The sequence below is a fragment of the Prosopis cineraria genome, unplaced genomic scaffold (genome assembly GCF_029017545.1).
Source record: "Prosopis cineraria cultivar Desert tree isolate PC_DT_omini unplaced genomic scaffold, ASM2901754v1 PC5, whole genome shotgun sequence".
In the NCBI taxonomy this organism is placed as follows: Eukaryota; Viridiplantae; Streptophyta; class Magnoliopsida; order Fabales; family Fabaceae; genus Prosopis; species Prosopis cineraria.
In genome coordinates, this window is record NW_026555336.1 from 8,621,777 (window position 1) to 8,693,865 (window position 72,089).

The 72,089-nt window shown below is 31.1% G+C and overlaps 2 protein-coding genes across 4 annotated transcripts; one reads left to right on the forward strand and one right to left on the reverse strand.

Annotated features, from left to right (window-relative positions):
* The first annotated feature begins 2,726 nt into the window (after positions 1-2,726).
* Positions 2,727-7,478, forward strand: LOC129311344 (flavonoid 3'-monooxygenase CYP75B137-like). 3 transcript variants are annotated; one of them, XM_054953587.1, is made up of 5 exons: positions 2,727-3,845; positions 4,029-4,160; positions 5,461-5,536; positions 6,159-6,230; positions 7,208-7,478. In XM_054953587.1, exons 1-4 carry the CDS (start codon positions 2,841-2,843, stop codon positions 6,191-6,193), a joined length of 1,248 nt encoding a protein of 415 aa, XP_054809562.1. In that variant the 5' UTR covers positions 2,727-2,840; the 3' UTR covers positions 6,194-6,230; positions 7,208-7,478. The 3 variants fall into 3 exon arrangements, with proteins under 3 accessions (XP_054809562.1, XP_054809561.1, XP_054809560.1); XM_054953586.1 differs by having other exon boundaries at positions 5,461-5,526; XM_054953585.1 differs by lacking the exons at positions 5,461-5,536; positions 6,159-6,230; positions 7,208-7,478 and having other exon boundaries at positions 2,732-3,845; positions 4,029-4,748.
* Positions 7,479-12,745: 5,267 nt separating this feature from the next.
* LOC129310731 (uncharacterized) lies at positions 12,746-21,775 on the reverse strand. The gene is made up of 7 exons (XM_054952652.1): positions 21,326-21,775; positions 21,013-21,215; positions 20,515-20,841; positions 19,946-20,122; positions 19,768-19,853; positions 12,990-13,329; positions 12,746-12,827 (listed from the first exon to the last, which is right to left on the reverse strand). The coding sequence occupies exons 1-7, from the start codon at positions 21,773-21,775 to the stop codon at positions 12,746-12,748; spliced, it is 1,665 nt and encodes a 554-aa protein (XP_054808627.1).
* Positions 21,776-72,089: the final 50,314 nt, after the last annotated feature.

Genomic DNA, 72,089 nt, shown 5'->3' on the forward strand with positions numbered 1-72,089 from the left:
TATTATCCTTCTTGCTTTAAAAATATATAGCTAGTAAGGATGATGTCTCTACCAACTTTCTTTTAAAACCTGTTGGATTATTCCATAAAAACTAGTTTGATGCATGTTCTTACCATTTTATTTCTATCATGGCTCCTATATTGGGAGCCTCACAAGTGAAGTGGCACTAATACGGAATTGAGCATATTGGATAGCTATTTTCTCCTATATTTGATAGTAAAAAACTGCCAAATAAGCTCTCTTCATTTATACACTTGACAGTTAAACAATCATCAAATATGTGGCCCTATTGTTAACCTCTAAAATTTCATGTCATTTCATCATCATTTTCTTTAGATTTTAATCCATTTTATCTCATTTGTATATATCTTTTATTGCCCAAATTAGAAAAATGTGTATTTTACTTTGGGTTTACATTCTTAGCTTTAATTTAATATTTTCAGCTTGATTTTGGTGTTATTTTAGTTTAAGATTTGATTAGATGCATTTTTGGAGCTTTGTTGATATTTTTGGAAGGTTTTTGGATGAAGAAATTAAGTGTAAAAAGGATAAATTTCATTAATTGTTAAAACAGTTCAAAAATGCCAAAGTCGTTAGAAAGTTGCAACCTTCATTCACAACTTTTGCCATTATCAGAAAAATGCTATGCTTCATTTATTAGAAATTGATTGGCTAGGATATATATATGTTGAAAGCTCAACCCAGAATATATTCTTCAAATTTTGAATAATATTTGGAGCTTTCTGTGCTAGGGTTTAGGCATTGGAAGAGTTGGGTCCAAGAGAATAGAGTTTTGAAGACATTTAAAGCTCATTTTCTTAGGTTTTTCTGTTCCTCTTCCCTTTTCTGTCTTATATTTTGATATAGGTCCAAATATTTTGTGTATTTATATCTTTTGAATGATTATGGATAGCTAAACACTTTATTCTAGGGTTATTTTGAACCCTTGTATGGATCAATATTATGTTCGTCCTCTTTTTTATGATTAATGATGTGTGTGTGTGTGTGTGTGTGTGTGTATTTATTTTACTCTTTCTTAATGCTTCTAAGTGATTGGTGTCCATTTAGATATTGGGTTCACTTAATTGATGCCTGAGAGGGTTAGGTTAAGTGTAGAACTTAGGTAAAATTGTGCAAGAACTTGATATTTGCATGTTGAATGGATGGTTTTGCTTGTAAGATGGAGATATATTTGCTAACCTTGTACAGCCACATTAGGGTTGGTGTTTAAAATTGAGTTTTATTAATTGTAACAAGAGATTGGGCAATTAATTTAACTAAACACTTGTTTATGACTTAAGAAAGCTTGTCCAAGTATTTTTAGAACCTTACGTTAGCACTTATTTTCATTAAAAGCATTTAGGAGAGGAGGTAATTTTGGTGTTATGAGATACAAGGGGGATCAATAATCCTAAATTCAAATTTGTGTTTGAAGTTTGTGAATCAATCTATTTTCTTTATTTTCTAGTTTTAATTTAGTTTCAAAATCATTTTGACCTAATTATGTTTGCCTCAATTTAATTGAACTCACTTAGTATTTTATTTGATCATCATTATTTTGAACAAATCCTTGAGAGAACGATACTTTATCTATCTTATATTATTTGCGACAACCCATACACTTACGGTGAGCAACACCTATACTTGATAGTTATTAGTAATCGTCAAGTATAATGTACTAAAAAAGAATCTAGTGCAAAGTTAGAAGGGCATATTTGATGGTTATTATGTATATAACCATCAAATATGCCCATATATATATATATATATATTTGATAGTTATTAAAATAACTGTCAAATATATTCTAGTATTTTTTTAATGTGGAAGCTACGTTTTAAGCAGTTCCCCTATAATAGAATTGACAATTTACAGCCAAAACAATCCTAGACAATCAAAACTTACTCAATCCCAGACAATCCAGCAAGCATTATTATCAACAACATTGTTTCAACATTAAAAGAAAACTCACTCTCTCTCTCTCACTGCAAAGAAACCAAAATTCAATCAAAATACTTATTCCTTTTGCTTAAAAAGTCACAAATCTGATTCCTAAATCACAATCCTATCCTAAAAAATGAAACAACAAAACAATCCCATCCTAAATCACATTCCTTTTGCTTCTAGATCAAATGTGCACTCATTGAGGATTAATGCATGAATTTTGCATGATCCATACTTGAAATATGTGTTGGCACCACTTTTCCATGATTTTATTGATGTGAGCATCCCTGAATTATTCATAATAAGTGTCATCATAATATTATAATTTAAATTATAACCATAACAAAATAAAAATAGAATAAAATAAAACAAAATGACGTGTAGATTTCTAATTAAAACTAATATAAATATGTATGGATTGTATTTCAAACACAATTACCTTTAATAAAACGATACCTATGAAAAATAAAAAAATTATAATAATTTATATTAATCTTACTTATTATGAAATTAAATTTTAAATCAAATTCTTACTTGTACGTTATTTTTAATGAAATAATATGACTATATAATTCTCCAAATTATGTTTTTTTTTTCTTTAAAAAATTGAATGCTCCCCAGAGAAACTTTTTTTTAGTTTCATTTGACATGATATTGATTGTGCAAGGAACGAGCGGTATGTGTGTGGTTGAGGTACAAACTGAACACAATCCTTTCTGGTCCAGAAACTGGTTTAGATAAAGACGAAGAATTTTATTTGCATCGTGCAAATGGAATCTCCCCAACAGAAATAAGACAAGCTACATTTGCACAAGTTGGTGTGGTATTACTAATCAATCACAACATTTTGCTTAAGAAATCTACTCACTATTCTTATAAAATTGATGCCTCTACCATTATGCTGCATCCCTCTTGCTTCAGAAATCTCAGTATCGATCCAATGATGTTGCCACTACCAACTTTCTTTCAGAACCTGACGGATTTCATAAACCAGTGGGATTCTCTCAGCCTTCTGTTTCTAGCTCTCTGGAGCATTTTCTCATTCACTTGGTACGTATTCATCTTCTTCACCAAACCCAATCCCAACCTACCACCGGGTCCACCAGGTCTTCCCTTGATCGGCAATCTTCTCTCTCTCGATCCCAATCTTCACTCTTACTTCGCCTCTCTCTCTCAAACCTATGGTCCAATCTTCTCACTCCGACTCGGTATCAAATACGGCGTCGTCATCACCTCCCCTTCAATGGCTCAACAAGTTCTCAAAGACCATGACGTCGTTTTCGCCAACCGTGACGTCCCTGTTGCCGGCAGGATCATTACCTATGGCGGAAGCGATGTAGTTTTTTCCTCTTACGGACCTGAGTGGCGAATGTTGAGAAAAGTGCTTGTGCAATGGATAATCAACAGCAACACCTTGAGTTCCGTCTTTACACTCTGTCGCAAGGAGTTCCAGAAAACTGTGGGTTATCTCTATAATCGGGTCGGGTTTCCGGTGGATATTGGAAAGCAAGTGTTTCTTACAGTGTTGAACATGACCACAAGGATGATTTGGGGTGGGACGACAACGGTGGAAGGGGATGAAAGGACTGTAATGGTGGGAGCAGAGTTCAGAGAAGTGATGACCCTTGTGATGGAGCTAATTGCAAAGCCTAACGTATCAGATTTTTTTCCTGGGTTGGCTTGGTTTGACTTGCAAGGTGTTGAGAAACGTGTGCGTCTGTTGGTTCGGGAGTTTGATCAGATTTTCGAAAAGATGATTAAGCAACGACAGAAGGTGAAGAAGGAGAATGGAAGCGAAGGATCAGAAGACAGTAATGATTTTTTCGGTTACTTGTTGAAATTGAAGGGCGAACCACATTCTAAGACGCCACTTACCATGAACAACTTTAAGTCGCTCCTCGTGGTATCTTTCTTTCTAGTTTCAACCTTAAATTTCTTTTAATTTATTTAAAGATTTATGTGTTCAAGTAATGTAGATTATATTTTTGAAAAAATTATTTTTGCACATCATTTTTAATGTTGATAAAATTTTTATCAATTCAATTTATTGATTTTTTATATTTATTAATTACTTCACTATGAACAGGATATGCTGATAGGTGGAATTGACACATCCTCTAACTCAATAGAGTTTGCAATGGCTCATATGATAAACGAACCAGAGGTGACGAAAAGAGTTCAAGAAGAATTGGATAGCGTAGTGGGAAAGAATGGCAAGGTAGAAGAGTCGCATATTCATAATCTACCATACTTACATGCTGTCATGAAAGAAACATTAAGGTTACACCCTATAGTTCCATTATTGGTTCCTCATTGTCCAAGTGAAGCCACCATTATAGGAGGCTACACAATCCCAAAAGGCTCTCGTGTTTTTGTGAATGTGTGGGCCTTACATAGAGATCCTTCATTTTGGGACAATCCTCTTCTCTTTGATCCGACTAGGTTCTTGGGTTCTCTTCAATATGACTACAAAGGAAGTGACTTCAGCTATTTACCATTTGGGTCAGGGCGAAGAATATGTGCAGGAATGGCCATGGCAGAAAGGACCTTTATGTATTGCGTTGCGACATTGATGCATTTATTTGACTGGAAACAACCACAAGGTCAAAAGTTGGATATATCAGAGAAGTTTGGTCTTACACTGAAAAAGAAAACACCTCTAGTTGTCATCCCCACGCCACGATTATCAAACCTAGCTCTTTATGAGTAGAATGAATGTATATTAAATAAAGGGGATTGAATGTGAGATCCCTAGCTTGTAATAGCCTTAAATAATCTATATATATATATATACTTATTGAATTAATTATATGAATATATTTTAGTTATGTTAGGGATAATTATAACAATAAGGAGTATTGGTAGAATGGAAGAATGTATGCCAAGCAACTGAAGGTTTCCGGTTCAAATCCCTGATGCAACAAAAAGGGAATTTTATTTTTTTTTCAGCTTCTTTGAAATTACAAAATTTCCCTTTTCAAAAAATGATAAAAGCTTCCTTCTCTTCCTCGGCCATTCCAGAAAAACAGAGAGAGAATGAGAGCCTGAGAATATGACCGACTTAACCTTCCTATACCTCTGACCTTTTCTTGTTTCAGAGATCACCGACTCATCTTCCTTGTTGTTCACGGTGGTGGCTGGTGCAGTCGAAGCTAAAGTTTCTCTGGTTTGTTTTTTTCTGTGTTCCCTGTCTTTATTATCGTTCTCTGTCTGTTTCTGGCTGTCTTCATTGAGTTCGGTCGCTGCTCGGTTTCTATCGTCAGTTGGGTTGCTGCCACTGTGAGACTTAGTTGTTGGAGCTGGATTCATGATTCTTTTCTTTCCCAGCTCAACTGTGAGCTTTATGCTCTGCTTTACCGTTACGTGTTCCCTGTTTCTGCATTTTTCTGTATGCTGTTCAGTCCGTGTGTTTTGAGCTGAAAAAATCACAAAGCATCAAAACTAGAGTAGAGCTATTATTGTAAGCTTGTATCGGTGCTGTGGAGTCAAGCTCCTTTCGTTGCTGTGCATCGTGACAGTGTTTGGATTATATCTCCCCTGTTCAACCGGCTGTTTCAATTTCTTCATCCTGGTTTTCTGTTGTGGTGAGTCAAGGTGAGAAGGCTTCACGTTTTACTCAATATATATGTGAACCGGTAACAAAAAAGAACTTGGCTTCCCTGTGACTGTTTATGGCTGTACGTGGCTGAGAAAAAAAAGAGAGAGAGAGAGGAGTATATATATCATGCATGCTTCTTGTTACTATTATGCCATGCTGTTATAGGAGGGAGAAGATTCAAATTTAAGTTGGAAGTTTGTTCAAAGACTTGCTATATATATGTGTGTGGGTCTGGGTCATAATTTTATGGGCTAAATGGATTTGAGTTGAATTGAATATGATTAAAGAAACTATTAAGGTAAGGGAGGAGGAGAGTGATTTGGATAATTAATTTAATTAAGTAGAATTTATGCACCTAAAGTAATTGGTGCAAAACCTATAAAAATAAATGTATATATATATGGGGAAGGTTGCAAGTATGAAGGATAAAGTTTGGTGGGAGAAGTATATAAGTATGCAAGCTATGGAATCATGAATGGATGGTTTAACTAAAACGAAATTGATGGGGACTAGTGATGTTAACGATAACACTTGGATCAACTCTAATTATAATGGTGATTGATTTGGAATTATGTTAAAAATTTCATTTTTATTATATATATATATATATTCTGATAGGGTGCGAGGAAGAACGAGATCCTGACCAGAATTAAAGGCAAGGAATATTTTAAGAATTTGAAACTTCAACAAGTAAGTGAATAGCATTCCATTTAATTTATTTTAATAGCCTTTTTCTGGAATATTTTATTCTTATGAATTATATTAGTTTTGAAAATTATGCAATGACAATGAAGGACAAATGAGTTATGATATGTGCACTTATTATTTTCAAAAGTGTATTTTCCGGATTGATGAAAGTATTTTTGTATGGTTGTTAAGCTTCGGAATGTATTGGCTATCCAATTACTGCAAGTTTGGTATATTAGCCATAAAAATATGACTTTTGCAAATTTTGAGAATTGAAACAGTTCATGCGAGTTTGGCATTGAGAATGGTAATTTTATTACAGCAACAATTATTCTTCTCGTATGTTTGAAACGTGATTTTTAAGAGGACTCAAATCAGAACACTGTTGTTAACGGCAGTTCCGTTAGCCCGTAGCGCGCTGTGGTTAAACACTAGCTAGTTTGTTTCGTGAGTTTTATTCTCACGTTTGGTATTCATGGGCTTCATACCCGCGTTTGATTCCGTGGCTTGAGCCGTGTTTGGTCACTTGCCCTTGTGGACTGTGTGTCCACGTTTGTTTCGTAGCTACCGCTGCGTTTGGTTATTTACCCTCGTGGATTGGTGTGTCCACGTTTGTTTTCGTGGCAGAAGCCGCGTGTGGTTATTTACCCTCATGAACTGAGTGTTCACGTTTGTAACTTGTTCTGTTGAGTTCTCAAAATTTTAAATGTGAATTAATATGTGTTTTCGAAATTATCCGGTTTTAACTAATAATTAGTATCATTTTGAGTTATATGAGAACAGATCATTTTCTTTAAGCATGATAATATAAATTATTCTCAATTTACTCTTATTTCATAAATATGGTTATGATTCATGTGTTTATAAATTTTGATAGCATTGTTTTTAACTAGCTGACACTATTATTGAAATTTATTGATTAAAAATTTTAAGAAATTTTATGGGAATGCTATTCACTGGAAAAATTATTTTGGTCTCAGATTTGTTAGCTGACGCTAATCCCACCAACGACCTCAGAAAGGGCAATTAGCTACAGTGGGTGTACCCTTTTTGATTGGTATTGTAATTTTAATGTAAATATATGATTGGTATGTCGTTTTGATTTGAAAGAAAAAGTAGATGCTCCACATAGATGGTGAATAAACCTTATTTTTGGTCTGTATATTGGTTGATGGCTGGGAGGAGCTATGCTCCTGAATTATACTGTTATTGTAAAAAAAATTTTGTTGTAGAATTTTTAGGAGATCCTAATTACAGGGGAGGTTTTGCCGAAATTTCTACAAAAATATTGACAGTTTCTTATGATAATGAATTTAAAAAAGCTGTTTAAATTCTCATATGGTTTAATTGAACTTTGCATTTCTTGAGGAATGAAATAAATATTCATTCTAAGGCTTACGGGAATGTGAAAGTAATTCACACCCGTGCCGGTCACCCTCTATTTTAGGGCGTGACAGTTTTGGTATCAGAGCCAAGGTTTTTACATATATAACTATCTGGAGCAAGAACTTGCCAGTGAGGTTTCAATTATCATTATGAACCCGGGTATAATTATAATTGAGACATCATTGGGAGTTCCATAGGAAGTTTTCGAACGATGTTTGTTTTTGTTATTGACTTTTTATTATATAAAGGAATTGTATTTTGAATTAAATATTTCTTTTATTTCTTTATATAGTGAAATATGCCACCCAGACGTCGAGTATCTACCAGGAGCTCCACTAGCAGTAGAGCCTCTGGCAGAATCTCTCTGACAGATGATATGCCCTTAAGAGGTAGAGGACGGCGTCAGAGTAGGATTAGGGCTAGGGGTGGTCGAACCCTTAGGCACCTACAAGATATTCCTTCTAGAAGTGAACAAGTAAGTCCTCAATCTGAGGAGTAGACCGTTCTTTCAACACATAATACAACAGAGGAGAATCCCACAGTTAAGTTATCAGAGTTTATGAAGTTAAATCCACCATCTTTTTCAGGAACCAATGCACGGGAGGACCCGATGGAGTTTCTTGAAGGAATAGAGAAGAGATGTAGGGCCTTAAGATGCCCTGATGTTTAGTATGTCGAGTTTGCAGTGTTTCAGCTTTAGGGAGTAGCAAGTACTTGGGCAAAAATAGTCCCAGGTTTGCATGCGACTAGAGTACCTTCTTTAACTTGGGAGGAATTCAAGATTACATTTCTGAATTGTTATTTGCCTCAGAGTACTAGAGACGCAAAAGTTGAAGAGTTTCTGACTTTAAAGTGTAGTAAAGGAATGTCTATAGCAGAATATGACCAGAAGTTTACTGAATTATCCTCTTTTTCTCCTCATATTATACCGACTGAAAAGGAACGAATTAGCAGGTTTGTACAAGGATTACCAGTCGACATACATGACAACATAGCACCTATGTTGAGTCGTGATATCACCTATGCTGAGATTGTTGATAGTGCATTGAGAATTGAGAATCGACATAAGGCAGAGGAAGCAATTTCTAAAAAACGTAAAAGGGAGCATGATGAGAAATTTCTCAGTTCTTCTTCCAAGAGTCATCAATTTTCAAGTCAATCTCACTTTCGTGCCTCACAATCTAAGCCTAGATCATTTGGTTCACCATCAGTAAGCACTCCCGTCGTGAGACCAAATTCTAGTAATGTGAGACCTCGAGCCCAGTTAGTGCCGAATCAATCGGGTTATGTTAGAGTCCCTTGTAATAGTTGTGGAAAATATCATTTGGGACCGTGCTATAGAGTGTCTGATGTATGTTTTGAGTGTGGACAGACGGGCTATTTGAGAAGAAATTGTCCATATCTACAGTCTGTGTCAAGCCACGGATCAATTCAACCTTCTCCTCACCCTACTTCCTCATCAATCCCACCTGCTAGAACTGCTTCTACTTCAGCTAACAGGGGTAAATTTGGAAGGGGAAATGGTCAGCGAGGACAATCTTCCTTAGGACAAAGGCAGGCGAGAGTTTATGCCATGACAAGATAGGATGCTAAAGCCTCAAATGTTGTTGTTACAGGTATTATAACTGTGTGTTCCAATCAAGCTTATGCATTATTTGATCCTGGATCAACTCATTCATATGTGTCTGCTTATTTTGCTAAGAGGTTGAGCAAAGAACCTACCGAACTTGATAATTCATTTGTAGTTGGTACCCCAGTAGGGGAATCTTTAATTGTTTCTCATGTGTATAAGTCTTGTGAAGTGTCTCTTGAGGGTAGAGAAACCCTTATTGATTTGATGATGCTTGATATGATTGATTTCGATGCCATCTTAGGCATGGACTGGTTAGCTTCTTGCTATGCTACCGTTGATTGTCACTTGAAAGTAGTGAAATTTGATATTCTAGGTGAAACTCCTTTTGTATTGCAAGGGAGTTTTATAGAAAGACCTACTAATCTTATTTCAGCTTTAAAAGCCCAACGATTACTACAGAAGGGTTGTCAAGGGTTTTTAGCGGTGATAAGGGACATTGATAAATCCACTGTTAGTTTGGATCAAATTCTTGTTGTTCGGGAATTTCCTGATGTTTTTCCAGAAGAGTTACCTAGATTGCCACCTGATCGAGAGATTGAATTTGCCATTGATTTAGTTCCGGACACTCAACCAATTTCTATTCCACCTTATAGAATGGCACCTTCTGAGCTGAGAGAACTAAAGATTCAATTGCAAGAACTGTTAGATAAGGGATTCATTCGACCTATTACATCCCCTTGGCGAGCACCAGTACTTTTCGTGAAGAAAAAAGATGGGTCATTAAGACTCTGTATTGATTATCGGCAGCTTAATAAGGTGACGGTGAAAAACAGGTACCTATTGGCTCGAATAGATGATCTTTTTGATCAGTTGCAAGGAGCTCAGTATTTTTCCAAAATAGATTTACGTTCAGGTTATCATCAATTAAAGATCAAGAAAGAGGATATACCTAAGACTGCATTTAGAACCCGATATGGTCATTATGAATTCCTAGTAATGTCATTTGGGTTAACTAATGCACCGGCAACTTTTATGGATCTAATGAATCGGGTGTTTAGACCGTTTCTTGATAAGTTTGTGATTGTTTTTATTGATGATATTCTGATATACTTAAAGAGCCTAGAGGAGCATGAACATCATTTACGGATGGTTTTACAGACAAAGAGGGAACAACAACTTTATGCCAAATTCTCTAAATGTGAATTTTGGCTCGATAAAGTTACCTTTTTAAGACATGTTGTTTCTAAAAATGGTATTCAAGTGGACCCAAGCAAAGTAGAAGCGGTGCAAAATTGGCCAAGACCAACAACTGTTACAGAAATTCGTAGTTTCTTAGGTCTTGCAGGATATTATCGTCGTTTTGTCAAGGATTTCTCTAAAATAGCTGCTCCACTGACAAGACTAACTCAAAAGAATGTGAAATTTGAATGGAGTGACAAGTGTGAAGACAGTTTTCAAAAGTTAAAGGAGTGTTTGACTTCGGCACCAGTTTTGAGTTTACCATCAGGCAATGGAGGGTATGCAGTTTATTGCGATGCTTCTCGTGTGGGTTTAGGCTGTGTTTTAATGCAGCATGGACAAGTTATTGCTTATGCCTCAAGGAAACTTAAGAAACACGAGTAGAACTACCCAACCCATGACCTAGAGATGGCAGCAGTTGTTTTTGCATTAAAAATTTGGCGTCACTATCTTTATGGTGAGACATGTAAAATCTATACTGATCATAAGAGTCTAAAGTACATTTTTGAACAAAAAGATCTTAATCTTAGACAAAGAAGGTGGATAGAGTTACTGAAGGATTATGACTGTACAATTCTTTACTATCCTGGCAAAGCAAATGTGGTGGCTGATGCCTTAAGTAGAAAATCGATGGGTAGCTTGGTGCATATGACTTTGACAAGGAGGCCTTTGGTGCAAGAAATTCATAAACTTGAGCAGAGTGGAGTCAAGTTTGAAATTATTGATAAGGGACCATTTCTGGCTTATGTACAAGTTCGTTCTTCTTTAATGGATCAAATTAAGAGCGCTCAATTCTCAAATCCAAAATTATGCAAGTTAAAAGAAGCAGTCATAGCTGGAAGTAACACTGAGTTTGAAATTGATCAAGAAGGAATATTAAAGTGCAAGGGTAGAATTTGTGTACCACAAGAGGAAAACTTGAAGCGATTTATTATGGAAGAGGCTCATCATTCTGCATATACCGTGCACCTAGGAGCAACTAAAATGTATCAAGATTTGAAACAACTGTATTGGTGGGATGGCATGAAAAAGGATGTGGCAGACTTTGTCTCACGCTGTTTGACATGCCAGCAAGTTAAGGCAGAACACCAAAAGCCAGCTGGGCTACACCAAAGGTTAGAAATACCAAAATGGAAGTGGGAAAATATTACAATGGACTTTGTCACCGGGTTACCTCGCACTGCTAAGGGGTATGATTCTATCTGGGTTATTATTGATAGACTGACGAAATCAGCTCATTTCGTTCCAGTAAAGACAACATATAATGTTGATAAATATGTTCAATTATATATTGATGAGATTGTGCGATTGCATGGAATTCCAATATCCATAATTTCTGATAGAGGTCCTCAATTTACTTCCCGATTTTGGAGATCTTTCCAAGAAGCTTTGGGCACTCGATTAGATCTCAGTACTGCTTTTCACCCATAAACTGATGGCCAGTCTGAGAGAACCATTCAGATACTTGAAGATATGTTAAGATCTTGTATTCTGGATTTTGGTGGCAGTTGGGACCGTTACTTAGCTTTGGTAGAGTTTGCTTATAACAACAGTTATCAATCTAGCATACAAATGGCCCCATATGAAGCACTTTATGGCAGGCAATGTAGGTCTCCTATTGGATGGTTTGATGTTAGCGATACTAAGCTGTTGGGACCAGATTTGGTGCAAGATGCTATTGAGAATGTAAAAATAATTAGAGAAAGATTAATAATAGCCCAAAGTCGACAGAAGTCTTATGTTGATAATCGACGTTGGGAGTTAGAATTCACAGTCGGGGATAAAGTATTCCTTAAAGTATCTCCTATGAAAGGGGTTATGAGGTTCGAAAAGAAAGGTAAACTTAGCCCAAGGTATGTGGGTCCATTTGAGATTTTAGAAAGAATTGGTGCAGTTGCTCATCGTTTAGCGTTACTGCTTGAACTATCGGGTATTCATCCAGTATTTCATGTATCAATGCTACGAAAATATTTATATGACCCTTCTCATGTAATTGAAATTTAGGGGACTCAAATATCCCCAGACTTGTCCTATGAAGAAGTTCCAGTGGCTATCTTGGATCGACAAGTTAAAAAGTTGCGATCGAAAGAAATTGCTTCGGTGAAAGTGCTATGGCGTAACCATTCTAAAGAAGAAGCTACGTGGGAAGTCGAAACGGATATGCATGCTAAGTATCCATACCTTTTTGAGGATTAAGGTAAGTATAAATTTAAATTCGGAGGACCGAATTTTTTTAAGGGGGAAGAATGTAATAGCCTTAAATAATCTATATATATATATATACTTATTGAATTAATTATATGAATATATTTTAGTTATGTTAGGGATAATTATAACAATAAGGAGTATTGGTAGAATGGAAGAATGTATGCCAAGCAACTGAAGGTTTCCGGTTCAAATCCCTGATGCAACAAAAAGGGAATTTTATTTTTTTCAGCTTCTTTGAAATTACAAAATTTCCCTTTTCAAAAAATGATAAAAGCTTCCTTCTCTTCCTCGGCCATTCCAGAAAAACAGAGAGAGAATGAGAGCCTGAGAATATGACCGACTTAACCTTCCTATACCTCTGACCTTTTCTTGTTTCAGAGATCACCGACTCATCTTCCTTGTTGTTCACGGTGGTGGCTGGTGCAGTCGAAGCTAAAGTTTCTCTGGTTTGTTTTTTTCTGTGTTCCCTGTCTTTATTATCGTTCTCTGTCTGTTTCTGGCTGTCTTCATTGAGTTCGGTCGCTGCTCGGTTTCTATCGTCAGTTGGGTTGCTGCCACTGTGAGACTTAGTTGTTGGAGCTGGATTCATGATTCTTTTCTTTCCCAGCTCAACTGTGAGCTTTATGCTCTGCTTTACCGTTACGTGTTCCCTGTTTCTGCATTTTTCTGTATGCTGTTCAGTCCGTGTGTTTTGAGCTGAAAAAATCACAAAGCATCAAAACTAGAGTAGAGCTATTATTGTAAGCTTGTATCGGTGCTGTGGAGTCAAGCTCCTTTCGTTGCTGTGCATCGTGACAGTGTTTGGATTATATCTCCCCTGTTCAACCGGCTGTTTCAATTTCTTCATCCTGGTTTTCTGTTGTGGTGAGTCAAGGTGAGAAGGCTTCACGTTTTACTCAATATATATGTGAACCGGTAACAAAAAAGAACTTGGCTTCCCTGTGACTGTTTATGGCTGTACGTGGCTGAGAAAAAAAAGAGAGAGAGAGAGGAGTATATATATCATGCATGCTTCTTGTTACTATTATGCCATGCTGTTATAGGAGGGAGAAGATTCAAATTTAAGTTGGAAGTTTGTTCAAAGACTTGCTATATATATGTGTGTGGGTCTGGGTCATAATTTTATGGGCTAAATGGATTTGAGTTGAATTGAATATGATTAAAGAAACTATTAAGGTAAGGGAGGAGGAGAGTGATTTGGATAATTAATTTAATTAAGTAGAATTTATGCACCTAAAGTAATTGGTGCAAAACCTATAAAAATAAATGTATATATATATGGGGAAGGTTGCAAGTATGAAGGATAAAGTTTGGTGGGAGAAGTATATAAGTATGCAAGCTATGGAATCATGAATGGATGGTTTAACTAAAACGAAATTGATGGGGACTAGTGATGTTAACGATAACACTTGGATCAACTCTAATTATAATGGTGATTGATTTGGAATTATGTTAAAAATTTTATTTTTATTTATATATATATATATATATATTCTGATAGGGTGCGAGGAAGAACGAGATCCTGACCAGAATTAAAGGCAAGGAATATTTTAAGAATTTGAAACTTCAACAAGTAAGTGAATAGCATTCCATTTAATTTATTTTAATAGCCTTTTTCTGGAATATTTTATTCTTATGAATTATATTAGTTTTGAAAATTATGCAATGACAATGAAGGACAAATGAGTTATGATATGTGCACTTATTATTTTCAAAAGTGTATTTTCCGGATTGATGAAAGTATTTTTGTATGGTTGTTAAGCTTCGGAATGTATTGGCTATCCAATTACTGCAAGTTTGGTATATTAGCCATAAAAATATGACTTTTGCAAATTTTGAGAATTGAAACAGTTCATGCGAGTTTGGCATTGAGAATGGTAATTTTATTACAGCAACAATTATTCTTCTCGTATGTTTGAAACGTGATTTTTAAGAGGACTCAAATCAGAACACTGTTGTTAACGGCAGTTCCGTTAGCCCGTAGCGCGCTGTGGTTAAACACTAGCTAGTTTGTTTCGTGAGTTTTATTCTCACGTTTGGTATTCATGGGCTTCATACCGCGTTTGATTCCGTGGCTTGAGCCGTGTTTGGTCACTTGCCCTCGTGGACTGTGTGTCCACGTTTGTTTCGTAGCTACTGCTGCGTTTGGTTATTTACCCTCGTGGACTGGTGTGTCCACGTTTGTTTTCGTGGCAGAAGCCGTGTTTGGTTATTTACCCTCGTGAACTGAGTGTTCACGTTTGTAACTTTTTCTGTTGAGTTCTCAAAATTTTAAATGTGAATTAATATATGTTTTCGAAATTATCTGGTTTTAACTAATAATTAGTATCATTTTGAGTTATATGAGAACAGATCATTTTCTTTAAGCATGATAACATAAATTATTCTTAATTTACTCTTATTTCATAAATATGGTTATGATTCATGTGTTTATAAATTTTGATAGCATTGTTTTTAACTAGCTGACACTATTATTGAAATTTATTGATTAAAAATTTTAAGAAATTTTATGGGAATGCTATTCACTGGAAAAATTATTTTGGTCTCAGATTTGTTAGCTGACGCTGATCCCACCAACGACCTCAGAAAGGGCAATTAGCTACAGTGGGTGGACCCTTTTTGATTGGTATTGTAATTTTAATGTAAATATATGATTGGTATGTCATTTTGATTTGAAAGAAAAAGTAGATGCTCCACATAGATGGTGAATAAACCTTATTTATGGTCTGTATATTGGTTGATGGCTGGGAGGAGCTATGCTCCTGAATTATACTGTTATTGTAAAAAAATTTTGTTGTAGAATTTTTGGGAGATCCTAATTACAGGGGAGGTTCTGCCGAAATTTCTACAAAAACGTTGACAGTTTTTATGATAATGAATTTAAAAAGCTGTTTAAATTCTCATATGATTTAATTGAACTTTGCATTTCTTGAGGAATGAAATAAATATTCATTCTAAGGCTTACGGGAATGTGAAAGTAATTCACACCCGTGCCGGTCACCCTCTATTTTGGGGCGTGACATAGCTGATATATTTGCTTCAATTCTTTAAGATTCCCAATAATAATCTTTTTCTATAATAATCATCATATGTTCAAGTATATGTAATTATGTTTTGGCTTGCTATAAATAATCATGATTCATGGGAATAGCCTCTCTCAAATTATACTCATTATTTCCTAAAAGTTGTGAATGCATATTGATCATAACCATACAAGAGAAAGGAGGAGAGAATGACAGAGTGATTTCAAAGCCCATGAGAAGGCTTGGTAAAGCCACAAAACATCAAATTATGCAAAATGATGAGATTAAAGCCAAAAATCATTGTATATATATTTTAATTTAACACAAATTAATTATAAATAAGGTTATTTCATAGGCAAACGACGGACATTTTGTTAATTAAAGGTTCAATATATAAATACTTTCATTATGTTGCACTATTATAGAAATGAAATTTAATAGCATGCATTTTATAATAATGAAAAACAAAGCATTACTAATATTAAAATCCAAAGGTTTTAGGTAGTGTTTTTTATATCAAATGTCACTACTTATAAATTACTCATTTTTTTAAATTTTAGTAAATAATAATAAGTGGCATTTATTAAAATTAAGTGCCACAGCTTCTAGTTAATCCCACACATAGTGACATTTCAGTAATGAAACATTGCCTATCTAATTTGTCTAATTGTTTTATTACATCATAAAGTAATTTAGACGTAATTATTTAATTATAACTAATAATAAATATATATTCTTAATTAATAAATTAAATTCAGATAAGTGGCGTTTTAGAAGTTTGAAAATGCTATCTATCTACTTTTTTACTCAAATATAAATTAAAATAAGAGAGGTGACGTTTTTCGGTGCTTTAAAATGCCACCTCTTTAATATTGTTTATTATTTCAGATTAAAAATTGTTTTATTACAATTTATTAAATTTGATTAATAATAAATATATATTATTATTTTGGTAAAATCACTAGCGAAGAGGTGGCATTTCAAGAAAAAGGAAATGCTAACTCTCTATCTATTTATTAATTTTTAATAAATAATTAATATATATTTGTATTCCTAAATAAAAAAAAAGAAAAGTAGCATTTCCAAACCTACGAAATGAAACCTATCTATATTGAAAATTTTGTTAATTATATTATATTTAATCAGTGTAATATAAGTTAATAGATAAATAACAATTTTACTTTAATTTAATTAACTAATTTTCATAATCAATTAGCTTTATAGGTTTAGATAATTATCATAATATAGTTTATTTAATCATCAACTATTAATTTGAAGATATTTAATTTAATTAAATTAAAAATTTAATAAATATATACATTTTTAAATAAATATTTGAATAGAGATGGCGTTTCTATGTACTGGAAATGCTACCTCTCTTATATTTTCATTACATATTTTATTTATAATTTCAAATATTTATTTAATGTATCCTAGATAAATAGATTTAAAATTTATTATTTATCATGATTTGAAGATAATGCAGGTGGCCTCTATATTTAATGTTTAGTTTTTACTATATATTAGTAATTAATTTATGCTGTTAATTTTATCAATTATATATAATATATTTAATTTGTATTTTATATGTTATTAGATAAATAAAAATTTCACTTTAACTTGATTAACTAATTTTCATAACTAATTAGTTTTATAGGTTTAGAAAATTATCATAAAATAATTTATTTAATCAAAAATTATAAATTTGTAGATATCTAATTATTAAATTAATTTAATTAATTAAAAATTATATAAATATATAAATTATTAAATAAATAGTTGAATAAAGGTGGCATTTCTATGCACTAGAAATGCCACTTCTCTTATATTTCATTACATATTACATTTATAATATTAAATATTAATGTTATCATGATTTGAAAATAATGCAGGTGACCTCTGTATTTACTATTAAATTTTTATTTCATTTACTAATTAATTTATTCAGTTATATTTATTAATTATAATATTTTACATAATTAATTAGTTTTCGAGGTTTAGATAATGATCATAATATAATTTATTTAATAAATAGTTATTAATTTGTAGATATATATAATTATTTCATTTAATTGAATCAATTAAAACTTTAGTAACTATAAAAAATTTTAAATGAATATTTGAAGAGAGGCGGCATTTCTATGTACCCGAAATGCCATCTCTCTTATATTTATATTACATTTTCTATTTACAAAATTAAATAATTATTTATGTAATTTAGATAAATAGATTTGAAATTTAATATCTATTATTATTTATCATGATTTAAAATTAATGCAAGGGGGCCACTATATTTAATGATAAGTCTACTATATTTTTATTAATTATAATAATTAATGATAAATTTTAATCTATATTATATATGTTATTAGATAAATAATAACGTTACTTTAACTTACTTAATTAATTGTCTTAATTAATTAGTTTTATATGGCTAGACAATTATCATAATATAATTTACTTAATCATAAATTATTAACTTGTAGATATATAATTATTTCATTTAATTTAATTTAAAATTCTATAAATATTTAATTATTAAATAAATATTTGAAGAGAGGTGGCGTTTCTCTATATAGAAAACGCCACCTCTCTTATATTTTATTACATATTATATTTAGAATGTAAAATATTTTTTTAACGTAATCTAGATAAATTGATTTAGAATTTAATATTTATTATTATTTATCATGATTTGAAAATAATTTAGGTGGCCTCTATATTTAATGTTAAATTGCATGTAGTGATTAATTTATTTTAATTCGCTTAATTATATAATTAATTATACTATTTTCAATAATTAGTTAATTTTCATAATTAATTAGTTTTATAGGTTTAGATAATTATCATAATAAAATTTATTTAATCAACAGTTATTAATTTATAGATATATAATTATTTAATTGAATTTAATTAATTATAACTTTAATAAATATGTAACGTTTTAAATAAATATTTGAAGGAATTAATTAATAATCTCTTATATTGCCGTTACATATTTATTTATAAAATTAAATATTTATTTTATGCAATTTAGAAAAATAAATTTAAAATTTAATATCTATTATTATTTATCATAATTTGAAAATAATGCAGGTGGCCTCTATATTTAATGTTAAATTTTTCTTTCATTTAGTAATTAATTTATTCTGTTAATTTTATTAATTATAATAATTAATGATAATATTTTTAATTTGTATGTTGTTAGATAAATAACAATCTTAATTTAACTTAATTAATTAGTTTTATATGGCTTGATAATTAACTATCTCTAAGCATGATGTATGTATACTTTTAAAAAATTATACAAGTTATGTTTCTATCTTGTTCTATGAAGAGCTGATAATTTAGATTAAGCCCAACAAGCCAACTCAATATTTTGAAACCCGGACCGAACATCGAACCGGAAAGGACAGCAGGTCACGGTTCTCACGGTTCAACCGGTTGGACCGGCGGTCAAACCAGTGACATGAAAATTAAATAAAAAATAATATTTATATGTGTATATATATATATATATATAAGACATTGATTTGACAAAAAAAAACAATAATATATCAAGCAACACCATAAATTCACATTGCATAACATGTTTTAATTGCTCAAAATCTTAAACAATGACATCACGAATTCAAAATATAGTCTCAAACATGTTTTAATTGCTCAAAGTCTCAAACAAAGATACCACAAATCCAAAAGATATGTCTCAAACATATCATTGCAAGTTCACAACATCATTACTCATAAGTTTAAATTTTCATGGCTTATCAAATATTGGGGGATCTTGGTTAATCCAAGCATGTGCAGGCTCAAAGGCATCAACATCTTCACTAAAGCTATCAACATCCTCTTGAGAAAATAATTGTAAATCAAGTCCACTAATAGTTTCACCATGTGCCACGTTGCCTCTTTGCTCATTATCTTCACAAACAAATATTCAATGTATATAATCAAATTAATGAGAATCACATGATAATTGATAAAAAAAAGTGAAAACATTAAGTAAAAAATACCAAACCTTCCTCATCCTCTTGATGAATAATAGCTTTTGGTAGCACTGTGTCATCATAAATGAGATCTCATTCTATATCATCAATATTGAGCAAAGAACAATCATCTTCTTCCATTACCCAATAATCAATCTGATCAATACTTTCATAATCAATAGGGTCCAAAGCTTTCTTCTTGTTAGCAACTCTAATAAAAACACACGATAGTAATAAAGTATAAGGATTCATGTAACTTATTTTTTATAACTACAAATGAAAGAAAAATTTTGAATAATTTACCTATTCCTTAATCGAAAATTGTAATGAATATAGACAAGATCATTCAATCTTTCATGCTCCAACTTATTCCTTTTCTTGGAGTGTATTCTTTCAAAGACACTCCAGTTCCTTTCACAGCCCGAGGAAGATGCAGTTTGGCCTAATATCTTAACAGTCAAGTCTTTAACATTTGGACAGCTGCTCCCAAAATGTTTCCACCATTCATCTATCATGAGAAAAAATAAGTCATTAGAATATATTTTAAAGATAAAAATAATAAATATCAAAGATAAAAGTATACCAAGTCGTATGGTTTTTGCAGATTCTATAGCCAATGGATGACTAAAGCTTCCACATCTTTCTTAGTATTGTGTGCCTTCTAACAAAAACTTGGTCTTATTAGAAGAAATTTTTCTATCTATCACATTAAGATATCCTTGCATAACTTTTGGCTTTCTAGAAAAATTTTCCTTATCATAAAGGAAAGCAGGATTAAAGAGATATGCTGCTGCATGAAGATTTTGTCGAAGTTGAGAATCCCACCTTCTCTTAATAATACTTGTGTAAGGCTTGTATAAGGATTTTTGTACCTGAAAGTATTCTTTATAGCTCTTTTTGCTCTGTACATGCTGTCATAAACATACCCAAGTGAAGGCCGGTCATCAGAATCAACAATTCTCAACAATCTCACAAGTGGTTTTACAATTTCAACAAAATTCCAAAACTGATTGTCTAATACAATCATTGTCACATCCTTTACCTTTGAATCCTTGTAGTATCTAGATTCTACAAATGTCTTGCTTGTTATTAAAGCTTGAATATCATGCTTGTGCTCATAAATACTTTTCAAGGCAATGAAAGTAGTGGCAAACCGTGTTGCACCAGGTTGGATGATTTCTATCCAACCTTCTCTTTTCCTTAACCAAGCTAGCAAAAAGACATGGTTGTAAATGAATTTCGAAACCATGGATGATCATGTTGCTAAGCTACTAACAATCTCCATTTTGCCAATATTTGATAAAATCAAATTTAAGCAATGGGCAGCATAAGGAGACTAGAAAATAGAAGGAAACTTATCATTTAACAACCTTCCAGCAGCTTTATAATTAGCTGCATTATCAGTTACCAAGTGGACAACATTGTCTGCACCAGCAAAAGCAACCATATCCATGAATAAGTTACAAAGATTTTGAGCATTCTTAACAATATCCGATGCATCAACAGATTTAATGAAAACCATTCCTCTAGGGCAATAAACAAGAAAATTAATCAACTGTCTATTTCTTTGATCCTGCCAACCATCAGCCATTATTGTACATCCAGTCTCAGCCCAAAAGCTTCTACATTCATCAACTAATAATTGCACCTCCTTTTTCATGTCTTGTAATAATTTGTTCTCACAGCATGGTAAGTTGGTCCTTTATAACCAGGGCCAATAGCTGAAATAGCATCTATCATGGGCTGATAGTAAATAGAATTTACAGCATTCATAGGAATGCAACAATCATACAACCACCTAACCACAGCTAAATCCGCTCTATGTAAAGCTTCTTTACCTGCAAATGCACTTCGAATTCCTAGCTGTGCTCCCGAACTTGTCCTTGGGGCGAAGAATTTGTCTCCAGCTGTAGATGCCTTTTTTTTGGCTAGTTGAGAGGAACTTGAAGGAATTATTTCTTGCACAATTTCATCATCCACTTCCAATGGATTGTCCTCTTCTTTTCTCAATTTCTTAGCTGGTCTCTTTTGATCAATTTCTTTCAAGTTTTCCTCCAATCGATAGCGAACATCATGTGGCACACTTTTACAACTAGTTGCATCTCCTTTTTTTCCAGCAAGGTGTTGTTTCATTATGTGTATTCCACCACCACCAAATTCCTTTCCACAGTATAGGCATCTTAAGCGAGGCTTGCCACCTTTTTCATTTGGTATTTCAGTGCAATGCTCCTATGTAGGATCTGACTTAGTTCTAACAGATTATGTAGATGCAGTACTAGATATTTGTTCAGATGACATTTTCTAAATTTAAATTGAAAGCACAAATAAAACGTGAAAAAGAGAGCGAAATTAGATCATATTCAGAATTCCATATCAATAAATAACAAAGTAATGAAAAATAAAGCAAACAAGTTGCCTGGAGTCCTGGACGAATTGTGCATACATACTACTCATTATACAAATTACAAACTCAAATACATAAATAGAACATATAAGCTAAAAATTGAACCTGGAAGGAGAGTAGAGCACACCAAGAATCAAACAAGTTGGAGTAAAATGAGAATCATGCAGAGGCAGAGGCACGAGCTGGAGCTGGGAGGAGCTAGAGGCAACTTGAGTGGAGGCAGAGGCAGAGGCACGAGCTCAGAGTAACAAGCAAGATGTGAGAAGGATATGAATTAAAATTTCAAATTTTAAGCTTGATCAGTTGATCATTGAAGATGAGAAACAGAGAAAAGCGAGAGAGAGACCAGACTCACCAGATTGGAGGAAAACGATCTCTAGCCTTTGAGACTGAGTCTGAGGCCGAGCACCACAGTGGTGAAAATGAAGTCGTGATAAATCACAGGGGAATGCGACGGTCGGCGAGCTACAAAACGAAAGTGCTTCATGGACCGCCAGGTGAAGAGAGCAGCAGAGAGTATTTCATTATTCCTCCTCACTTTACTGATCACCTTGATCTGAGACGGCAAGAGTGAGCTCGCGTTTGTTCTTTTATGGAGTTTAGAGTCTACCAGAACCAAAGGCGCGAGAGGCGAGATGGCGTGACAGAGGGAGAGAGCAGCCAGTGTTTGTGCTTGAGCCTTCAGAGTTGAGACTTGAGAGTTCAGACTTCAACTCAGTCTCAGTGGCGCAGAACGGCAGAAGAAAAAGTGTAGAAGTAGAAGTCAGAACCGTAGAAGCCCTAAAGTAATTTTTTTCATTTTTTAAATTGACCCGGATTGACCCATGTTGAACCGGACTCGGGTTCTGGTTCAATGAAAATCGAACGGTTCTTCCCGGTTCAATCCGGTTCAATAGCTTAAGTGGTTCAATTGGTTGAACCAGACCGCTTTAGTCACCGGGTGACGGTCGGACCGGTTGGACCGTCCGGTCTAATCCAGGTTTAACATCATTGGGCCAGCTTGAATTTGTCCAAAAAATTTAGGGCTAATCCCAAAAAAATATTAATTTTTTATTATTCGAGCCTATTTGAGCGGTGTAAATAGGCTTGAAAAAATTTGGACCATGCCTGATCAGGTTCAAGCTTGGCCCGAATACCCAAATAAAAAATAATTTTAAAAATATAAAATATGATAAATATTAATTAATTTTTTAAATTTTATATCATTTCACACCAAAATACAATATATTTGAGTGTATTAATATAGTTATTTTTTAAAAAAATTAAAATTAGTTACATTTTCATATTTTTATTATTTTTAATCAATAAAATATCTCAAAATAATATTTAAAATATATTTTAATATTAATTTTTATATTTTAAGACCCAATGTTTTTTTCAAATTTGAGTCCTATACATGATTTTCATATAAAAAATTATTTTTATATTTTTATCAATTAAAGTAATTAATTTTAAAGTAAAAATAATTTTAAAAATAAAATTTAGGCATGTACGAATTCTTGACTCTACTACTAAATAAACATAATAAGTAGAATAATATTCTTGAATAATTACTTGGTTATTATCCATGTTATACTTGGTTAAAAATTAAAAATAAATTAGAGTAAAAATCCCTTATATCTAAGAGTTAAACAATATAAAAAGTTAAAGAAAAACAATTCAAAAGAATAATATTTTACTCATAATTAAATAATTTTGCTTTATATAATATAATATTGGCTATTTTTCTTATATTCATAAAAATGAAAAGTACAATGTACTCAAAAGTTATTAAAAACCTTGAACTAATCAGGATAATAATTTTAAGTTAGTAGTCTAACCTTGATTAAATTGAGATCAACTTAATCATAATTAAAATAATATAATTTAATTAAAAAATATAAAATATTTATATATGTCTATGATAAAAGCAATATTTAAATAATTAAGACATTAATTTACAAGTAAATGAAACATTCATGAAAAAATTACACACAATATAACAAAACAACAAAAAAGATACTTAAGTACAAAGTTAATAAGTTATTTTTTATTTTATTCTTTTAAAGTTAAAATAATATTCTATGCTTAATAGAATTATTTAAAATTTAAAATTAGTTTTAAAAATAAAAAATATTTTTCAAAAGTTTCTGGTATTTAGGCCGACCCGAATAAGCCTGAAGCCCGAAGGTGTTAGGACCAGACTTGATTATATGGGCTTTTTAGAAGAGGTAAGATACTTCAAGCCTGATCCGAATAAGCCCGCCCTGAATTACCAGCTCTAGTTCTATGGGAATAGCTTTGTACTTAAATACTTGTCATTGTGGATTTATAGCTGTGGGTTCTAATTCTATTGGTTTGTGTTCTAATCTATCTTCTAATCTATTAAGTTGTTGTCCTATATTATGTGTGGCTGTATTGGTATAGTATGTGTGGCTGTATTGGTATAATTATTTTGCTATATTATTTTTTGGCAATTTTTTTATGGTCTTGAAGGTTTATTAACTTTAAGGGTGAGGTACAATATCACTTTTTCCTAAAGTTGAATTAGAAATAAATGGATGATTTCTTGAAGAAGGGCCCAATTAAGCCAAGTAAGAGTCCATGGTTCAGTGCTCCAAAATACGTCACTAATAGAAATAAGCTCGAAAGGAGAATGCCAAGGTTAGTGATCAACTAGAAAGCCCTTTCAGAGACCTTAAAAGTTATTTCTTCTAAAGGAGGACGTATAGCTATTACTGAAGTATTGTTTCTACCTCTCCAATTTCTTGTTCTTACTGTATTAACATTTACCGAAGGGTGATTATTTTTACTAAAGGGGTTAAACATTTTATTATTGTAGGTGTAAGTTTCTAACCATCTAAAAAAATCTATATGTTCTCTAAGTTGTTAAAGTTTTGTGTAATAATCTTCTTTTATTTCTTCTAACTCTTTTGAGGAAAAATTCTTAAAGTAACAATTTCTCTTATCTTTATTTTCTAGGTACATAAACATTTTTCTAAGTATTTCTGTATCTAATTCAAATCCTTCTTTTCTATTTGTGATTTGGTTTCTAATTTTATATTTTCTTCTAATTTTCTTCATCTCTGATTTTAGAGGTTTTTGCTTTATATATTGGTTTTGGTATATTTGGTGTGAAATCTACTCCTGCTAATGTGTATCCTATACTGGAGTTATTTATAGAGTTTCTAGGTATTAGTATGGGAATATTTTCTTTTATCTTATAGGATTTTCTTTTATCTTACAGGAGGTCCTGTAAGATAAAAGAAAATATTCCCATAGTAATACCTAGAAACTCTATAAATAGTTAAACAAATAAAAGATATTTATTTTATCATGAATTAATAATTTGTATACATAAATATTTTAATTTAATTTAATTAATTAATAATTTGTTAAAATATAAAAGTTTAAATAAATATTTGAAGAGAAGTGGCATTTCCAAATACTGGAAACACCACCTCTCTTATATTTTTCATTACATATTTTATTTATAATATTAATTATTTATTTATATAAATTAGATAAATATATTTCATAATTATTATATCTTAAGTTATTATTTAGGAAAATTGGCCAAAAGGACCAGGTTGGAATTGAAATTAGTCTCAGGGATCAAATTCCATTGAAGGACTAAGATGATTTTTTTATTCATTTTACAATTTATGGTTGGACCAAAATGCCCTTGTTGAAACCAAGATTTTGAAAAAAGAAGTTACCCTCTTTCCTTCTTTTCTTCGTGCGATTTGAATGAGAGAAAATGGTGAGGGATGCCTCCAATGGACAATCAATAGCAGTGTAAGGTGTGACCAAGTTGTGGGATATGAGCATGAAGAAAGGCAATCCCATCTATTCACATGGTGCCCCAATTGCACGGCTTGTGATCGATAAGTTTGTAGCCAAAGGTTTTGAGCTCCTTTAGAAAGAGTCTTGAGCCTTCAAAGTGGTGGCGACCTAAGTGATGACGTCTAGGTATGCATTTTGTTTGAAAGCTTCCTTTTTGTTCAAGCAAGCACTGTTCTGTTTTCCTATTGTTTGTTTCTCCCTTTGTTCTTTATGTTGTTTAGGCTTATTCGAAAACATGAAAATGAGATTGACCGTGAACTTTCAATTGCCCAAACCTTATGCTGTTGCAAAATTTCATGTGAATTGACCCATGAACAAAGTTAGATGTGTGAAGATTACATGTTACTTGCACTAAATTTCTTGTAAAATGAATACACCTGCCTATAGCCTAACCTACCTTCCATGTTAACCATTATGTGATACCATGTAAAATAATGTGTGATCATGCTAACAAACATGCGTATGGGACAATCACATGCCAATGATCATGCTAACACACAGAACACACATGATTACATTGTGACTGAATTGTGTTGAATGTCAAGTAGTACCTAACCCTATGTCACACAATTGTGTAGGACTTGTACTTTTTACACTTAACAATTGACAAACATGGTTAAGGGAAGGGATGCATGTCAGTTAAGGCTTAATAAATTGCATGTTTATTTACACGAATTGAAAAATAAAGGAAAGATAAAAGGTCTTAAAAATGCTAAAGAGGAAGCAAGAAAGGCATGGAAAAATCTATTTGAAAAGAGAGAGGAAACACTTCAACAAGTGGCTGAGGATGAAAGGCATTGTAGAGCTTGCGTGTCCTTTTCTAATGAAGCATTGAAAGAGAAATTGCTTATATACTACTCACCTAAGCAATTTATGGAATTGGCTCAACATGTGACGCAAAGTGAAAGTCTAATGGTAAGGGCCAACGTAATTGGTTTTGGGAAGCTCCTTGACATCAAGTGCAATTAAATAAATTATGTTCTTTATGGAAGTTTGTTGAGAGAAATTGACCCAAAAGTAAGAACGCTATCAATAAGGCAAATTGATTAACAAGTTGATACCAATTAGCTGCACAAGCTTATGGGTCTTCCAAAAGAAAGAAGAGAGGTAGTTGAAGAAGTTGGTGAGCTATATAATGAGTTGAAAAGGAAGTATGTTGGGTGTAGAGTTTTAGACATTAAAAACATGATTATTAAAGGTGATGATGAAGAATTGTTTGAGGTATTGATTGTTTATACATACTACGTACGCCTGTGTACCCTCCTGCAAGAGGAGAAGTGACTTTACAGTTGGTAAAGATCATCTCTTATGAGAAAATAGCTCTAATGTCTTACAACTGGAGTGACTTTGTTATTAAAGAGCTAATGAGGGAGGTCGAGAAATACAAGAAGGCTACAACCAATGGCAAGAAAAAATCATACGTTGGTGGCTGCCTCTATTTCTTGATGTTAAGTAGCATTATTTGATTATTTTTACATGTTGATTAACTTGTGTATATGACATCCTTTCTGCCTTGTGATTTTAAATTATATTTCTTCAAAACTTTCCCTTAGATGGAAGTGAGGTTGCTAAGCCAAGTAATGCTTTACTTTTTTGGGATGATGAGAAGATAAAGCAAGCTCCTATAAGGGAAAGAGAGAGTGTCCAAGGGGTCTTGTATTCAGGGTTTGCACCTGAGGTGGAATGCACAGGACCCACATTGCTCAGAATAGTCAAGGCACCCATAAAATCTACCCTATAAGCATCACTTATAAACCTTAGGCAGTAGAAGGACAACTAAGCCGGTGATCTTTCACACCCAACATTTAATGATTGAGTTTGTTTTAAATTGAGTATTGTAGTTAATATGTCATTTTCATTTATATTCCATGGCCTTATTTGTGCCTCTTGTGCAGAAAATGTCTCATGCATATAGCCGTATAATGGGATTACTCGGTGATGCTATTGCTAAGAGGATGTTGTAATTGTAATTAGAGTTAGGCAACAGTATTGCTCTATCCATTGACAAATTAAATAAAAAAGATATTGTCCAATTTGTGTTAGAGGTTGAGTTACAAAAGATAAAATGTAAATGTGAGGAGGTGTCGATAGGAGATGGGGCAAGAAATGTACAAGATAAACATAACCTTAGTGAAGGGAAAGATGTATATGGGGTAGATATGAAAAGTAATAACCCAAGCAAAACTCACGACGTTACATATGGGTTACAGTTGGTAGTGGTGGAGCCTTCTTACTTGGATGTGTTAGAAGAGGAAGATGTTTTTCATGGAGCAATTCATGGCAAGACTACCATGGCCACCCCTTCAATTCCAAGAAGTCCTCTAGAAATGTAAAGCCCTCATGTTTCTTGCTTTCACCCTTCTTAAATACATGGTTGCCTTTAAAATAGGAGAGGTTGCACTATATATACACTAGAAAGCCTAAAGTTGTTCATGAGGATGAGATTGTTTGTCAAGTTATTGGACTATATTTGACCCGAAAAGAAATGTATTACCTTGCCCTTAAACAATGGATAAGTTCATGGGTAAATTCAAATGTCATGTACTCTAGTGCATCCATTATCTTTTGTTTCTTTATGTGTAAATCTCTCACTTTATGATTGGTTATAGGTGATGCTGGTAATTAGTAAGATGCTGAAATCTGAGTAGAGTCATGATGGGCCTCTGAGATGCCTTATTTTAGATCCTTCATTGGTGGTGAATGCTTACTATGTAATTTACCTCTTGAATTTTTACAATTTATGGGATATTAGTAGCTACAAGTATCACCATATATGGTGTAGGGTGGCATGCTATGGAATGTAGAGCAATAGAGGCTGGAAGACCACACATGATTGATTGCCTCCAACTGATCTTAGTATGATTTATTGACATCATTTTTTTACCTGCATGCAAAGATGATCACTGGTCTTGTTATAATTTCATGAAGAGGGATATGACCTTATACCTTTAGATTCAATGGTCCCTGCTATCAATGGTTTAGCGAGACAACATTTGATCCAAGAAAGGATGGATTAGGGGAGACAAGTAGTATTGCACTTATGGCAACCTTTATATTACTTTACTTTTGGTGTACGCTTGATAGTTTTAGCTTGATATAATTATTATGATTGTGTCATTTTTAATAGGATGCACATTTTGCAAGAGTTATTGCATACTTGTTGCCAGACAAATTTATGCATATTTCATTCATTAACTTTAAAATTTCTAGGGTTCCACGGTAGAAGAACACGTCAAGTATTTTAGCAGATCACACGTTCATGTTCATGTCATTTGCATTGTTGAATTTTATAAATGATAACATATTTCCCATTATGAGTAGATATGACTGTGGTATGTTCGTCATATTTTAGCTTCAAGGGTGGGATAACAACCCTATTCTAGAATGCACTAACACACTTGAACTACCTATGGTATGTTGCATTACCCATGTATAATAATTTGACATCTTGAACCAGTGCTTTACATTACATATTCTTTACATTGTCAAGTTGATTTACCTACACATAGGCTTAAGTAATTTGGTGGCTGTTAACCCATTCATGGAATGAAAAGCAAAGATGAAGTCATGAAGGAATTAGAACATAATAGAGGTCTAAGATGAAAGAAAGCTAGAAAGAAGACATAGTTTTTATTGTATAGACGTTAGTATAAATTATTCAATGTACAAAGCTTGTTATAGATTATTTAGTGTATAAATTTTATGTATGTACATAAATATTCTCTTATTTGTGATGCCAAATGTGAATACCATTATGTCTCCAATATGACTCTTCTAAAATTCTACCCTCAGACTAACTAATCTTGTGTAATTTCAACTGTTAATGACCCTAATTTCCATGTAAAACACCAGGGATTATATGTAAAACAATATGAGAAAAATCTTGCAAGCATACACAAGGAAGAGTTTATATTTATTTACATGAAAACCACCGCATTTACATGTAAATCACTATGGGGATAACATGCACGAGCATGCCTAATGAGAAATTTACATGTAATCCTTAGTGTTTTACATGTAAATGAAACATGCAGAGAGCACCCTCTAGCAATGTCCTATACTTGGGATCACTCCATACAGAACACATTCACCCAAAACTAGATGGCTTGCACTCAAAGCCAGAAGGCTTGCACCCTTACCAAAAGGCTTGCACCAGAGGAAAAAGTTTTGCACTAGTATCATAATTACATGTAAATGTAATAAATTTACATGTAAATGTAAGTTAGGATCACACCAAATAGAAGACATCCACCCTAAGCCAAATGGCTTGTACCTTAGCCAGATGGCTTGCACTAGAGGTAGAAGGCTTGTACCAATATCATAATTACATGTAAATGTAATAGATTTACATGTAAATATAAATTAGGATTACACCATATAGAAGACATCCACCCTAAGCTAGATGGCTTGCACCAAACCCAAAAGGCTTGCTAGAAGGCTTGCACTAGTATCATAATTACATGTAAACATAATAGATTTATATGTAAATGTAAGTTAGGATCATACTAAATAGAAGACATTCACCTATAGCTAGATGGCTTGCACCCAAAGCTAGAAGGCTTGCACCCTTACTAAAAGGCTTGCTTTAGTATCATAATTACATGTAAACACAGTAGATTTACATGTAAATGTAAGTTAGGATGAGATCAAACAAAAGACATCTACTTCAAGCCAGATGGCCTGCACCCTTACTCAGATGGCTTGCACCCAAGACAATAGGCTTGTACCCTTACTAGAAGGCTTGCAGTCGAGCCAGAAGCCTTACACCTATGCCATAAGGTTTGTATTTACACTCCCACGATTTAACCCATCAACTGGGCATAAAATTTTTCCACCATTTTAATCATCATTCTTTGAGGACTCCATTAATGGCGAGACTCCTATCTATCCTCTTTCTTTATGGTCATACTCAGTAAGAACTTTTACTTTACCATGTTTAAATCATCATGTAGGTTATGATTTTTTACCTGTACAATTTGTCCTTGTGAAACCTTATTTCACTCTGACCTTATTATAGTCCTTACTTAGTGGTGTCCACAAGTGCACTAAGTTAAGTATTAGGAGGAATTGTTAAAAACACTAAGTTAAAAAGGTATAAATGTAAGGCATATGTATTCAATTGATTATGTTTACACGTTGTTAGACTGTTCTGATCATGAGTGGATTTAGAATAGCATTGTGAAATTTTGTGAAAAATACTAGTTTACAGAGATGGAATGAGATGCATGTGTATTCAATTGATGATGTTTGCATATTGTTATAAAGAATAAAGCTATTGTCTTTATGCTTGCTCTAGATTTATACTCTGTTATATGAGATTGTTCTAATTTCCAAGTCATGATAATGGAGGATAGGTGCAAGTGTGGATGCAAAATCATAAACTCTTTAGACAATGGTGGATTATACTACAAGACTTACTGTATGATGTATAAACCATACATGAATGAAAGGTGCAAGTGTGGATATAAGATTAAAAAGTTTGAGTTTGACAGTGGTGTATGCCTTAAACAAGTCTGCAAATGGCAGAGGCCTTAAGATACTACCTCAAGAGATGAGGTGATAAGTAGTAAACATGAACCAAGTGCAGATGTCATTATTATCAAAGCTACATTAGAAGTAGAAATTATTTTTCATAGCTTGACTAGTTGTGCATTTAGCTTGTTCAGTCTTCTTATGCTGAGTCATTTTGTGTGGCATATGTTGCTATGAGCCACAATTTAGTTCCTATGTACTTGAAAAATTAAATATTTAAAATTATTAATACTAAGTCTAGATTCATTACTTCCCTCAATCTCTATGTGCAATCTATATTTTTGGACTATTAAAGACATTGTATTAGCCCTTTGACTAACGTAATTACGTGTAATACTAGAAATTATCGTCACATCCTTCCATGGAAATGACTCTGCTTATATGTAAATCATTTGAGGACTTGCATTAGGAAATAATGGTAGATCCTCTTTTACATGTAATGTTAGAAATTTTAATGTAAAGCAAACAGGCTCAATTGTGTTTATGTGTAACTAGCACATATTTACGTGTAAGCTAGCATGACAAAGGACACACCCTTTTCATGAGTCATAGGCTTCCACAGAAATAAACCTCACTACATGTAAATCCTTTTAAGAGTTGCATTAGAAAAAAAAAAGATAGATCCTTATTTACATGGAAAAACTAGAGAATTTTATGTAAATTAGATAGGCCTCATTGTGTTTACATGTGAATACCACATGTTTATGTGTAAGCTAGCATGACAAAGGACACGCTCCTGACATGTGTCATAAGCTTCCATGGAAATGACCTTATATATATGTAAATCCTTTTAATAGTTGCAGTAAAAAAAATAGATCCCTATTTACATGGAAAACTAAAGAATTTCATGTAAATCAAACATGCCCGAGTGAAATTACATGTAAGTACCAATCATTTATATGTAAGCTTAAAACAATATGAAACTAACATGGATAATATATTAGTAAACATAGTGGATCCAAGGTCAAAATGGACTATACATAACCAGACAACTAAAATGGCACCAACATGTTTGACATTAATGTGTCTACTACACAAGTCCATGAAAATACTACAAAAATAACACAAGGTACCATACATCTCAAATTTCACTCAAACTTTGAACAAACTCCTCATCTTAAGCTATTACTTCCTCTTTTTACTTTATCTTCACCAGCAGTTTATGGATCATCTTATGGTAGCCTTGGATGTCCATAATCTGAGACTTAATAAGCTATATTACCACAACATGGGAGACTTATAGAATTTGAGCCCCAACATCTTCCTCACCTTTATCACCCATATTTCTACCACCTGTGTTAGCTCCTTTAACAATGTCATCTTTATGGGTTTCGCTACCTTTACCTTCTTCTATAGTACTTTCCTAGACTTTGACATCTAGTTTACCCCCCACCTTTTCTTTGCTATCGATATTATCTTGACTCTCAATTGCATTGCCTTCCCCAACATTATCCATTGTCTCTTCCCTAATGTGCATACCATCTCTAGCAGGTTCATTAATCTATAGAACTTTTATGACATCATCAATAGGGAGTTCAATATTGTGATGCTTTATCATAGCATTAAGCTTTCCCTCTAATCTAAGTATCATATTATACAATGTCTCATTGGTGATAGGAGGGCCAACAGTGGCCGTTGAGGTTCTCTTCTTTATGTGCGCTCTATAAAGGTTTATAACCTATGTGTTAGTCTCTTTCTCTAGCTTGTAATGTATCTTATGCATGCCTTTATCACTAAGCTCGTTAACTGTTCCTCCTCTGCACCTTCTAAATAGTATACATTATGTTGCTATAAAATGGCAGAGACAATGGATGCAAAGGGTAGGAGAGCTTTCTTGAGATTGGTTACCCTGAGCATCTTACAAAATATGAAGTCAGCCAAGTTAATGTGTTGCTCCTTTAATATCAGTGTCATAGCCTCAATGTCAAACTGAGAGATGCATTGATAGCTGTTAGACTTATTGAATAGCATCCTTGTGATAATACAATGTAAAATCCTAAAGTAGATAGGTAACTCACACGGCTTAATTGCATAGTCCTCTAGAGGAGCGACATCTCCTATAAATAACTTCTAACAATCCTTCTTAGAGTAGGAAAATTGGGGCTTATTAGGCTTAAAAGCCTCTACATTTTCATCCTTATCATTAACAAAAAGCTTGTACCCATTCTTACTAGGCAACCTTAGAATCTTTACCCAAAAACTAGCATTAAAGTCCATAATGTGCCTTTGAAGGGTGACTATGGCCTTCCATATAGATTGCTTTAATTTCAAGTCACTATAGAAAACACAAACCACAGTTTTTGAATATGGTAGGTTCAGCTCTAATAATTTCTTATATGGACCCAGATACTCTTTAATTTGAGGGAAGTAGTTGGAAATGAACGTATAAAGGCTCACATGGTGAGGGACAATGACATCCCTCTGAATGTAATGTTTTAGGTAGTTGGTTACTTAGTCCCCACTCTAGAGGACTTCCTTGTTCAATACCTTCGATAAAGGCATAACCTCATTCTTCTCAGAAGAGTCAGCCTTTGCAAAAGAAGACCCCTTCTTTTGACCTAACACAGGCTTTGGAGTGGATGCTCCCTTTAGTTGGGGTGTACAGCCCTTACCTTTCGATAGGGTTCTACTCTACCTTTACATTTTTGCCCCCTAATTCATCCTAGTCTGCATTTAGTTGCTTCATCCTAGCCATTAAAGCTAATGGATTGTCTCGTGCACTAAGTGAACTTCATTTCTGCATTTTGTTTCACTCGCTAAGGTAGAGGTTTATCAAATTTTTCATTAATGTTAAGTGGATAGAGAACGTGTGAATGATTTATTAAAATTTTCATCAATGGTGGGTGAGTGCTATCACTAGTAGTGAGTATTGGCTCGAGTGTTTTCCAAGTAAAATATGTTAGTTACATGTAATTAGATGTCGTTTACATGTAAACAACAGATACCATCAGTGGAATGCGATGGGCCTATTCAATTTTTATGAAAATGCCTTCGATTTACATGTAAATGAGGGACACTCCCCAGTGGCATGTGCTCGATGTGTTTGGCTTTCATGAAAATGCATTAGGGTTACATGTAAATAAGGCACACCACTAGGCACACCACTAGTGGTATGTGCTTGGTGTGTTCAATTTATATAAAAATGCATTAGGGTTACATGTAAATGAGGGACACCCCAGTGGCTAGCAGTCATTGTGTTTGATTTACATGAAAATGAGTTAGATTTACATGTAAATTGTTTAAAATGCTATAATGCACTTTTTGAAGCTGTAGTTCATTTTTAAATTTTGCAGAGTCCCTCACCCATTATTTGCTCAGTATGATGGGACATTTTGCTTTTCTATTTATCTCATAACCATCCTTTTAGACTCAATAGCAAGCAGTTATCTGCCTCACTCATCTTCCTCATTTATATAGTGCATATGATGGAGATCAATGCTTTACACAAGGTAACACCCATTTTATTGTCAGGTTAGGGTTACCCTCTAATTTCATGATGTTATGCGTGTGCTTCTAAGAGAAGTTGAATAAACCTTCTAACTTAACACCACAATACATGACTAAGAAGGATAAGAACAACATATAACACACCATAGCATAGATACAAACGTTAAACAAGATGTATCAAGACATGATAGCAGTACTTGAAGCAACAAAAGGGCATTTTGTGTTACTTATATAGCATAAGGGTAGGCTGGAGCAAAGGATTAAAGAGGTAGAGGATGAGCTTCAATCCACAAAAGCATTGTGTATATAGATGCAGAAGCATTTAAAGTGGGTGGAAGTAGCTAGGAACACATTCCAGGCTAGGCTTTAGGAGAAAAAATTGATATCAAAGGCAACTAGGATGCTTCAGCTATAGATTTTAGATTTTGGTGTTAGGTGCGAAAACAAGAGAGGATCAAGTATTTAAGGTGGCAATTCAATATTTTTATGTATATTTCAATAGAATTGTTCACACACTCTGATGATTAGTCTTTATGATTTGTTAAATTAGATGTAATCCATAAAGTTAATGTGCAAATTAGACATGATAGTGAATAGGGATAAACTTCTAGGGAAATAAATAGGGGAGGAAACTACCAAATATTTACACATAAGTCTTTGGCTTATGGTGCAAGGCATATGGCTTTATGAGCAAGGGTTATGGGTTGGATATAAAGGGTGTGTGGTGCCTTATGGTATAGTTTACATGTAATCTTGTAATGTTTTCATGTAAAATGTAGTATGGGTGTAAGCCTTCTAGCTTAGGTGCGAGTTTATCCACCTCTTAATTTACATGTAAACCTTATATGTTTCCATGTAAAACTCGACCTTCACAGAGGTGCCCTCTCTGTGACTCTAGTTTACATGTAAGATAGAGGGCACTATGTAACCTCCTCCTAAATCCTCCAGATATAGGAGAAGATTATGATATTACCACATTACTTACTGCCAATCAGTAATCAAATATTTTGATTTGAAAAGCTTGGGCCCAATACTCATTTATAAAACCATCAAAAATCACAATACAATCAGAAAAAAACATATCGAAAGCAAATCATACATTTCTCTAATGCATAATGTGTCTAGCATTCCTATCTCAATTGCATACATTTTTATTAACAACTAAAATTAAGATTTGGTTCATGTGCTACAATGTGCAATATGTGTGCCATGGTATGTGGCACAAGGCCACACGCTCAACTTTTCTATTTCATGTGCTGCGGCATGTGAGACTATGTACTGTGGCGCACATGTCTAATTTCTATTGTCATTTTGATAGTAAAAATGATGAACTTCTGGTGTGTGCCCTTTTTACATATGATATCCGATTAGAGTGATTCAAGCGCCACATAAAGCTTTACTCCTAAGCTAAGTAATGAGATAGGTTTGGACACAATCTAACAATCCGATCAAAATTTGGATACTCGAGTACAAAAAGTCACTTTTTCTAAAAAATTTATGCACCTAAGCGCTCAAATCGATCCCTTTTTCTCATCAGACAATATAAGGCCTTGAATCAAGTCTAAAAGGACCTAATATACTTGATTAACCATAATTTATCACAATCATGCATATATAATAAATTTGACCCTTTTACAATCAATTTCACAGTTTTACACACACTTTGCCATTTCTTGGCACAACTAGGCCAATTGCCTTGTTCTCATCACAAACACATATCAATATTCACAACATAATCTTAACCCTAAATTACTTATTTCATCATAATTTCTTGCTTGGGCTTAAGATTCACTAACACAAACAACTATTTCAATATAAATATACTCAATCACAGCCCCTTGAGTTGTTTCATCACAAAAACATACAATCGGGCTAAGATTCCACAAAATCATCACTCAAGTTATGCATACAATTCTATGACAACTCATTTACACATACATACACAATTCTTATTTTAGTTCATTACACAACTCACAGTATACATGACTTCACAACTTAAGCTGGTCTAGACTCTCTTCCCTTGCCCTAATTACTTTTGGATCCTATAAACATGTAACCGCAGGAGTGAGATAATAATCTCAATAATAGAATAAGCCACTCCTATTGACTATCACATACAACAATATAAAAGTAAAGCATATTATACCATTTAAAACTTCATTAAAATAGCATTTATATCACATATCTCATTTCCATTCCTTTTCCCATAACACATATCCATTCTTAACTTTTCACCACTTTCACAAAACATTCATAATATCTCATAACATATCACATATCATCCCATAACATCTCATAGCATCATAAAGCATGATATAGCATGATCACTACCGACCGAATTTTTTAATCATTCTGACACAAAATCATAGGCTCACCTTAGACTAATGTACACTTTCATTGGCCTTAAGCTTACCTGTAGTGGTAGAATCATCTAGCCAAATATGTCCTAATGCACATACGGGCTATGGTTTCCCCTAATACACATAATGAGGTGTCATTGACTCTAACATCGTATCATAAAGACATTAAGGAATCTCTCATCTCCAACATTACACTTTAATAGGCACCGAGAAGATCTTCTCCAACACCATACCTCAATAGGCACTAAGGAGAATTGTTTCCAACACTGCACCCTATTGAGTACTAAGGAAACCTTACCATATAGTCTTTATCATCTCCTTCACTCGAGTGAACTCTCACCCCTATGATCATGCTTTCCAAACCATTTAAGGTTTCCATTTATCATTTTACTCATTTCTCAAACATAGCACATCTATAATCCATTCCATTTGAAATCACACATTTTAATACTTTATTTCAACCAAAAACCATTTCACACAACAATTACACAATGCTATAAGACATGCTTAGTTTAAAACTATTTCATGCATTACATAGCATACTAATACACAATTACAATAAATACTCAAATAAAGAAAGTTATTCAATTATCTTAACCCACCTTGCTAGTGGAGAACTATAAGCTCGCATGTTTTCCATAGCTCTTCAGAAATCATCCTCAATCCTAGTATATGCAATCCCGTCCAACATCTTCAATGCATAATCCTTCCTAATTCTAGTATTCCCGTTTAGGCCTTTATATACCTTTGAATATTTTGAACTGAAGTTATCTTTTATATGCCTATAGCAGAATGCATGCCTTTTGTTCCTAAACATAATTGAACTACATGGATGATTGTATTGTGTGTAACATCCTAAATTTTTAATCCTGCATTAATGACTGGTTAGGAATTGAATTAGTGATTTAAAGTGGGGTTAGCATTCTGAATGGTGAAATGTCATTTTGACTTATTGGGATGTTATATGAATAGATATGAGCAAAAGAGTGGAGTCCCAAAGTAGAGCGTGTGAGTACAGTGAGGATTTCCCTTATTATGCCACACGCTATAGTAAAGGATAGATGCACTGCGGCGCATTTTCCAGAAAAGGGAGCTTTGCTAGGGCATCAAGTTTCAAGAGAAAGGATGATGTTTCTAACCAATTACTTATCAAGTAAATCTTGTACTGCCTTAACCTCTAATTCTACCCTATCTTCTCATAGTTTTAACTATTGAGAAATTAAATTTAGAAGTTTTAAGGAGATGGTTTCTTATCATATAGTAATAGAAAGGTTCTTTGAGACTAAACTAGTATGTTGTGACTGGTTTGAATCAGAATGATAAAGTTTTGGAGTGATAAATGCAATTTGACCAAGTTTAAAGAAAGAATAGTGGGAGAAATTTGATAATAGATGTGTTAGTCTTAAATTGAATAGTAATTGGGAGTAGATAGAGGCTACCGACACAAATAAGGAAAATAGTAATGATTAGATGTTTAATTATGATAATTGGCACTTTTGTCAACGATGAGAATTGACTTTGTTTTGCCAATTTAGTGTAGATTATTGCATGTGATGAGTTGAATAGTGAGAGAAGCTTGAATAGGGTTTTAGAACATGAGTAACCCTTTTTATTGAATAGAATGGTTAAGGTAACCATATAGTTTGTTATATTTATTAACTCATATAACTGTGTAGAAGTAAAAGATATTATTATCTTGTGAATTTTTTATGCATGAAATCATATTGTGAACAATTTTAACATGAAAATTGATTTGTAAAATAGAAGTTCAAAGATTTTTGATTTAGTTTGATATATGTGTGTGTGGTGAAAATTATGAAAGAAAGTATTGACAAGTGTATGAAAAGCATGATCATAAGGGGTAGGAGTTTACCCATGGTATGTGGATATGTGTATGTGTGAAGATGTGAGTGAATAAATCCATATGGTCAGACTAGCACTATGAAAAATCATATTGTGAACAATTTTAATATGAAATTGATTTATAAAATGGAAGTTTGAAGATTTTTGATTTGGATTGATGTGTGTGTGTGTGTGTGTGTGTGGTGTGTGTGTAGTGGAAATTGTAATATCCTTACTTTGCTAAACACAATTAACCAATATAATTCATGATAATCAAAGACTTAACTCAACAAGGTGATTATTAAGCTTTATTTCTAATTCAAAGAATTCCAAGTTTTCTAAATAACAATGAGTTTAAAATAATCAAATCCTTTGTAACAGAGTAAAAATAAGTTACAGAAGCATGGGATACCTCAAAGGAGTGAAAGAAATCGAAAACAAGTGAAAAATGAATCTTATAATATATGACAAAGCAGTGTGTTGTGGCTTGTGCATGCTGCGTGGCGGCGTGTTGCTCACTGTGCCACACGCTGTGATGTGTTACATGAAAATTCAACTGATTTTGCTATTATTTGACAGCAAAATCAGAGAACTTTTGATGCTTCAAGATTTAAAACAAAATTTAAACTAATTAAACTCAAGGCATGATGAATTATAATTAAATTTAACAAAATTAAAATCAAAAAATATGCATAATTATAATTAGAAAAATAAAAATCAAGTTTCAAAATCAAAAATGAAAAATTCCAGGCAAAAGGATGAAAATTAAGCTAAAAAATGACAAAATTTATAAATTGCAAAAAATAAAAAATAAACTGCAAAAAAGGATGAAAATTAAGCTAAAAATGACATAAATTGCAAAAAAAAATAATAATAAATTGCAAAAAAATAAACTGGAAAAAAGGATGAAAATTAAGCCAAAAAAATGACATAAATTGCAAAAAAAATATAATAAACTGTAAAAAAAAGGAGAGGAAAACCTTTAGCTAGTGTCGGAGGAGACAGCAGGAGACGGTGGAGCTATAGACGCCAAGACAAGCTGGAGTTGGAGCTATGGGCAGATGAGCTAACAGCAGACGAGGGAGCTAGGGGAAAAGGGGGTGAGCTGTGACAAATATAATATAATATACCTAGATTCAAGCATATTAAAATTTAAATAATTAAAAAAAATTTGTAAGTTTTTAATTATTAATTAATTATTATTTTTTACAGAATTGAGACATATTTAATGCTTGAATCAGATATACGTGACAAGCATTTATCATGCCTGTCGCCGTAGGTTTGCTTGATTTTAGGCATAATTAATATGCCTAAAATTAGACATATTTAATTTATATATATAATGAATAAATATTTATAAAAATTAAAATAATCTAAATTTTATTGATAGTTTAAATTTAATATGTATGAATTCAGACACATTTAATATGTCTAGATTTAGACATATTAAAAATTTAAATAATTAAAAAATTTATGTAAAATTTTTAATTATTAATTAATTATTATTTTTAATGGAATTGAGGCATATTTAATGCCTAAATCAGACATATAGTGACAAGCATTTATCATGCCTGTCACCATAAGTTTGCATGATTTCAGGCATAATTGATATGCCTAAAATCAGACATACTTACGGCGACAGGCATTCTTAGGTTTCTGATTTCAACCATATTAATTATGCATGAAATCAAAAAAATTAAATTTATTTATATATTTATGATAAAATATTTATAAAAATAAAAATAATCTTTGTTTTAAAAATAACTAAAATTTATATATTTGAATTCTAAACTGAGACACGTTAAAAATATATATATATATTTCTTAATAATTTAAATTTAAATATATATATATATATTTCTTGATAATGTAAATTTAAAATTTGAATTAATGATTTATTTTAATTATGTTATTTGTTTAATGGCTTGTCAAATCATTTACGGTGACAAGTGGATTGTATGTTTGTAGCCATAAATCTTACATTTTTTACCTTATTTACATTTTTGCCACTTTACCTTATTTTACCACAATTTTTCTATAAACTGTGGTGAAAAATATGTAGTTAAAATTATATTTTGTACTAGTGTTGGGAGAAAGGGCTTCTTGGCTCTCAAAATTGATCTAGAAAAAGCTTTCGACAGACTCTCTTAGGATTTTATAGATGATACTCTTCATACCATCAGGCTAAATAAGAAATTTAGAAAACTCATTATGGCAGCCATCACTACTACTCGCATGAAAGTTTTTTGGAATGGTGAACCAACTAATGAATTCACTCCAACATGTGGAATTAGACAGGGAGATCCTCTTTTTCCTTATCTCTTTGTTCTTTGTATCAAAAGATTAAGTCATAGCATACTTAGTAGCATTGACAAAAAGGATTGGAAGCCTATTAGCTTAACCACTAATGGCCCTCCTATCTCTCACCTATTTTTTGCTGATGACTTTTTTTTTTTGCAAAGGCATCCCTTAACCAAGCAAGGAACATCCAAAAATGCCTTGATAACTTCCGTAAAGCCTCATGACACAAAGTCAACAATTCCAAATCCAAGCTTTACTACTCGAAAAATGTCAATATCAATAGAGTCATCTAGATTAGCAAAGAATTAAGAATCCTAATGACCAAAAATGTTGGCAAATATTTAGGAATTCCTATTATACATGAAAGAGTTTCTAAGCTAACTTTCAGTCCCCTTCTTGATAGAATCAATTCTCGACTATCCGATTAGAAAAGTCACTATCTTGATACTACAGGGAAAGTTGTTCTCATAAAATCGATTCTATCCTCTATTCCTAGCTATATTATGCAGACTATACTCTTACCTAATAATATCTTATTTGATATGGAAACTCACTCTCACAACTTCCTTTGACATTCTAGTGATGGCTCCAGGAAACCACACCTCTTGTCTTGGGATCATATCACCAAGGATACTAAGCATGGTGGGCTTTGCTTCAAAAAATTGAAAAGTCAAAACATGGCATATATTATGAAGCTTTGCTAGGGTATCATTACAAAGCCTAATTGTCTCCGGGTTTAAGTTCTACGTGATAAGTATAAATGTCAAAACCCTACTTTGAGTCTAGAAGGTAGGAAAAGGGGATCAAACATCTTTTTAGTTTGACAAATGGTGCCCTCTTCCAAAACCACTTGTAAAGTATGCCTTGCCTAATGTTGATTCTATTTTACATGTAAAGGTTTCTAACTCTTACTTTGAGTCTAGTAGATGGAAGATTGATCAATTACGTAGAGATTTACACCAGGATATTATTAATCACATTACCATCATTCAACCTCCAAAACCCAATGTTGATGATGTTACTTTATGTTGGAGGCCTTCTAACGACGGTAACTTTACCACTAAATCTATGTATAAGGTTATTGAAAATCATTACGATAATAAAAGCTCCAAAATATGGTCTAAGATCTGAAAATGGTTGACTTATGAGAAAATCAAATCCTTCCTTTGCAAAGCAGTTTAGGATTGACTTCAACCCAAATTCTCATTTTTTGATTAAGGAAATCCTTGTATTAAGATATGCCACTTTAGTTGTAACTCTTTAGATTCTGCTATTCATATTTTAAGAGATTACAAAAAATTTAAAGAGGTTTGGACAAAAATAGTTAAACAATCTAAATTTAACACCTTTTTTTCTCTTCTTTTACAGGATTGGATAATTTGGAATGCGAGGAATGATATAGGTAACGCTTATGCAAGGAAAACCTCTTAGCAGAAACTTTATGCCCACGTGTGTTGGAACATTTGAAAAGAAAGGTGCAAAAATTTACATTCAGAAGAAGACACCCAAGACAAAGACATTGCTTTTACTAGCATCTAAGATGTTCTCAGAGATCAATATCTTCAAAATAAAATTAACTTCCTAACTCAAAAGGGTGATAAAGCAACAGTTAAATGGTCTGCTCTTGAAGAAGGTTGGGTTAGATTGGATACTGATGGCTCCGTCAACATTCATAGTACAGCTAAATGTGGGGGTCTTGCCTAGAACAACCAAGGAAATTGAATCAAAGGTTACTCCAAATACCTTGGTTATTACCCAAGTACAACAGCCGAGCTTTTGGGCATCTTGGAAGGTTTAAACATTTGCTAAGCTGAGAAGTTTGAGAAAGTTAATGTCTACACTAACTCTACAGAAGTTCTCTCACTAATCCGTAATGAGTTCTCTACTACCCACTCAGTCACTGCTATCATTAATAGAATCAGAGAACTCACTATGCGAGATTGGACAATAACGTTTGACCACACTTTCAGGGAGGCAAACAAATGTGCCAATTGCTTATCTCATCAAGTTTACACTAACAATTTATGTATTCATATCTTCGATATCCCACCGCCTGGTTGTTATAATATCTTGTATGCTAACATGACTCATCTTGTCAATTAGCACGGTTTGTCCGTGGCCTTCAATTCAAAAAAAAAAACTATTTACCTCACTAATGTATGTCGTTAAATAACATAACCGATAGGAAAAAATGACTGGAGGAATTTTTATAAATATTTTGGTTTTCAAAATAAAATTTCTAAGTTTTTATTTTTGTTAACAATATGCAAAAGAAGAGAAGACAGTGAAGTCATTAATCTTGTTTGAAAATGGAGTAAATTTTTAATTTTATATTTCATTTTCCAAACATACATACATACATACATACATATATATACATGCTTAAGGGTGAAAGAAAGAAGAAAAAGTGAGGAAAAAAAGAATAGGAAGACAGAAAAGATCAACCTTTAAAAAAAATCTGAAGATAGAGTTTTGAAAGTTAAAAGTAAATTGAAAAATTAAAATATAATACGTCATAAACACATATCAATGTGAGTGTATTGGCTAGAATTAGAATACCAAAATTCATTTTTTGTCTTTGTATATTTTTTTTTTCTCATAAATAAGGCTAGTGATCATCTAGAAGGAAAACTAACAGAGTTTGTCTTTCTTTATATGAACTTAAAATATAGGCAATCATCCCCATTAGAACTTGAAGCACCTCTGTCTTCTAAACATATTCTTCCTGCAGTACAAAATTTGATAACAAAAGGGAATTTTTAGGTATACCACAAGCAAAGGCAACAGGAGTTATAGTGAGGTATTTATATGTTGGAAAGTTAAAAAATAAAAAACTTCATAAATTTCTTGTTATTATTATCACAACTGTTCAAAATCAGCGCATGTGCTTTGACATTTCTTCACAATCAAACAAACAATAAGAAGCTTTGCTAGTATTAATTTATGCATTATAGATGAGATTCTGATTCCGGAAGATTGTATAATTACGCATGTTAGGAGTATACACACATACATCTGTGTGTGGAAAATATAATATAAATATGAAAAATTTCATTTTAAATGGGAATAAAATTAAAAATATACTCCATTTTCAAACAAGATTAATGACTTGACTATCTTTTCTTATTTTGCATATTGTTGAGAAAAATAACAACTTAGAAACTCTATTTTGAAATCCAAAATATTTATAAAAATTCTTCCAGTCATTTTCCCCCATCAGTTATATTATTTAATGACATATATTACTGAGGTAAATACTATTCATTGTACTAGGATTATAGCCTTCGGCTCAAGTTACTATTGATCAACCCAATCGAGGAATTATTCTCTCATGTTATGCCCCACTTCTTCATAAAATTGACAGATATGTCGTTTAGTATGGAAACTTAGACAGAGAGGAAGGTTCAATCACCAAAAAATACACGATTTGACTTAACCTCTCAATTTCTAATCGATAACAAAGTTTATGATAATGTTTGCACACAAGTTTTACATTTCATCTCACAACTATTCAAAATCAACGTATTTGCTTTGATTTTTCTTCACAATCATCCAAAGAATAAGAAGCTTTGTCAGAATTAATGTGTGCATGATAGATGAGATTGTGATTCCAGAAGATGGTATAATTTGGTAAGTTAGGAATATACAAATATATATATATATATATATATGTTTAGAAAATGTAATATAAATATGAAAATTTTCCATTTAAATGGGAATAAAATTAAAAATTTACTCCATTTTCAAGCAAGATTAATGACTTGACTATCTTTTCTTATTTTGCATATTGTAGACAAAAAAAAAACTAACTTTGAAATTCTATTTTGAAATCCAAAATATTTATAAAAATGCCGCCAATCATTTTTCTCCGTCGGTTATATTATTTACGACATATATTAGTGAGGCAAATACTATTCATTGTAGTAGGATTAAAGGCTTTGTCTCAAGTTTCTATTGGTCAATTCCCAATCGGGGAATTATTCTCTCAAGTGAAGCCCCTCTTCTTCATAAAACTAACAGACTTTTTTGTCGTTTAGTATGAAAAATTAGATAGAGATGAAGGTTCCATCACCCAAAAATAAACGATTTGGCTTAATCTCTCAATTTCTAATTGATAACATGGTCTATGACAATGCTCATACGCAAGCTTTACATTTCATATCACAACTATTAAAAATCAACGCATGTGCTTTGACTTTTCTTCACAATCAAACAAACAATAAGAAGCTTTGCCAGAATTAATGTATGCATGATAGATGAAATTGCGGTTCTAAAAGATGGTATAATTAGGTATGTTAGGAATGTACATAAAAATATACTAATACACAAACACACAGTGTAGTATAAATATGAATTTTTTTTACTTAAATAGAGATAAAATTAATAATTATCATAATTTGAAAATAATATAGGTATCATTTCCAAATTCCTCTGCATGTTATGTCTAATTTTTATTATATTTATTGATGAATAAATGTAGACACTTTAATTAATATTAATAAATAATTAAATTATATTTAATAAATATTCTTTATTACATTACATAAATAATAATTTTATTATAATTTAATAATATAACATTAGAGAGATGGAATTTCCTCGTATTTGAAATGCCACCTTTGTATCTTTTTTAATTAGCTAAGTTATTTTATTATATTAATTATTTATTTTTTTAATTTGGATTATTATAATTATTAATTAATATATATAAATATTTATTTTATTTTGAAAATAATACATCTGGCGTTTTCAGCTTCTTGAAACGCCACCTCTTTATTTTGTGTTAAATTATTTTTATAGTTATTAATTCATACATGAAGTTATATTTACGAGTAATAATAAATAATTAGCATTAAAAAATAAGAAGGGTAAAGGTGCATTTTTGTGTTGCCTGCCTGTTTCATGCCCTGTCCAGTGTGCCTTAGCTCTCTTTCGTGTTTTCCCACACCATGTCCATCTCCCTTTGCTACTTTCATGCTATCCGAGTGTCTCTTCTCCTTCAGCTCGTTCGCCCACCAATGTCTCTTTCACCCACAGCTTCTCTTTCATCCTTAAGTTCTCGCCCACGTCTCGTGATAACATGTGGCATGCAATAAAAAGTGTTAAATTAATTCTTTTGGTTATTACAATTATTTATCTATTACAAGTATTAAATAGATGGTTTAATACCTTACAATTCGAGGTAAGTAGTTTATTAATTATTTCTTTTTTAATGTGCTAGATACCTTAATTTTATTAAGACATGATCAAAGTTTAAGTGTGCGTTTGGTTTTCAGTTTGTTAAAAATTCATTTGGTAAAAGTCAGTTTAGTGAAAGTCAGTTATTGTAACAAAATTTATGTTTAGATATATTTTTTCAAAAGTTAGTTTGAAACATTGAAAGTTGTTTGGTTTGTGATAGTAAAATGTTTTTTTGAATGTACAATTACTAAAAAAGACATTAATTTATAATGATTTATAATTTTTATTATACAAATGTAATATATTTAAAATATTTAAAAAATGTAATAAAGATTTTAAATAACATAAATTTTGATATATAATGCTAAAAATTTGATCTCTAGTTATTTGTATTTTTTTAATTTGTAATTTTAAAAGATGTAATAAATACTTGTAATTTTTATTATACATTAATGCTAAAAATTAACATGATTAGTTATTCAATTTATAATACTAAAAAAATTGATACCTAATCATTATTATTAAAATAATAATTATATTTTTAATGAATTAACTATTTTTTAAATAAAAATAAGAGATTAAACTTAGGGTAGTATGGTCAAATAACATCCTACTTTTCAAATTCACTTTTCAAAAGTTTCAAATAGTTACATTTTAGAAATCTATTTTCAGCTATTGTTTGAATATACTTTCAAAATGTACTTTTCTACAAAATATTCTACCCAAACAACTTTCAACTTTTTGAAAGTAAAATTTTACTTTCTGAATGTGAAACAAAGAAAAACCAAACGGACCCTAAATTTTTTAGAAAACATTGAATTTTAATTGTTATAATCCTATTGCTATTCTTTTGCTTTTAATTTATTATTTAGATCCTCGATTTGGAGGTATGGCAATAGATCAGCCCAATATGTTGAGATTATTCATTAAGTAAGTATTTGTATTTATAAGAATAATTATTTTACATAATTATATATATATATATATTTATATTAATTATTATTGATTAATTTTTCTCTGTGTTGGCATGGCATTGAGTAGTTTCTCGGGTCACAAAAGAGCTCGCCTTTTCTACAAATAAAGACTTATCTAAAAGTTATTAATGGATAAAGATCATGGTATATTTATATTTAAAAGAATTTATTGATTTAATAAAAATAAATTTATTTCATTCATAAATTTACATTACCTTTTGGTGATTTTTTAGTGCCATTTCCAACCAAATAATGATGATTGTGGATACTATATTATGAAATTCATGAAGGATGTGATTACTCATGGTCAAACTTTTGTGCCATTTGAGGTATGAAAATTTAATTTCATTTAATTGCATTTGAGTTTGATTAATTTTAGTTATTTATGTATTTTGCAGTATTATGAGTATAAAAAGTGCTTGGAATATAGTGATAAATAAATTTATGATCTAATTGAAGAATAGTCATCATCAGTTTTGAATTTAGGATGGTAAAACTTTGTTAATTGTTAAATAGTTTTGTAAGATTAGAAACTATTGGAACTCTTCATTAGATGTTTTTACTTTCTCATAGAACTTAGATATATTGATGTAATTGTATAGACTAGCTTGTTCATTGTATTGCTATAAGATATGTTATGTATTATAACTAGATTATTTGTAAATTGTTGGACTGGTGTAATTATATTGCTGCATCCTTTTTTTTTAAAGGTGAAAAATGTGGGTACACAAAACTTTGGAAAAATTATTTAAAAAATATGAACACTAGGTGGCTCCACCTAATGTTACTTTTAATAAAAAAAAATTAGCAAAAAGACGCCACCTCTCTAAAATATTAATTAAAAAATCAAATAGGTGGCATTTCAAATGTAAAGAAATGCCACTTATGTATTATAATTTTAATAACAAAAATTAATCATAACAGGTGGCGTTTCTAGAAAGATAAAATGCCACTTAATTTGACATTAATTTTTTTAAAAGAATAAATAACAAAGGTAGCATTTATAACTCATAGAAATGCCACCTCTATTAATCAAATTATGTGAGAGAAGTGAAATTTCATTAAGTAAGAAATGTTATCTCTCTGACTTTTTAATTAAAAAAACTGAAAGAGGTGGCATTTGTCAAACAAAATGCCCTCACTTTTACATCAATTTCATAACATTTTATTAATTAATAAAACATCACCTAAGACCTATTATAGTATTGAATTTTATAATGTTTTATAATCATTACAAAACTAAAATTTTAAATGCCACCATATCTGAATTCTGTAGTAGTGTTGTCAGTCGGAGAAGAGCAATTTTTTTGTCAATTCCATTAAAAGACCATATGGCTTTTGGACAGATGACTTAGACGAAATTCAATCGATAGCATAGGATCATTTTTTTCTCCAAAGAATACACTTGTGTGAAAATTGTGAACTATCTACGATGGACGTATCGAAGTTGTCTGCTAAAGACATACCCAACCTCATGCTCCCAGTACTTACTGTGAAGGAAATCAAGGCAAGCGGTTTTCAGTCTCCTTAAAGATAGTGCTTCTGAACTGGATGGCTTTCATGCATCCTTTTTACAGAAAACTTGAAATTTGGTTACGAATGATGTGGTTGGCATGGTTAAGTATAAGTGAGACTCAGAATTCATGCTTAAATCCCTAAAAACATCACATCTTAACCTTGAAATCTGGGCATGCCCAACTTTTTAAAGACCTTAGGCATGCTGGTATTTGCAACTTAGCTTACAAAATGTTCTCTAAAGTTTTGTGTAATAAATTGAAGCCTATCCTGACTGGTCTTATTCATCCTCATAAAAGCACTTTTATTAAAGGCAGGCTCATTATTGACAATATTATACTTTTTCCTGATATCATAAGCCAAATCCATCATGTTTGCAATAGGAAAACCAAGCTTTATGCACTCAAAGTTGATTTCTATAAGGCTTTTGACAATTTATCATGGGATTTCCTAATTGCTGTCATGAAGCTTATGGGATTTCTTGAGAAATGACTAAATTGGATTTTTCAGTGCATTTCAACATTTGAGTATCATATTCTATTCAATGGTTATTTCTCAAGTCCTGTAATAACACCTGGCAAAGGCATAAGATAAGGTGATCCTTTATCACCTTATTTATATATTTTGGCAGCCAATGTCATTTCATGTTTAATTAATTAAGGGTTAAGGGTCATTTTTATCTTTAAACTGTACACGAAAAGTCACAAATGCCCCTATAATCAACCATGGGTCAATTATGTCCCTTAAATTCAAAGATTTCCTCTGTCATTACCCTAACATTAAAAATATTTAATATCCATTAGTCATTAATAGATTCTACTATTTTTTAATATTTTTAACCACGTTAAGGGTCATTTTTGCCCGTCAATTCAAATATTTTATAATTAAAAAATATTAAAAAAATATAATGTGGGGCTCACTAGGATCAATTATTGATGAAAAAATGGCAGGTGATGATGGAGGGAATATTTAAAATTAGAGGACAAAATTGACACATAGTTGAATTTAAAAGTATTTGTGACCTTTCGTGTATAGTTCAAAAGCAAAAATGACCTTTAACTCATTATTCAAAAGGAACTAGGAAGAATTTGGCAAGAAATTAAAATTTGCTATAATTAATGTAGAGCCATTCACATGTTTTATGCTGATGATTTACTTTTATTCTTCGAATGCACCCATGGAAACTTGAAGCGGCCAAGGATGTATTGAAAATTTATTGATCTCTATTAGGCTTGCGAATCAACAAATACAAGTCTTTGTTGATCCCAAACCCTCATACTATGAGCTCAAATATCACCATAACAAACTAACACATTTTTCTTCGAATCATTTCAAGCGAAACATAAAAAAATTCAAGAAAAAAGAGATTTCTCTTGAAAAAATTAAGCAAGCTAAAATTCACAAGAAAATTTTTCTCTCTCTCAAGATATTTTGAAAGGAAAAAAAATTCTCTTAGAATAATTTTAGAGGAAATGTTTGCCACAGACTAATATGAGAAAAGCTTCTTTAAGATTTAGTCTAAAGGAATATTTTTTCAAAAATTTTTATGAGATCTTTCTCTCAAAAAATTTTTGAGACATATATGTGGGCCACATCATGCCATGTCATCTACCATGTGAGTGTCCACATCACCTACCATGTATACGCCATGTCAAGCATGTATTTATTTTATAAATATATGACATATCTTAGAGTAGAACCCATGACCTTAGGTTTTACTTTTAGTACCTATCTTATTGTCAATGGAGCTGCAATGAATTGGGTATCTTAAATTAACAAATTATATTTATATATATACTCCCTTTGTTTCTATTTGTAAGAGAAAAATGTATCACAAAATTTAAAAAAATTGGTTAGCTATATTAATTATATCTGAAAATAAAAAAATTAGACTATAATACCCTTCATTAATTGTATTAATCAGGCCTTCATTAATTATTTCTTATGTCTATAAATGACAAAATTATGAGGGGTAACTTAGGAAGTTTATAATAAATACTTATTAAAAAATGTGACTTTACTTACATAAAAAAAGTAAAAAGTAATAGTTTCTTTTATAAATAGAAATAGAGGGAGTATATTACTAAACTATACAATTTATAAAGTTTATATTATTTTATTTAAAAATTAATTTATAATATAGCATATTTTTGAATAATTTTAATTTATTTGAACTTTAAAAATACTCCCTCCGTTCAAAAATATAAGGCATTTTTAATCGAATCTTACCTCTTAACAAAGTAATTACCTACTTTCAAACTAACCTTATCTTTTCATACTTATCCTTATTAAACACCTTATAATAAATATAAGGTCACTATCAAAAAGGAAATAATTACATCTCGAAAGACTAAAAATGCCTTATATTTTTAAACATCTAACTCCTCAAAAAAATCTTACATTTTTGAATGGAGGGAGTAGTTTCAAAATTTTTGATAATTTAATCAATAATTTTATATATTATTTAATTTAACAAATTTTAAAATTAAATTATATTAATTTTTAATTAATAATTTTTTTAATTTTAAAATTTTCAATTTAAATATTTTTATCAACTTTTAAAAATATTTTTCTAAATTTATTTAATATAATTTATAATTTTATGTAAATTTTTATTTTTTTTAGAAAAATACTTTTAATAGAACAATGTATTATTACTAAACGAAAAGACAACAACTTTTTTTTAACTCAATAAGTAGCCAAAATGTTTTCCATAGAAAAAAGAAATAAATTTTCTACCAAGCCTATAAAAAATTGTGAACCCAAACAATATGCTTGCACATTATTCTTGCAATTAATAAGACTACAACTTAATGTTATTTTTTACGGTCACTTAATTTTGTATATTTTAAAACTAAATAAATTATCTTATTATCTTATATGTTATTATTAGTAAACTTTATTATATACTATTGATTTTAGTGAATGTATGACAAATTAATATTGATATCATTATATAAATCATAATCACATATTATATAATCATACAATATTCTAACATAGATTATATATATATATATATATATTAGTTTATTAACACTATTTCATGCCTTCACTATGACAAAATATGTATTTCAGAGTAATTTTTTAGAAGCTCTTAACAAAAAAAATGCTCTTGAAAGATAGATGTGGAACATACTGGAGCGCTTTACTCAAAAAGCCCTCCTACAAGGTCGCTCTTTAGGAGCACTTGTTAAATGAGCGCTCCTAAATAACTAAAAAAATAAAAAGATATTGGAATATTTTGGAGTGCTCAATTTTTTAGCGTTCCAAAAGCATTAAGCTTTTAGGAGTGCTCGTAATAGAGCGCTCCTGAACATTAGCCTTTCGGAGCACTCAGATTTTGACCACTCTAGAAGAATAGTTAATTATTTTGTAGTAGTGCTCCCACATCTACACTATTACAAAATTTGCTTTTCAAAGTGCTTACAAAAAAAAAAGCATTACGAAAAAGGGAGGTGGAATTCTATTAATGAGCTCTCCTAAATGAAAGGATAAAACAAATTTAAAAAAATTAAAACCTTTCAAAGCATTTTTAAATGAAAAAATTTAAAAAACAATCAACAAACCTTTAGGAGAACTCTTTAAAGGAGTGCTACTTAAGGAGATATAAAAAAAATAAAGAAAACCTAAGCCTTTAGGAGTGCTTATTTAACGATCACTCTTAAAGGCTAATATTTTTTTATTTTCTTACTTTCTCTTTAGGAGTGCTCATTTTCTGAGTACTCCTAAAGTGAATAAAAAAATTAAAAATTAATATTTTTTAACAACTCAATTCCCTACCCCTCTTTATCAGTTTTCACATTTTATTTTTTTCTTCTCCACTAGTATAAAATATAAAATTTGTAGGGCACTTTTTATATCAGTTGGAAGGAAAACGGTGTAAAAATTAAGGCGGTGGTATTTTTATAATTATGTTAAAGTATGTGACACTTTCTACACCGAGTGGACTATGACACTTTCTACAATGGTTGGCTTTTCACCTAATGTAGAAATTTTTTTAAACTACCCTCCTTTTTTCTCCCACACAAACATAATTTCTCCTTCCCCTTCATTTGCTTTGCTTTAACCCCCTCCCTTTCTCTCATTTTGCTCCTTCATTATTTCCTCCCCCTCCTCCCTTCATTTGCCTGTCATTCCATTCCCTCTCCCCCTCGTCATCCATCCTCCCCATCCCCCTCCCCCTCCCTTGCCTGCCCTCCCTCCCCTACTCACACGCCCCCTTAGCTACCCCCTTCCCTCGCATGGCCCCCTCAGTCGCCCCCTTTCCCTTAGGCCGCCACCCCTCACATGCCTGCCCCTCTCCCCCTGCCCACCCTCTTGCCGCCCCCTCCCTCTCCCCGTCCTTAGTACCTCTCCCTATCAATTTGCCACCACTCCTTCTTGCCTCCTCACTCTCTTAGTGCTGAGTCGTTGCTGCAGCTACCACCACCTAGGTATGTCTTGAATATGAATTTTTAAATTTTATAATGCTTAAATTTAGATTTTAATAGTATTGATTGTTGTTAGGAGTGCTGTTAGTGGCTTTATAAGGCCTTAGGTTGTTGTAGGTGATCATTTATTTAGTTTAAAATTGTTAATTTTGTCATGTAAAATTTTTTAAAACTTTTGGGAAGTCCAATTTTTAGGGGGACTCTGTCAATTTTTTTTTAAATTCATTCTTTCCTTTGAATTACTTAAATTAAGTTTTTAATGATATTGATTGTGGTTAGGAGTGCTGTTAGTAGCTTCATGAGGTCTTAGCTTGTTGCATGTAATCATTTATTTGGTTTAAAATTGTCAATTTTCTCTTGTAAATTTTTTTAAAAGTCTTAGGAGATCTAATTTTTAAGGGAAACTCTGTCAAAATTTTTTTAAATCTTAAGTTGATTAGAAATTTAGTTTCTTGAAATAGTTTGAAGGTAATAACATTAGTTATATTTTTTAGGAGGTGACACATGGATTGTAGTTGGATGAATGGTAGACAAACGAGTGACAAGTATGATAATGGGGTGAAAGACTTTTTGGAATTTGCTAAGATAAATACTGTTGACAGTAGTGAAAGGTTCTATTGTCCTTGTGTTAATTGTTAAATGAGAGGCGGCTAGGTGTTGCCAAAATAAGAGAGCACTTGGTTTGTGATAGGATTTGCAAAAATTATACAATATGGATTTGGCATGGTGAACGATTGGAAAATTATAGTAACACATCGCAACATGTGAAAGTTGATAATCTTGATGATGAAGTAAAATGAATGAAGATCGGTTAAAGAACATGATTCGTGATGTTGGGGAAGAGGCTTTTGAATGAGCACATGTGTATGATAACTTGTGCATTGATGCAGAGAAGCCTTTATACCCTAAGTGCACTAATTTTAGTTTGTTATCTGGGGTGTTAAAACTGGTTACCTTAAAGGCAAGAACTAGGTGGAGTGACTAAAGTTTCATATGGTTACTAGAGTTACTTCAAATAATATTTCCAAAAAGCAATGCATTACCAAATCATTATTATGATACCAAGAAGATCTTGTGTCCAATGGGTATGAGGTATAAAAAAATACACGCATGTCCTAATGATTGTGTGTTATACAGAAAAGAACTTGAAGGGGAGGAGAAGTGTCTAAAATGTGAGGCATCGTGGTATAAAGAGAAGGAGGCTCCTACAAAGGTCTTATGATATCTTTCAATTATACTAAGGTTCAAGCATTTGTTTGCAAATACTAATGATGTAAAGAACTTGATGTGGCATGCAAATGAGAGGATATCTGATGGAAAACTTCAACATCCAGTTGATTCTCCTCAATGAAAGAAAATTGATCAATTGTTTCTCAAATTTGGTAATGAGCCAAGGAACTTGAGGCTCGGACTTTCTACTAATAGAATGAATCCTTATAGTAGTCTTAGTAGTATACATAATTCATGGCTTGTTCTTTTGGTGATTTACAACCTATCACCTAGGTTGTGCATGAAATGAAAGTACATGATGCTATTCATGTTGATTTCAGGACCAAAACAATCTAGAAATGATATTGATATTTACCTAAGACCTCTAATTCAAGATTTGAAAGTATTGTAGGAGGTAGGTCTAGAAGTGTTTGATGTAAATTAGAAGGAGAATTTTAAGTTACGTGTTATGATCTTTTGTACTATAAATGATTTTCCTGTATATGAAAATTTATCTAGTTATAGTATGAAAGGTCATAAAGCTTGTCTAATTTGTGAAGAAAGCACAAACTACCATCAACTTCAACATGGAAGAAAGATAGTCTACCTTGACCATCGGAGGTTTCTTAGACGAGATCATCCATATCGTAAATTAAAGAAAGCTTTTCATGGTCACTAAGAATACAATGGTGCTTTGGATGCTTTGACTGGAGATCAAGTATATGAACGTGTGAAAAAAATTAATATTGTCTTCGGTAAGATTAAAAAGAATACTGGTGCAAAAAGCATATGGAAAAATAGGTCTATCTTTTTTGACCTCCTATATTGGCATAATCTTAAAGTGAGGCATTGTATTGATGTTATGCACATGGAGAAAAACATGTGTGAAAGTATTATTAGAATACTTATGAACATACCAGGTACGTAAGACTAAGGATGGTGTGAATGCAAGATTAGATTTGAAAAAAATGGGAATACGGGAAGACTTACACCTAAGACCAGAAGGTAAACAAACTTATTGTCCCCCAACCTCTTATACATTGTGCAAATCTAAGAAAACAAGTTTTTGTGAGTGTTTATGTAGAATTAAAGTTCTTTCAAGGTATTCTTCAAATATTATGAAGCTTGTATCTGTGAAAGAGTTGAAATTGGTAGGCTTAAAATCTCATGATTACCATGTCTTGATGTAATAGCTATTACCTTTAGCTATTCGAGGCATATTGAAAGAAGATCTAAGACTTACAATAACTAGACTTTGTTTCTTTTTCAATGCTATATGCAGAAAAGTTTTGACCCCTGTAAACTAAAAGAGTTAGAACAAGAAGTTGTACTATCTTATGCCAACTTGAGATGTACTTTCTTCCTACATTTTTGAAATTATGATTTACTTAATCGTGCATCTAGTAAGGGAGGTAAAATTGTGCGGTCCTATTTAGTTACGATGGATGTACTCAGTTGAGAGATATATGAAAATACTAAAAGGGTATGTCAAGAAAGCATCGATAGTTGAGAAATATGTTCCTGAAGAAGCTATGGAGTTTTATTTTGATTACTTGTCAAGTACAGAATCAATTGGACTTCCTAAATCTTGTCATGAGAAAAGGAAATATGGTCAAGGCACACGTGAAGTATTAGTGAAGGAATCATGATGAATTACAAGAATTACATTTATATATCTTGAATAATATTGATGAAGTTAAAGATTACATATCTTCTCATAAAGAACTTCTAAAGGCAAAAAATTATCGACTGAGAATGACTGAACAAAAGTTATTGAAAGAGCACAATAGGACTTTTGTAGATTGGTTCAAGTAAATTTTTTTGAATGAAAGTAGTGCTTCTAATATAGTTAAATGGTTGGCTGGAGGTTCTAACTTTAATGCTATAAGTTGGAGTGCCTATGGTATTAATGGGTATTCCTTTTATACAAAGTCTTTGGTTGAGAAGAGTATGGTAGAAAATAGTAGAGTTATGATAATGGTTGAAGCTGTACACTTTTCTAGTTCAAAAGATAAGAAACCTAAACTAGCATCCAAGACTTATTTTGGGGTTATTAAAGAGATTTAGGAGGTTGATTATACAAAATTTAGAGTTCCTATTTTCAAATGCAAGTGGGTTGACATCAATAGTATTCGTGATGATAAGTTAGGATTTATAATGGTTGATCTCAAAAAACTAACTTTTAGAGATGAGCCATTTATTATGGCAAACCAAGCTAAACAAGTTTTTTATGTCATGGATCCAGTAAATAAAAATTGGTCAATAGCATTTAAAGGAAAAAGGGTGATTGATAGTGATGACGATCATGAATCAAATTTTGATATTTCTGAAACTCCTAACTTCTCAATTAGGCTACCAATTTTGGATGTGGTAGATGAAGTAGATGATGAACATGCTATAAGAAGTGATCACCATGAAGGGATATGGGAGATATCCCTATATGAATTTAGTTTTGAAATTAAAGTATGTTAATTTAGTTCAATTAAATTTATATTGTGGGGTTGTTTTCTTAATTATCTTATCTTTAATTATTTATTTAATTAATTTCATTTATTTGAATTAATAAAAATATGGAGAATTAAAGTGATGACATTTAAAGTTAGCCCACTACAAGCCAATCAATTAGTGATGTTGCTCCTAATAAGGAGCCAAGTCAGGGCAACCCTAGTAAGGAGCCGAGTTAGAGCCAGTCTGTGAGGAAGGGGGAGACGTGGCACACGATTGAGAGATTTGACTTTAAGTAGGAGTACTGGGCATAGGTTACCAATTCAATTTGACCAGAGATGGAATCTAATAGGGCCACATAAAGCCAAGTTTGTTAGTTTTCTTAGCCTCCTATCGCATACCAATCCTCCTATTATGTTTGAGGATAGGCCTGATGTGCTAGAACATGTGAAGGAAAAAATTTAGGGAAGTATTTAGGTAAATAATTAAAAAATAAAATTTTTATGGTTATATATTATTAGGCAATTACTGATTATTATCTTATGTTTTCATTGTAGCTCACATACAATGTTCAATCTAATCAAAATTGTCGAGACAAGTTGATTTCTTACTATGGAAGATGTTGGAGGAATTTTAGACTGATCTTACTAGAAGATATATCTTTATCAAGGTGCTAGAGGGTCAGGCTCATCCCAATCCTCTTGATACATACCAGTTTCTTGATGAAAATACTTGGGAAGAATTTGTCAGGATTTGAATTTCTAAAAAAGCTTTGGTCTATTGATTTTTAATTGATTTAAATTTTATTTAGATTTACTTCAGCTATAAAATCTAAAATTCAATTTATTAATAAGAAAAACAAGCTAAAGGGCGAGAAATTACTCAGTAGAATCAACGCCCCCACACCCTGTCTCGTGGAGGTTATGCTAGAGCTAATGATATATTGATGGTAGAGAAACATAAGAAGAGAGAAGAAGAAGCTAAGTCTGATCCTTCCATACTCCTTTCTCTACCATCACCTGTCTCTCGGGAAGAGAAATAGAGATATGGACATCAATACAAGAAAGGAGGCTATACAAGTGAGATAGCATAGGAGATTGTTGAGAGGATTGTAAGTAAAATTATTATTCCTTGTCCCTTTAAATTTTTATACAATTGTATTATTATTAATTAATATTTTTATTTTTATATTATAGGTGCTCTTAAGAAGCAACAAGCCTAAAGAAGCTTCATTCTAGAGGGCAGAAATGATATCTTAGCAGTTACTACAGGCAAACTAGAGCATTCGAGTCATGTGAGGGGCGTTAGATATGGTGTGGGCATTAAGGACTATTTTAGAGCACCTGCACATCCCAATTCAGGAGGTGTAATGACTAGAGAAGAGCTTGATACATTGATATCCACTGTGAGGTAGTAAACTAAGGATGAGTTTAAAGCTTCATTTATAGCTCGGCTTCCACAAATGAAAGAGGAAATGAAGGAGGAGATAATAAGCATGATGAGCTCACGACAGGAGACAACTGCTAAAAAAATTCATACGTCTCTTGCATTTCATAGTACAAAAGGGATAATGTTCTTGAGCGTGTGTCAGAAGGTCCTTCTAGTGACAACATTGGTGAACCATGTGAGATATTTCTGGAAGATCCTAATAAATGCTTGGTTGCTCTTGGTAGCATCTACAACTTGGGGTCAACCATCCACCACAAGAAAATTCAAGATGATCAAGTGAGAGTGGTGGTTGCAGATCTAAAAGTGCCAAATGCTTTGGTTCCATTCCCTACTGATGAGGTGAAGACTATGGTTGAAGTTATTGGCAATTTTATTCTATGGCCTAAGAGACTTGTGAATTTGGTTCAAGCTGTGGTATGAAATTTCATAAATTTTTATTATGTAGAAGCTTTTTAATATATGTTTTTTATTAGCTATTTCTTGCCTTTTTATTATGTAGAAGCTTTCCTCACCGAATCTCCTAAAACTTCCACAACCCTCATTAACTCCGCATCAGCGAATGATCTTAATGGCATATGATTCATCATTCAAATTTAAGAGTTTAGAAATGGATTTGGAGGTTGTGGGTAAGAAAGACACGATTGTAACAATTGAATGGGAAGATTTGGTTCGACTTCTGTCGAATAATCAGCTTACCACACCACACATTGAACATTTATGATGTAAGTATATTTTTCTTTAATATAATTGCATTATTGTAAGTAAACTTAATCATCAAGTTTAGTAAACTAATATAATTGCATTGTTATAGGTACCTTCATCATTTGTGCATTACATTGGGCAAAGGTGATAAGTTTGGATTCCTTTGCCCTCATCACATGACAGAGAAAGGTAATACTCCAGAGTCAAGAGCCGAGTACCTCCAATAGAAAATATGTGAAGTCAAAAAGATTTTTTATGGCTCTATATGTGCACTCGTAAGGATCAATTTATAATTAATAGTTCTTTTTCAATATGGATATACTTTAACTTGTATCATATTTAGCAGGGAATATTAACAGTTATTTGTTCTTTTAATAAAGAGCAACACTGTCATCTTTTTATACTCCCTCCATTACAAACTTGGAAAAGAAATGAAGAAGATGATAAACTTGTAAGAATACTTTTACTAAATTATTTAATTTAATTTTTTTGAATATATTATTTACTAACTTGGTGATCTTGATTATAAGGCAATGAGAACATATCAAAATGTAGTTTTACAAAAGCATGGATATGAGCTCAAGAATCCCACATGGATTGAGCCAAAGAAGATGCTATACTTTATTAATATGTTCAGTTACTAAGATGTCTTACTAATCTCTTATGATTTGTTCTTATACAGATTCATAGACAACCGGTGAGGATAAACTTGTGTGGTCTATATGTCATGAGACACATACTTAATATCATCACATTGGGCATGATCGAATTTACAAAAGAGGTAAATATATTTTTAAAAGTTTTATTTTATTATGTTATTTGAGATTGATTAATATGCCTATCTTATGAATCAAATTTAAGATGTTTGATAATTCGGATGCATTTTCTAAAGCTAAAATTGAAAACATATACATACGTTAGGCAACTTATTTTGTGGAGAACTTGTGAGGTTTTTTGTTAGTTTTAGACAAGTTTTAATTTTGATAGTTGACACAATTTAGATAATTGTTAGTTTTTTTAATAGTTAAATAATTTTGTATAGTTGATAAATACTTGATAAATAATTGTAAATGAATTAAGCTGTCTGATTTGGCAATTTTTATGCACAAGAATGGCAATTTAGACAATTTAGACAATTGTTAGTTTTCTTGATAGTTAAATAGTTTTGTATAGTTGATAGATACTTGATAAACAATTATAAATGAATTGAGCTGTCTAAAAAGGCAATTTTTATGCACAGGAATGGGTAAAATTGATAAAATAAATACAGTATAAAAAATTAAATACTTTTTACACCAGTTATTAGTTATCTCCATAACTGCTGTAGAATATAATCTTTTAATAACTGGTGTTAAAAGTCCTTTTTTAATATTGGTTGGTAGTCCGACCGATGTTAACAGTTAAAGTAATTTTTTTTATTTTCTTGTATATAATTTTCAATATCGGCTTTATAACCGATGTAAAAATTTTAGTTTTTACATCGGGTTTATAACCGATGTAGGAAGATAGACTTTCTACACCCCTTGAAGCAACATTGCCTCTTTAATCGCTGCAAAAAATTATTTTTAACCACTGTAAAAAGTTATTTTTGTACTAGTGCTTCTCTCTCATTCTCTCTTATCCACATGCCAAAGTATTGAAAAAGCCAAACATCCATTGAAGAAGCCATGTGCCATTGGCTCAAAGCACTATTATTGGAAGCATTATTGCCTTAAGCGCTGAAAAACCAAAACAAAGCACTAAAGCTTTGTCATGAAACTAAATGATGCAACTACAATTCATTGAAGTTTGCTTAAAGCACGTCGTCGATTTCATCTACAGTCACCTCTAGGTTTTTTTAAATAAATAATTATATATAGATATAAATATATCAATACTTTATGTTTAATAATATATAAGATAAAATGATAAATGATAGAAAAATCCATTTAAAATAGTTAATTGACAGATTGGTCTCATGAAATGATATAATTTCTCTCAAGTCCCTTAGGATCTTTTTGTCATTAGAAATCAAATGAAATAACCAAATTGCCCTCAAAGTAAATAAAATCCCAATCTTCACTGAAGAAAAACTCCCACGTGTTTGTTTAAGCTCTAATTCATGCTGTTCATGTTCTCATCTTCTTTGCCTTGTGGTATTGGTCTGTCACTCTCTCCCTCTACTTCTCTATCTCCTTCTCTTCTGCTTCTCCTTCTCCTTCTTCTCCTCTCCTTGTTCTCATTCTAGCGTTCTTTTTGTTTTAAGTTTCTATACATGGGTTGTTTGTTTTGATTGGCTACTACATGTGGGTATATATTAGTTGTGAATACAAAAATAGTGGTTGTTATTAGATAAAACATAACAAATATGTGATCATGATGTTTAAAAAATAGACATGTTGATGAATAACTATTTCATTATTTTAGGTTGGCTTGAGAAATGGCTTCTTCTTCTTCTAGTTTTGGAAAGGAACTATTTTGTTATTTCCACATAGGAGGACATTTTGTAAAAAATATTGAAGGTAAAATATAATATGATGGGGGGAGTGTAAGGGTGAAAATGATAAGAGAATGGATGACACTCAAAGAATTTTGAATAATAATATCATCTTATTTTGGCATTGATTCTAATTTGAGTAACATGAAGTATACTGTGAGATATGATGAAATGACCCTTGTAGACCTTATTGATGATGGTGGAATTGCTATCCTATTTAAGCATAATGTTAGAAACAATCATGTATATATAGGTTGTAAAGGAAATAGCAGTAGAGAAACAACAATTGAGGAAGCACCAATGTAAGTTACTATATTTAATTCCTCTAAAGAAACTTGTCATTTGCTATAGCATAGTTGTTATTTTAGTAACTGAAGTTATGATTGTCAATGCAAGTATAAATGAGACATGAAGTTAGATGGATTATAAATGCAGGATGGAGCAATTCTTGTCACTTTTAGATCTAAACTCTCCTTCTCCTCCTATTGAAGATCATGATTTCAAACATGTAGCCTTTAAAAGTAGGGTAGAATGTGTAACCTACCAAACGTGTGGAGAAATTCTAACATTACCATGTGGAATAGAAAGTGTACCTATACCGATGTTAGAGCGTGATTCTTCTAAGTAGATGGATTTGTTGTCAGGTGTAGGGTAGATCTTTCCCCATGCTGAAGTCTTCATAAAAGCATTGTACAAATATAGCATTTTCCATTAATTTTCATATAAATATAAGAACAATAGTACAAAGAAGATGAGAGTGATATGTGACATTAAAGGTTGCCTTTAGAAGATCACAGCATATGTAGTGGGAAGGGAAACTTCATTTCTACATGTGAAGACATTTAAAAATAAACACATACATTATGCACAACACAGTCTGATTGTTACCCATAAGGGAAGTTCAAGTCTAACATCATGTATTGTAATTGAGGATGTGAGATCTCATGTAAACAAATGTCTTAATGACATTAGAAAAGAGTTGCAAACAAAATATGGTGTCAATTTAACTTACCAACAAGCATACAGAGCCAAAGGGAAGGCATTGGAAGAGATCTATGGCAGACCCGACTAATCTTATATGTTAATTCCATAAATTTGTGACCGGTTAATGGAAACAGACTTAAAAACAATTGCTAAGTAGGCGACAGATGATAGTAACAGGTTCGACCGTGCCTTTATAGCTTATCGTTGTTGTATAGAGGGGTTCATGCATGGTGCAAGACATATATTGTACATAGATGGTAGTCATTTAAGTGGCCCTTATAAGGGGACTTTGCTGTCAGCATTTGTTTATGACATTGATAATGAGTTATTTCCCTTTGCTTATGCCATTGTGAAAGGGGAGATACTTGAAGATCGGACTTAGTTCTTGTACATGGTGAAAGAAATAATAGGTTTAATGCAACTCACAATAGTTTAGACCGATACAATGCCATAATAGGTGTTGTTCAAGCTATCTTTAGAGGTAAACAATATGCATTTTGTTTTCGTCACATGAAGAAGAATTTCATTGTAGAATTTTTAAAAATTAATAGAGGAAAGAGAAGGACAAGTGGGCAGGGCAAAGATGATGCATTAAACTTACTTGATGGCATCACATATGCAAGGCTTAAGGATGACTTTAATAAAACAATGGAAAACATGAGAAATTTCAGTCCATAATTGGCTCAATGGCTTGAAAATCATGGAGACATTGATAAGTGGCTTTTATTTAAGTTTTCATATAAAAGATAGGATAATATAATTACAAATCTTGTAGAGTCATTTAATCATGGATGGTCACTGAGAGAAGGCATGATGTTACACAATTGATCCATAAGTATAAAGAAAAGGTAGCACGCAAAATGCATGCATCCAAAATGGCTCTCTCTACTTGGAGAAATGGTGTTGGTCCAAAGATTGAGGCAAAACTAAGAGACCATGCAAGTAAAGATGAACAAATGTTTACAAAGCATTATGAAGGAAACAAGGTTTGTGTACATACTACATATGGGGATTTGCGTGTTAATCTTGGCTTATGTGAATGTAGCTATGCAACATGGCAAATGTTAGGGATTCCTTGTCCACATGCTTGCTCTGCCATCAAGCTAACACATGGCGATGTATATAGTTTTGTGGAAGATTGTTACAAAATCATCACACAAGAGAAAATATATTGTTGTAGCATGATTCCTGTTGTTTTAATAGACATGCCTTATCCAAATAACTATAACATTCCAAATATTAGGGGCCAAGTCTTCCTCCAACCTCTAAGGACCAATCTTCCTCTTGGAGGCCATGAACTTCTAAGAAGGAGTCATAATTTTAGAACAAGAAGATTTATCACTGTTCACTATGCCATCAACTAGGTCATACATGCAAGACTTGTAGGAATCCTAATTTAAGCTAGGATATGATGTAGATATGACATCCTTTTTGTGCATATTTTTTGAATTCATCTGTCTTTTGTCTTGTTCAGTATGTAAAGATGACTATTGTTTTTTTGGAATGTGAATATGATGAAGTTGAAACTTGTTATGTATAGAAGATTCAATCCTTCATATATTTTTGTCGAAAGGGTTATAAGGTATTTTGATATAAGTTGTGGATCATGTAATTGATAATGAAACTTTGGAGTCGTTTATGTCACTTTTTAAGGTTTTCTTATCATTTAAATTAAGGAAAGTTATTATTTGTTGGATTAGAGTGGTATTTCATTTTTTGTTGATTCAGTCAATTTTCAAAAGGTGTTGCTAATTTGCAATTACTTGTTGCATAATTGCAAATATAAGGACAAAAATTGTTAATATTGGAACCAAAGTTGTGGACAGGAACTTATGAATTTCCAACTCTGATGCTTGTTTGGATTTGCACTCGAGGACTTGCGAATGGCTAAACAATAGTTGTGAATATAGGGATAAAACTTGTTAATATTAGAATCAAAGTTGTGAATGAAGACTTGCGAATTTTCAACTCTAATGCTTATCTAGACTTGTACTCGAGGACTTGCAAATGGCTAAACAATAGTTACGAATATAGGGATAAAACTTGTTAATACTGGAACCAAAGTTGTGAATGGAGACTTGCAAATTTCCAACTTTAATGCTTGTCTAAACTTGCACTTGAGGACTTGCGAACAGCTAAAAAATAGTTGTGAATATAGGGGAAAAACTTGTTAATATTGGAACCAAAGTTGTGAATAAGGATTTGCGAATTTTCAACTCTGATACTTGTCTGGACTTGCAAATGGCTAAACAATAATTGTGAATATAAGGACAAAACTTGTTAATATTGGAACTAAAGTTGTGAACGAAAACCTGCAAATTTCCAACTCTAATGCTTGTCTGAGCTTGCACTTGAGGACTTGGAAATGGCTAAACAATAGTTGTGAATACAGGGACAAATCTTGTTTAATTCTTGAATGATAATTTAAAAAATATATAATAAAACTAAAATAATAAAGTTAAATAAAATTAATTTATTTTGTGGATGAGGAAGATTACGTTTAGGTGATTAGGTTGTAATTGATTGCACTCCTTGTATTTAGTAATTTTCTCAATTGAACTTGTTTTATTTATTTATTTTTATTTTTATTTTTTAAAAGTAATTTCATCATAAAAAATCCCCCCCATTATTTAGTTTTTTACTATGATAATTCAAGTAGTTAATCCATTAACTCTTGGAAAGACGACCTAGATTATATTTTACTGTAAAATTTAATTTTTATTAATTTTGATACTATTTGACAGTAATGTCAGTCATCCTCCCCAGAAACTACTAATAGGAATCAACCCCACCCTTTTTATCGAAATGTCTACTAAAAAAACAAATGAATCTTTGGAAGATATTTTGTGCCGAGGAAGCTTATTTCTTACACTAAAGGAAAAAATTAATAGGGAGACAAGTTGTACCTAAGGAAAATGACAATTATTAATGACCACATAAGAGGCCTGTTTGGATTTCAGTTGAATATAATTAATTAATATGATTGTTTTTAATTATAATTAATTATATTATAATGCAATCTGTTTATGTACTAAAATTAATTTTAGCTATACAAATTAACATAAAAGATATTGTTTTTTAAAATTAAATTATGGATAAAGTTGTATTTAATATTATTGAATTTGTTAAATTTTATTTAAGAAGTAAAATATATTATTTAACAGTAAAATTGAATCTATAAGTAACCTTTCAGAGTTTATTTCAAAATGTAATTCCGACTCAATAATCAATTATTAGAGAAATTTTCTGTTTGGATCATTTTTGTTAAAATCAATTATTTTGGCTCAAATAATCAATTATAATGCTATCCAAACAAGATGAAGATCATTAATTACAATTAGAAATCATGAATTATTGAAATTTCAATAATGGACCATAGTTCTTACTTGAAATTAAAACAACTGACCAAGTCTCACTTGAAAAATAAAAAAAACTATTAAAATTATTATTATAGATTGAAACAATTGTTAATCTCAGTTGGGAAATTTAGGGATACACACACTTGGAAATGGGAATAATAATAGTCCCAGCTTATAATAGTAATTTTAATAGTCACAACCCATAACACTTGGGATCTTAGTTTTTCCAATGAGATTAACAATAGTCCAAACATATGATAGTAATTTTAGTAGTGTCTTTTATTGATTTTCCAAATAGTTTGCCTATATATTGGGAATGAGATTAACAGTAGTCCCAACCTATAATAATAATTTTAGTAGTCCCAACCCATAACACTTGGGATCTTGATTTTCCTATATATTGACAAGCATAAAAACTCACAATTGATTGGTTTCATTTTCATAAGTGACTTTAGTAAATTTTTAAGTGATTATTGTATATTCACAAGTTCTTTTTGAAAGTTTTACAAGTAAATTTTAATTTTATATTGGAAAATAACATATTCCCAACTGTAGATCCTAGTTTTCTTATTTAAGATTAACAATAGTCCTAACCCATAATAATAATTTTAGTAGCATATTTTTTTAATTTTTCAAGAGAAACTTGAGGCAGTTTTGTAAAATCATATATATTTTTAATTTCAAGAAAGAACTATGGTCAATTATTAAAAATTTAATAATTTAATGTCTTTAATTATAATTAATGGTGTTATGGAATCTTTAACCATCCTTTCCCCTTGTACTTGTGCACTGCGCACAGGGAAAATATCCACAACCAAAATGAAACAAACTAGACGTGGACGAGGTGCTTCCCGATCAGTCAAATTAAAGCAGCCTCACCATTTTTGCTCGAAAAGTCAACTCCGGATGATGCTTCAACCATCTTTTCTTTCAAAACCTTATTATGGATTCCGTAAAACTATGGGACGCTCTCGGCAATGTTTAGTATGCAAAAGGAGACTTTGTACAACATAAAGTGTATCTGTCAAAAATAAAAATAAGATGATGGTTTTAGTAACGTTTAGTTGTTAATGTTTGGGAAAAAAAAAATTTAGTTGTCAATTTTCCGAAAAGCTCATATATGCAGAGTATGACTCTTTATTACTTGAATTACTAAAATCATAAATGAAGTTATCACTTTAATAAAGTTTAGTTGTTAAATTTTTGGGATAATAAAACTTCTAATCCCTCAAATTTATTTCAATTATTAATGTAATTTCTTAAATTTAATTTTTATTAATCTAATCCTTATTGTTGAAAGCAAAGATATGACAATTAAAATTTGCCAACGGAAACTATAGATTATTGATGGCAACTATATAAATTAATAAAGTCTAATTGCTTATTAAAAAAAAGAAAGTGTAATTATTTAGATAAAAAATTTCATAAATTTTAAAAAGAAAATGACAAAATGTAGCTCTAGGGATTATATTGATAAAAATTAAATTGATTTAAGAATTAATTTATTCACATTTAACTACATATATAAGTCAAATTATCAACATACTTTACACATTAAATTGATTAATTTGAAAGTTAATTTATATTTTAAAATTGAAAGGACTAATTTAATAATTTAAGTAACCATAAAAGACCAAATTAAAAAAAATAAAGCTTGAGAAACCAAATTGATAATTGAGAAAATTTGAGGTATTAAAAATTTTACTATTTCTAAAATTTTCCAAAGAGGAAGTACATTTCACTAAATAAAATTGACAATTAAACTTTACTAAATGAAAATTTCACTTACATTTTTAATAAATGCATACTATTTTTTTTTTTTTGTATATGTGAATAAAAGGTAATTAATGGTGGATTATAAGAGGTGTATTTGCTCCTCTTGGCTTCAATGTAGCGCTACCCATGGCTCTAACCTATATTAAAAGCCCATTAGAAAGCTAAAAATCTTGTTTGGGAAAAATAATTATTCAAGAGACGATTGGGGGAGAAATGATCGTTCAAACGTAAGTTAGAAAAATGGGCTTCTTCTTGAATGCATAATGGAGAGAGGAATATTATCAAGTTTTCTCTCTCATCAGTCTCACCCACTCAACTCGAGATTTCTCCTCTTCCCTCTATCTTCAATAAAAGCCAAAGTGTAATTGCCTCATCTCTCCTCATCGCCCGTGGAGTTGTTGCCTCTCTTTTGTCTTTTCAAAAGGGGTTTGAGTTTTTTTTTTTTTTTTGGACGAAGTTTTGAGTTTTAATTACTAGTAACCAATTAGTTAAAAATTAAAAATTTTATAATTTATCAATTTATGATATTTTTTTAGAATTGAATATTTTATAATTTATCAATTTATTCTACCTTTCTAAAATTTAAGATTTTGAATTTATCAATTTATTTTTTATTTCAAGGCTGTTCTTAAGAAAAATATAATTTAAATTTTAATATTTTTTAAAAATATTAAATTAGACAAAAATTATATATATATCATAAAATTCATATCCTTTTTGTCATATAAATCTAAACTAGCTTTTGAATTATATCATTCAAATAAATTTCAGCTTGTCAAAATAATTTAAAAAAAATTTTTCTTTTCATAATTGAATATTTTGAATTCTATAATTTAATTCTACCTTTATAAAAATTAAGATGTTTGATTTATCAATGTTTTTAATATTTGTAATATATTTTTAAAAAATTATTTTTAAATTTAATATTTTTTCTAAAAATATAAAATTATTCAGAAAAACATATACAAAAAAATTCATGTATATTTTTTGTCATTATACATCTTAACTAGTTTTTTATCAAATTATTTAAACAAATTTAAGTTCGTTTAACTGACTAATGAAAAAAGTATATCTAAACATAAATTATGTTAAAATCATAGATTTTTTACCTAACCTTAATTTATTAACCCCAATTAATTCTAACCTTCATTGTAAATTTTTTAATCTATACACAAACTAAAAAGGATGAATCTCAGGAGATATTTTCTGCCGCTGATGGAGCTTATTCCATGGAGCAAAAGGAAAAAACAGGGAGAGACAAATTGTGCATGAACTGCTCACATGGAAAATTTCCACATGCAGTCAAAATAAAACAAAGTGGGCAGTTGGATGAGTAGGCGGTATCACTATTACTAATTAAATACTAATCAACAAATTAAAGCAGTCTCAATCTTTTTGTCAAAAAGTCTACCCAGGATGATCTCTCAGCCATCTTTCTTTGAAAACCTCATGGACTCCATAAATCAGTGAGGGTTGCTCAAAAATTAAAGTCTATCTTTTGTACTTCAAAAAGGTAATTTCTATTATGGGTGGAGTCTACTTTTTATACTATAAAAAAAATTGCTAAATTTTTGGGGTCTTAGACAAAGTTATTTGAGGTTTAATGTATTGTAATTTATCAATTTCTATCTCACTTTTCCAATTTGTTAAATTGCAAAATCATATATTAAAGCTTTATGATTAAATAATTCTGGCATTTTACTTTCAATAGAAAATATAATATAACTAGTTTATTTAATCTATTTGTGATATAGTTGATCTTAAATAAGATTTAAAAAATTTTAATTTTGAAAAACTTGTTTTAGTAGTAACAACTATTACTAATATTGTCAATATAATATTCTATAAGCAATGTATGAATTAGTCTAATCTTTTAATGTAGTCCAATATTTTAATTGGAAATGATATTAATTTCATCTATCAACATTTCTCTCTCTCTCTCTCTACCTTCAATTAGAAAAATAAATCAAGACCATAAATATCATAATGATCATTAAAACTTAGAAAATTTTCAAGATTGATATGGAAAATTTTCAATTCATCCTCATTCAAACTAATTTAATTGACATCGAGAGATAGGAATGATAGGTGCAGTAAGACGAAAAAAAAAATAAATTGTTAGTAGGAAGACGATTTAATTAACATCAATACTTAAATGGGAAAAAAAAATAATGACTAATTATATAGGGTATAAGCAAAACTGTTTTAGGCCTAAAACAATGGTCTTGATGCTCTAACAATAAACATGAAAAATTAAAAATAATTTATGTAATTACCTTTAGCAACGATAGTTTGTCAATGTCAAAAGTATTTTTATAAAAAATAATTAAAAATTAAAATAATTTATACAATTTATCACCGCCAAAAATATTTTCATAAAAATTAATTAATAAATTATAATAATTTATGTAATTATTTTTAGTAGTTACAAATTGTCGCTGCCAAAAGTATCTCATAAAAAATTAAAAATTAAAAAATAATTTATGTAATTATTTTGGACTGCACAAAACTGTAGCCGCAAAAAGTATTTTCATAAAAAATAATTAAAAAAATTAAAAATAATTTATGCAATATTAATTTTAGCATATTTTCATAAAAAATTAAAAAATATTTTTATAAAATTTAATTTATATAATTACTTGCAATGGCAAAAGTTTTTGCCACTAAAGGTATTTATATATAAAATGAGAAATAAATTATATATAAGAACAATAATGATCACTTTTAAAAACAATGATCATGTTAAGATAGTATTTTAATAGTGATCTCATTTTAATAATTATATTTAAAAAATTTCTTATGGATTAATTTTTAATAATGATTTTATTAAGCTAGTATACATAATCAAGCTAAATTATATATAAATTATAAATGAATTATTTTTTATATTTTTTATGAATTATTTCAAAAAATTAAATTAGGATCAAACTAAGTTATACATAAATACTTACTCGCTTACTCTTACATATATATAAATAGCATTAGAATGTTAAAGTTATATAGATATTGTAAGATATAAATGGCATTACAGACTATTTGACACATTGCACATTTGATGCTTGACTTGGTATATACATGGTGTCTACTCTACCTGTTAAGCTCTACTTTTCACTACCATAAGATTATTTAAATAAGACGCTCCATATCTGATAATTATTTAAAGTAAGAAATAAATAAAATAGGTGAAGAATAATTAACAATTTTTGATCATCAAATAAAGTTGGCTATAATATACGTCGCAATGTTACTTGACCATTAAAAACCGTCAAATATTAACAAAAAATAAGCATCAAATATATGAATATTCTGTGATAGTGTTTCTTCATCTGGTTCTTATTCTTTTCAAATTGTTTAATTTGTTAATGTTAAATCTGTTGGGATTATTATTGGATGAGAATTGTAAACTTGATTTTTTAATTTATGTTAATATTTGAATTACAGATAAAATCATGTATAAACTTATTAAAATTTATTTATTTTAAATTATAAAGTTATTAGAAAGTATTCCCTATTATCTTAAAATTGACTCTATTAAAGATACTTTAATGCAAGTTCAAACTAATTTAGAATAAATTAAGACAAGATTCATTCTATTTTGATTATTATGAAACATCCACTTAGATTTTTAATTTTTAATTTTTTTTGTTTAGCATCTACTTTTAGTTTATCACATGTTCACTCATTTCCTATCTCAAAGATAATAAAGAATAATTGTTCAAAATGATTATTAATAAAATTTATATGATTAAAATAAATTTTTTATTAAAATATTTTTTAAGATAATTGAAAAATTATAGATAAAATTTATTTATAATAAAAGAAGGGGAAGCATTTAACTTGGAAAAAAATAAAATTTTAATCATTATTTATTAATTTTTGAGAAAAATATGGAAAAAAAATAAAAGATATATATTTAACGTAAACTAATATAATACATACTTATAAATAAATTATATACTTAATTATTTTTATTTAAAAAATAAAAATAAAATTTAAAAATTGGTTAAAATGTTTATAAGAAAATTATTTAATATTTAAAAATTATTTCATTTTAAGTTCATTTTTCTAACAAAAATAATATTTTCTACAAAAAAAGAATATTTTATTAAAAATATAATACACACACACACTCATATAAATTAATTTATCTTATTAATAAATGAAAATAAAATAAAATATATATATTTATATATTTCTAGTAATATATTATTTGATATATATGTATGTAGTTAA

What these genes read in the sequence shown, in the direction of transcription:
- LOC129311344 (XM_054953585.1), top strand. Translation starts at nt 2,841, where the DNA reads ATGCTGCATCCCTCTTGCTTCAGAAATCTCAGTATCGATCCAATGATG. An exon ending in ACTTTAAGTCGCTCCTCGTG is followed by an intron (nt 3,846 to 4,028) that starts GTATCTTTCTTT and finishes CACTATGAACAG; the next exon opens with GATATGCTGATAGGTGGAAT.
- LOC129310731 (XM_054952652.1), bottom strand. Translation starts at nt 21,775, where the DNA reads ATGAAACAACACCTTGCTGGAAAAAAAGGAGATGCAACTAGTTGTAAA. An exon ending in AAGGACCAACTTACCATGCT is followed by an intron (nt 21,216 to 21,325) that starts GTGAGAACAAAT and finishes GATGGTTGGCAG; the next exon opens with GATCAAAGAAATAGACAGTT. An exon ending in GAAACAAGAAAAGGTCAGAG is followed by an intron (nt 12,828 to 12,989) that starts GTATAGGAAGGT and finishes TTGTTGCATCAG; the next exon opens with GGATTTGAACCGGAAACCTT.